Here is a 56049-nt window from a genome sequence, read left to right as displayed (position 1 = left end):
CGCTATGGAAAAAACAAAAAGGTAAAAATGAAAAATGGCCTGGTCATCAAAGGGGGTATATATCAGGTGACTGGCGTGATACAGTCAGGTGGTAACACACGCATACATTTCGTCGGAATCAGCCAGCCCATAGAATGGTGTCTATGGAGCCGGTGGAAAGTTATGCGGCCATGAGCGCGTACAGGCGACGGAATTCCGTGAAATTTATCCGCGAGAATTCCATAGTTTACACACACAGATTTATCTGACAGATTATTGAAGCTAAAACCAGGAACAGACTATAAACAGAACAGATTATAAAAGACTGAGATTCTCCTCTTTTCAACTCCATTCCTGGCTTTGGCTTCAATAAATCGTTCTGTGTAAAACATACCATCACACCTCCTTATTATCCCTCCCATACCTGACCCTGCTTGGGACTCAGCTTTCAGTTATTCCGGCAGTGATAGAGGAGAAGGGAAGCATTGCAGCTTTTCAGAGCACTAGGAGTCTCTTCGACTCTTTGCATTAGACAATAGAAGCATTTTCTACATCTGAAGCACAGCTGGATACATAAAAGGCACAGTGTGTTTTGAAACTTAAAATTACAGCTGACAAATTCTCTTCCTTAATATGGAACATCCTGACTGCAGTGGCCCTCTCTGTAGGCCCTGTGCCTCTGGACAACACATACCTCTGCCTCCTCCATTTCAGTAGTGTGTGCACAAACAAGGACGGAGGCAGCAGAGACATGTATCATTACATGCTCCTCTATAGGCTACCATCTTACGGACAGATGCAGACCTCCACTCCAGAAAGACAGGTGCAACAGGCGCAGTCAACCCCAATAGGATTTCTAGAGCTTATAAAAAAACTTTAAATTTAAAAAGTATATTAAAACAAGGTAATAGCACAACACATTTCAAGGCCAGACTGGCCTCTTCATCAGGTGCATACTTAGAGATGTTCAATGTGATATTTAAATGCAGAAACAGGAATTTACAAAATAATAACTGACATCACCTTAAAGGGACAGTACACCACAAAATACTGTCCCTTTAAGGCAGGGATGGGGAACCTCCGGCCCTCCAGCTGTTGCCAAACTACAATTCCCATCATGCCTGGACAGGCGGGACCTGAGACGTAGCTTCTCGGGTAGCGTCAGACACCGGAGCGCCGCGATGCGTGACCCACCGCTGAAACCGGGGAGGTGAGTCCCATCAAAAAAATGACCCCCCCCCCCCCCCGGAGTCCCCTTTAAGCCTATCTTTCACATAGGGTGACTGCTTACACGAAGCGATCTGCGAACTTTTAGCGACCGACCGACGACCATTTGAGAACATGCTGAAAGACCAAAATGATGGATTTCTTGCTCGTCGCTTGAGCGTTTGCTGTGTTTCATTGTTTCATTTCATTATCGCGAAAATTCGAACGACAATCTTTCCGTGTAAACGCAGCAATAGGGACCTCTATTCTTTTAATCATGGAGTCCAAGTGGAAAATTAATGCTTAAAAGGGGTCAGGCTCACCTAAAGCCTTTACAGTACACAATAAGTTGTCTGTATTTCACAAACTAAACTTTTCTATTGTACTTACCCCCCTCCCCCAACACACCACTGCTGGTTAGGTCCAAGTTCACCATGATGTGCTCTCAATCCCATGCCTCAGAGTGGGGTGGGGATGCGTTTGTGTGTACATAGTGTTACCATAAGACACCCATAAAGCATCAGCAAACATACATTAGTAAAATTGCAGTGGTAAGTAAAGTATTTTTAAAAATATATAAAGGGTGCCTTCACAGGTACCGGATTGCAGCGAAATCCGCTCAGCCAATCAGTGGATGCAGAGGGACAGCACACCGGGTGGCTAAGCGGGACGTCAGGGAGACACAGAAGCAGGCAGGAGCGCAGAAGGGTAATGTACTAACCGGACAGCAGGGATTTAAGGGGGACAAGGATCTACATACTAGCAGGCGAATGGAAAATTCATGTAAACCCATAGAAAATGACTGTACCAGGAATAGCAACAGATTTCGCTGCAGAACTTACAGCTTGAAATCCGCTGCAATACAGCACGTTTGAAAGCACCCTAAAAAGACCTTTAAAGGGATTTTCTGAGAGAGTATAAGAATTAGTTTGATGCACTAGGGGTGGGACTTGCTCTCTCAGTGGACAGATACCCCCAGAAAGTGGACAGATACCACCCATGGGCAGCACTCTGCAGGGACATCGCTCTGGTGCTCTTACTGCAAAGCACCGGATGAATACTCATGAGAATGGGCAGGCCAGATCAGTGCATTACGGCCAGTAGTCCCAACCCCAGTGCAGCCTACTTTACATATTAAAGTTTCAGCTAAAACACTCCTGAGGATGAAAGAAAATTAACGTCATTCTCAGCGCTCTTTGCTGAGAACAGAACAGCAGGTTAGAGTGTTCCTAAGGGGTTATTCCCCCCTCACTTAAGTGCAGTTCTCCACAGCATCCACAAAGCTTAGATGTTCCACATTTGATATTTACCTATATAAAACTAGTCTTACATGCTTGTCCTCTTTAGGTGGGGCTTTATTGTCAGATAGGCCCCTTTTCCCAGGCGGGAGATGGGGCCCAACAAAGCCCCACCTAAGTGTAAGGGCAGCTTAACACAGGACAAATCGCAGCGGAAATCTCATTGGGAGTTTTGCAGAAACATGAATTACGATCCAAGTTCCTACAGTTCCTATGTGAATATATTGCATTGCCCAGCTGCAGCCAGTGATTGGCTGGGCAGGAAAGCAGGAAGCCGGGAGCAGCAAGCTGAATTGACAACGGGTGATTTATATGCTGGCAGCGTGTGGGTTAAGGGGGCGATTTACATACTTGCAGTAGTCTGAAAGATCCGCTGCAAGAATGTATTCACATAGGAACTCACAGGACCTTGGATCGTAATGGATCTTGCTGCAAAACTCAGAGCGAGATTTCCGCTGCGACCCGTCCTGTGTGAAGCTGCCCTAAAGGGGAAAGGGCAATTATACACTGCTCTATAGTGACCACAGGCTGGAGGCAACCACAAATACTTTCTGGTCTATTACGTCCATATGTTAGGGCACAAACAGATTTGAAAGGTTTGAATAAATAAAAAAAAAATATAAAATATATAGCTTATTGGATGTGAATTTGCAGAAATCTCATCTACATGCAGCATTTAAACCCCATATATAAACTACTACCCAGTTTCCCCGAAAAAAGTGATTAAAAATTGAAAACGAAAAATAACTTCAAAATTACTTAAATCAATTTATACCATGGACAAGCTGCAGATTTAGGCTATGCTCACACACTGTCAAAATGTAGGACATTTTTACTGGACAGCCATCATTTATCGGCAATATTTCTATAGGAATGCAGATTTACAACATCCACTGCATAATTCTTTAAAAAAATAAAATCTGTACAGTAGGTTATGAATTTTTTTGCAGCTTATCTGTATGTGAAGTGGTTGAATGCAATGGGGGTGGGACTACCACTCTGGACAGATAGGCCCTGCAGTAAGAGCAATAGTCCTGACCCAAGTGCCGCCTAATTTACATATTGATTAAAGTAAAGATTTTAGCAAAATCACTGCTGAAGATGGACACACATGGACTGGTTTATAGTAAAAAATAAAAACACAATGTTTCTGCCATCACATCTAGGTTAGGTGGACAGGCCTCAATCTAGCAAACCTAAAAAGAATATAAGTAATCAAGAATGATAGCCAAGTATTTCCACCTTGCTGAACTAAAAGCTGTAACATTTTCAGAACGTGCATCTTATAGAAAAGCTCTTCACAACTCTGTTAACAAGATTTAATGTACATTTATTCTTAACACGGGAACATAGAGTATAAAGATTTCATACTGAATAAATGATATATCATTAAGCAAAAATAAAAATAAAACAAATAAAAGGAATAGGCTGAAATTTACATTTTTTTCAGAGCTACAAATATGCAGAAATCGCTGGAAAAAAAATTGTCAAATTGTTGGAACTGAAACTAAAAAAACAAAAAAAAAAAAACTCACACCTTGATTGGAAATGGAAAAAAAAAAAAAAAAGTAAAAGTTGATAGGATTGCTGGATATACAAAGGGTGAAAGAGGGAGGAGGTGATGGGTGGGGGATGCTGCTCTGTGGGTCAAACCATCTATAAGATGTTCCTCCTATGGGAGGAGGTTGGAAGGGCCTTAGGGAAAGTAACCGTGACCCTTCCTCCATTTTTTTCCATAGATCCAAGAAAGAGCTTGTGAGGGTGGTGAGGGTTTAAGTGAGGAAATATTGAGGGGAATACAAGAGGTGTGTCTTTAATGTACATCATCATATATATACAGACATCGCAGCTTGCAACCTACAAGCTAAAGGTTAAAACCAGTTATAAGAGGCGATCTCCGATTATTACAATCTAAGTTTAAAGAGGTAAGGGTGTTGCTTCACATGAAACTTTGGGGGAAAAGCGACTTTTCTGCGTCTCTCTCTCCTCCGGAAACTAAAAGCGACCTTTGCCGCTCTCCATTTAAAAACCTACATCTGGAGTCTCTGAGGTTGTGGGTTTTTCCAGCTCCGATTGGATTCTGCGGGGTTTCTCAGCACAGTTAAAAAGGTAATGTCTCTTCAGGTTTTTTTTTTTGTATTTTTTTTTCTTCTGTTTAAAGGTTCAGGGCACACAAATTCTAGTCTAAAGATTGCAAGGTGAGGAGTAGGGCAAGTTAATTTTAAGATAAAGAAGAGAATCCTTCTCCTTCCTTGAAGATTCAGAAGTCTTTATCTCCTTAGAATATGGAGCCCATCCCTTGGCTGTTGTGGGCCTAACAGTAGACTTGGGGAGGGAGGTGTAGTTACAGTGGATCCCCCTTCCCCTAGATTAAAAAAAAAAAAAAAAAATATTCACTGAAATACAGTAGCTTTGGTTAACACCAAAACGCAGAGAGGAAGAGTGGGTGGGAAATTCCACAAGGGTGACCAGGTTTCCTCTCTGGGGCGGACAGTGGATTGAGACGTAGTTTTTGCATAAATAAAAAGGGGGGGAAAGGAAGAGGGTATGGAATCAACAGTCAGGGAGGATTCCGTTCTACGGTGAAGGGAGGAGCAAACCATTCTGGGAAGTTATCCACTGCAGCTGTCATGACTGGCCAATCAAGAAAAGAACATCGCAGATGACCTGTGACACGGAGCAGTTCATTAGTGGAGACACTGAGATGTCCAGCAGACGAGCCTCGTACAGTGTGAACTCCGAATGGTTCTCCTCAACTTTTGCCAAAGCAAGCAGGGCGCGAGAGGCCCGTCGCATCATGTCCGTACTTGTGGGTTCGAAAGGAGCAGAGGGTCCATGTAAGTGGGCAGCCTGAGTCTGCTGGAATTGAGTGGCTGCCAGACTATCCTCAAGAAAACCTAGCAGGTTACCAATGCTGCCTTTATGAAGGGCAATAGCCCTTGCTGCTAAACTATCGCCCTGTGCTAAGTTTGCTAGAAGCACCACTGCCATTTCCCTACACACATGGTTTTTTCTGTCACTTAGGAACCTTACCAATGTCCCATACAGCTTTTCGAGACGACTGAAAGGTGGTGTAGCGAGTATTAGGTCCACATTGCTATCTTGAATGCTCAGTTTGCTAAGGGCCTCCAACACTAGTCTCTGGGGAGAAAGTACTGCATTGGGACCCAATGTTACAAACGGATCCTGAGCCTCCGCTGATGGACACACTGCCCAGTGTAGCAGACCATCAAGGATGGGCAAACAAATGCTCTCGGGGTATGGGGAAAGATCAAGCTGACCAGATATATTGGCAAGGGTGACCAGTGTGTTCTCACGCAACATTTCCAAACAGTCCCACCACCATTCGGCCTTATTGCTACTAACTCCTTGGTCTCTGTCCTCTTCTTTCTCATAAGTGAGGGGGGCTTGTTTCCTTTCAGGGTGCTTGTGATGGAGCAGCACAAGTTTCCCAAGGAGCAGTAACAGTCCTGGGTGCTTTGACATTTCCAAGTCATTGCCTGGCACAAAAGACAAGCTACGCAAGATATTTGATATGCACACACAACGGCGAGAGAGGGCATCTTGCCAATCTTCCAGTGTGCACAGGGGGGTCTCATCTTTGCTGCGTGGTTCATCCTCAAGAATTTTAAGACCATGTCTGCTGCGTGGTGGAGGACTACCACCTAATTGAAATTCAGAGTCCGGTACAGCGATTCCTCCGGAATCTGGTGGCAAAGTGCTGGAACGGGAACACAACACATCATCTATAGTGGCAGCTGTATCCTCTGCAACAGGAATCTGCTGCTCCTTTGAGCGACGCTTTGCCTGAGGACGTTTACGTGAAGGTGGCTCAGGGCGCCTTTCAAAGTGAGTCTGGATGTGCTCAGTTGTGTCACCCCCTCCTATTCGCCAATGTAAGAGGCCACTATCAAATTCTTGCCGGCGACCCAACTGATGCGAGCAGTCCAACACAAAGGCATCTTCCCGTTGAACAATTTTCACAGGAAGTTTGTCAAACTTGCTGGTATGCCGCTGAGTATCATCACTTGAATTGCAGGGAGCTGAATATGCCTTCCTTTCTTCTTCACCCTCATCCTCACTTTGGGTATCGCCATCTGTCAATGGTTGGCAGTTCTCATCACCGGACTCTGCATCACCTATAAGAGGGCCTTGAGAGCGATGAGTGGAAGGATTAAGTAGCGTCTTTTGTGCAGGCTCTCCAACTTCATACTCCCGGAGTATCCCAAAAATTTCAATCAGGCATCGTCGGAAATATTCCACCAACAACTCCAGTAACCCAGGGAGCTGGGGAAGGAAAAATAATGTCACTTGCAATTTCAGATTTAAGAGGACTACATCTACAAAAGATTTGTTATTTGTAACCTTACCTGACTGAGGTTAAATGTCATGATACTGTTGTCATCATAAAGAAGAATGTTAATGGTGTCTAGCGCCCAGGTACTTTCTGCAAGGAGGCCAGATTTCAATGACATCATCACACGCCAAGCCTCAGGAGTACCTAAGAAAAAAATAAGTGATAGCATTAAGAAAAGCTTGATTTTTGCATAAAAAAAAAATGTTTAACATACTATACCAGTGTATTCTTTCCAACAACTGCTTGTCGCATCAGACTTAAAAAGCTAGGTTTATGGTGCCTTAAATGAGGGCAGCATAAACTAGTAAATTGCTGAAAACATCAGTGTATTACTTACATCATTCTGTTTAGCTGTTCTCCTAATATGCAGGAGAATGGGATTCATGCTGCACCACTCCCCCCAGCTGCTGACTGACAGCTCTCTGCCTATATACAGTATATGTAGACAACTGCCAATCAGCGTCCATTATGCTGTGTGCTGCAGCTCATGAATATCAAGGACAAGAGGGGACAAGATTGCCTTTCTCAGAGCCATTGTTATTCAGTAGGATACCTGCAAAACAGCTGCACAGAACAATGTAAAACATCATTCTGTTCAGCTGCTCTACACACAGATCGGGCAGCATAAACCCACTGACAGTCTCTCTTTAAAGTGTACCTGTCAGGAAGCAGACAACTGCAATTAAAGTCACACGCATTACCGTCTTGGCAAATTTCTGACAGGTACAATTCAATGTTAGCAAAAACTGAGACAAACTGCACAGAAATGAATACTTTCAACTTAAGAATTCTCATAAATGCCTAAACAAAACTATTTTTGGAAGCTTCTCAAAAAATTGTTCAATCATTAAAAATTAACATACCAATTTCTTTTGCCGTTAGGCGCCTCCTTGGCTTCAGTATAGGTTGAGTGGCTTCCACTGAACCTGGAGGGAAGGTTATGTCCCTGCGAATAAGAGGTGGCTGGGCTGGGGTGGGCACAATATGTGATGCAGGCACAGGAGGTCCAGCTTTCTGCATCTTCAGGAATGGGGACTTGCTGGGTGAGGTGTGGGCTTCCAGTGGCCGAGGGGTGGCTGGACTAGCTACCTGAGGCAGATGGTTAGGCATGCTTGAGGAGGCTTGGTACCCAGACTGTGGTGGAGCTCTGCTCAGAGGTGGGCCAGGGGCAGGCACATAGGGGGGCTGCTGCCTGTTAACGTGAGGTGGCCACTGGCCCTCGTGGCTAAGCCGTTGGTCTGAATGCACCATATCATCTCCACGAGGTGGCCCAGAATGATAACCAGGTCCTTGTGTACTGGCTGGAGGTGGACCAGGCCTCCCCTGATAATTGTAGCCTATATCTCCTCGACCTTGCCACATGGTTCCAGGTTGGGCTCCTTCTGTAGAGCCTCCCATTCCACTAGGTGGCAAGGGTGGCTGCGTGTTATTTCCTGGAGTAGATGACACCCGTTCACGCCCAAACTGAAAAGGAAACTGATTTTGCCCTGTTGGTGTAGGCCTGCGCTCCCCAGCACTTTGAGGATAACCACTCCCATATTGACCATAAGGGTCCTGAGTAGGCTGTGAACTTGGAGCTGGAGAAGGCTGTCCAGTAGGAGGTTGCACCCCTGACCCTGGTGTCTGTTGTTGAGGTTGTGGCTGTTGTTGCCCTTGTCCACTCTGTGCCCCAGCATAAGGAGCATTGTATATTTCCCCTTCATGGCGTTTAGAAGATGGGCCATAACTACCATCCATTGGACGCTTGTAGTTCTACAAAACAAAGTTTGACAAAATCAGTTTTATAGCATAGAAATCAAACTGTCAACATTTGTACAAAGCTATAAAAAAGTAATTAGTGAATAGGTGAAGGTTAAAACTGATAGAAGACAGTAGCACTTACACAGCAGTTAGGAAAATGAATAAAATAGCCCACTCTGAAAACCCCTTTTTCTCACACATGGCTTACCTGTTGTTGGTACATTGGGTTCTGTTGACTTTGATAGGGACTACCTGATGTACCTTGTGTTGGGTACTGATTGCTGTATGACTCATGCCTAGAACAAAGATTACAGAGCTATTGCACCCATGTCGGTTGGCCTAATATTTTTGTTAAAGAAACATGCACTCGGGTTCCCCTTCACACAACTGTCATGTCTCCACAACTCTTACCTTTGTTGAGGATAGCGCCCTGGTGAGTACATGCCACTGTCTGTGTTGGAAGGCATCATATTTGGCTGAGTACCACCGCTTCCCATACTTCCTTCTGGGCCAAGACCAGGTTCTGGCCTTAAAGAACAAAAAGAACAAAAAACAAACAAGATTACATTTGTTGCATTTAGGCCATGTAACGTTTATTAAATTAATAAGCATAATAAACTTCATGGCATACTTACCTCACTCTATCATACCCGGCATAAGAATAATGCTGACGCTGAGCCATATTTGGCATACCTGGGCCTGTAGCCCTACTGTAAGGGTCTCCCATTGTCCCACTAGGTCCCTGACCTGAAGACATGAAAGGATCAGCGCCTGAAGGAGAGAAAGGGGATGTGTAATTGTACAATGTTCATTATTAACTTTCAGTTTTAGAATCTATATTACTTCAAAAAGTCAGTGCTCACCTTTTCTCATACCGCCATAAGGATCCTTGCTCGCATCGTAAGGCATTCTGCCCATCATGTCTGATTGGTACCCAGGATTAGGAGTCATGGAATTTCGCTTCTGATAAGAAGGATCTGAACCGTCATATGCATCCTGGAGGCCCACTGAGTTATTCCTTTAAGCAGACACATTAAGGGAAAGAAAAGGGGTACAGTTTGAAATGACGTACAAGACACACAGTGGGTTAAGACTCTTGGCTTAATTTGGGAGATGAGCCACAGACTTATTATAGTCTGGCATGCCCTTTTCCTCTGAAAGTACAGGGAATAGAGGACAAAGAGGGACTTCCAAGACAATACCACAAAGCTGCAATCTATATCAGTAAATTCTATCTTGTAGTGTATTAAAGTATTTTTCTGATGCTCATCTGTTCCAAACATTTGGAGAGGTCACCCAACTGATTAAGTGCTTAGCCCACTACATAAGATATTACTAAGCCCACCATTCTTTAGTTACTATATGTAAAAAATACTAGACAGGAATTGGTATTGAGTGCACGGCACTACACAGTAGCTCGTATATAACTCATTACTTTTATGGTTATTTCTTGTCCTGGCGTTTTAAAAAAGGGATAATCATGTAAACCTGCCTTCAAGTAACGTCTTCCTTTCAATAAGAATAAGACTTGCTACTTGCAAGACTAAGCTCACCTCATGCCTGGCATGGGAGGCATCTGGCTGTGTGGGGTGGATGCTGGTGTAGGGGGCTTTAGATCCCCTCCTTCGGCCATGGAGCTACTTGTGGACTGAGGTGTCTGCGGTCCCTGCATGGAGCCTGAGCCAGCTGAATGTGTGAAAATCATAGAAGAGAAAAGAAATATTTATAAACACACAAAATGATAAACCATTATTACAGTGATCTCGCATGCTTGCTCTATGTATATTACCCGGTGATGGTGGTTGGATTTTTGCTTGCTTTTTTGCTTCTGCGGATGCAAAGATATCAGGCGGTGGGTCTTCTCCCCTTTCAATTTTGCACTCAAATGCATACAGACACTGTATATACTGTTTCTTTAGAGAGCTAGCTGCACTGCTTGACGTGCCCACATTCAGGTTTGTTGCAAGCTCTCTCCACTTCTTGTTCTTATTTACCTGTATTAAGAATTGAAAAAAAAGAATTGAGGATTTGGGTAGAATAAATTTAAACCTGAAACTCCATACAGAAACAGTTTGGCTTTTCTAACAACTTTTTGGATATGTGAGCTTTTTATAAATAAATAGGTCACAAAGCACCCTATCAATGCAACATGGAAGTAAAGAAGGTGAGGAGGGAAGGGTGTTATTACAATGTCTGAAATATCAAGACAGAATCTGGGGGGAAGAGCCAAACATATCAGGGGTTCACAACTGGCCCAATAATTTTTGGGGTTCTGAAACATAACATACCTGGGTGAGTCCACCAATATCCTTGACAGACATGTAGAGACGGTACAAATCTAAGGGCTTCCTGCCTACAGCAGGCAGATTGGTCATGCCCATCGCCTTCTCTTCAGTGAACGATAGGTAGCGATCCACCCACATCTTCCTCTCTGGTTCGCCCCCTAATTCATATAATTTTGTGATTTTTTCATTTGTAGTGGTAGAGGAGCTAGATTTCTGTAAGCAAAACAAAAATAAAAATCACAATAAAAAAACACACATTAATATTAATCCCCATTTTAGATTAAAAAAGTGTGACGCAAAGTGAAAAAGATGATATTCGCACTGTGTTAGCCAGTAGACAGGAAGGAATAATAAAAAAAAGGATATTTTGATAAAATTACTTAACCCTCCCCCCCAAATCCAAATTTATGATGAAACGATTGTCAAAATCAGATTACCACATAAAGCAAAATCATATACCGGTGTGTGGTCATGCTGTTAGGGGGTATGGAGCGAGTTTCCACTAATAACCAATTAAACAATTTAGATGCCGCTGCCACAGGCTGAAGCAAAAGAATGCAGCGCACACAAAAATTAAATCCATCCCAGTCACAAAAAAAAACCAACACATTTGGTATTATCACATGCAGAATTGCACAAACTAGTAAATCACCACATTACATTACTAAATGGCGTAAGCTCACAAAGTGGCCGATGTAAAAATAAATAAAACATGAAAATTGTATGGAGGTAAGAGAGGCTAAATATAAGTGTTACACATAGCTGAGAAATACGTGTGGCCTCTTACAAGAGCTTTTTGTACCACCTTCCCTTTCAAGCTACCTTTGATTTGGTCTCTGCTTTAGGTGTTCCATCTGCTTTGTTATTCATCTTGGGAGTTGGGGTCAATTTAACATCCGAAAGACCCATAAGTTCTGGGCTCCCAGCCATGCCTGTCAAAAAAAATATATAATTGCCATAAGTTGACCATAAAGCAATAAGGTAAACTGGAAACAAATTAGTAACAATGGTAAATCTGACCTGAGTTGTTGGCCATGCTGCCTCCCATATAGGGAGGTCCCTGTGTATTCATCATGGCTGCCATACTGTTCATTCCTTGACCATATGGAGGTCCAGCTCCCATCATGCCAGCTTGATTCATGTTAGGGTACCCAGGCGACCTGAAAAACATTAGTAAGCAAAAGTTCTCCATAGCCATCTTCACCAATATAAATTTTACAGATGAAAAGTTTGAAATTCCTACCTGTTCTGAATAGAGTTGGCAGTGCCATGCATTCCAGCAGCCTCTTGTGCTTTACGATTCATACCGGGAGGTGGACACATGCCACTTCCAACTTGGGGTGGCATGTTCCCCATATTTGGACCATATGGTCTATTGCCCATTGCCGAATGACCCATACGTCCTCCATACTGAGGCATACCTCCTTGGCTATGCATCTGCCCACCTGCAACAAGAGGAGCCATGCCACCCCCTGAATACCCTGCATTTGCCATGGTATTATAATTCGGCTGCCTGGGGTATCCCCCTGGGAGGGAAAAAAAAAAAAATATAGGTAAAATCATTTACTATTTGGCGTGTGAATATGCACCAATATTGAGATTGTGAAGAATGAGCAGTTTTAAAACATTATTGAAAATACTGTATGTACTAACATAGTAGCAATAATGACTTTCTAAAGCACTTTACAATGAGGGCCCCGTTTGCAAGAGCTTACAAGGAAAGGGTTGGAAACAAAAGGCAGAGGGGCAAAAGTGCTTCAATGGTCCAGCCATCTGTTGGGGTATGCACACACTGAGGAGTTCTCGCACGTAACCTGCCGCAGATACAACCGCTCATTCCCGTGCGCGCCCGCTTCTCTCTCTTCGCGTCCCATAGATTCGTTTCTATGGTCAGGTGGATTCCACCATCTGGACTTATTTCCAAGTCCGTAATTCTGCGGACCTTACTGATGGGGAAGCCCATGTTACCCCGCCCAGCATGAGGTATATACATCATGTCAAGAGCAGGTAAACTGTTTGAATCTCGGCAGCACTGTAATGACTGGAATAGGTGGGAGATAGCATGGTGGCTCGCAACACAGTGGCTCAGTGGTTAGTACTGTAGCCTTGCAGTGCTGGAGTCCTGGGTTCATATCCCACCAAGGGCAACATCTGCAAAGAGTTTGTATGTTCTCTCCATGTTTGCGTGGGTTTCCTCCGGGTACTCTGGTTTCCTCCCACACCCAAAAACATAGCTAGGTAAAGTGCTGGCGGAATCTAACAGTCAAGATAGGAATTTATCAAAGCGACAATTGCATTATTACAAATCACAGACGCACCGAATTCATGTCACTATGGGAGTACATGCCGTATTTTCAGCAATACTAGGCTTAATTTAAACCCCTTTAATATGTAATAATTAGAGATGAGCGAACTGGGTTCGGGTCTAAATCTATCCGAACGTTCAGCATTTGATTGGCTGGGGCTGCTGAACTTGGATAAAGCTCTAAGGTTGCCTGGAAAACATGGATACAGCCAATGACTATATCAATGATTTCCATACAGCCTTAAGGCTTTTTCCAATTTCAGCAGCCACCGCTACTCAAATGTCAAAAGTTCGGGTTCGGATCGACTCGAGCATGCTCCAGGTTCGCTCATCTCTAGTAATAATCACAAAATCAGAAAAAAAATAATAAATTATAGAACCACACATTGTCTAAAAATGTTCCTAAAAATAATTGGGAAAAGACGACCATTTAAAATGTAATACCCATCACAAGTCTTTTTACCATTCCTGCTAGCTTAATGGTAACCCAAATCAATCCTGTACTTTTGCATTATAAAATGTGTTTGAAATTGATAGAGCAGGAAAGGCTCAACTTCCTACATCTGCCTGTCCATGTTGATACTTTCACAGATGAGAGGGGATGGGAGCATACAGTGTGTGAAACCACTCCCGCATGCAATGTCCAATAATCTGCTCAATGTCGCCACAACATTGGTAGCACCAGGCAGCTATTAATCATTGCCCCCAACATGCACTCGCCCACCTCTCAGCTGCAGAAATAGCAGCACAGACGGGTAAAGTGGAGAGCAGAAAAGGTAGGACCTTCCCTTCTGTCCGGATATCCCCTTAATTATTCCATAATAGGCAGTTTGTGGTGACTAATGCTGGAGTCATACTATGTACTAAAGCTGCTCATTTGTATAGGTACAGCACATAAAATTTTAAAGTGTTATGCTTTTTTTATTAGTAAAAAGTATCAATTTTAAAGTTGTGATTCAAAGCTTACTTCCAGTGATAGAAAAGTTACTTTCTTGCTGAAATGTACACAATAGCCATTTTTCTTTTATGCTTAAGTTTTTAAAGGGGTACTCCGGGCTATGTGTATTTTCAGCGTACGGCCAGGGAGGGGGTGGATATAGACGGCGCCGGTCACTTACCTCCCCGGTTCCAGATCGCGCTGCCCCGTACACCCGTTTCGCAGCTGCTTCCTGGTCTGATCAGCGGCTTGAGACGTGACGTTTCATTTCAAGACCGCTCAGCGATTCAGCTGCAAGGGCGGGACTCCGCTACGACTGCTTAATAGCTGAGCTGCCTTGAGATGTCACGTCTCAAGCCGCAGCTTAGACCAGGAAGCAGCTGCAAGACGGGTGTACAGGTCGGCGCGATCCGGGACCCGGTGCTGGAACCGGGGAGGTAAGTGACCGGCGCAGTCTATATCCACCCCCTCCCCAGCCATACGCTGAAAATACACATAGCCCGGAGTACACCTTTACTTCAGCGCCGGATTACATTTCCAAGCACTGGTTCTCCCCATTATGTGTAACTGCATTAGAAGACTGAGCTTTCTGCTCCGTAGCTCCCATCTTCAGCTCGAGACAGCGTCATGTTATTCTATGGAGCTCAGTCTCCTAATGCAGTTATACACAGCAGGGAAAACAGACACTAAGAAACATTCAGACAGTGGGTTCAATATGGATATGTTAAAAAAATGCAGCAAGATAACCACTGGAGGTACACTTTAACAATTTAGTGCTCACCACTCTGCATGTTAGCTGCTTCTCTGGGACCACACTGACTGAACCGGAGAGAAGACACTGAATATGCACTAAGGTGGCTTGTGATAGTATACCACTAATCAGATAATGGTAATATAGCTCATGTACAATGGAACATGCAGTCTCTAGTGTAACGTAGAATTGTTAAAGGCTCTCAACATGGTCAACATACATATTAATTAAATATATATATATATATATACACACACACACATACAGACACACACACACACACACACACACACACACACACACACACACACACACACACACACGGGACGCACTTGCAATATTGCCACAGGCAGCATCTTCAGCCATATAAAAAAAAAAATCCAAAAAGTCACAAAACACGTAGTAAGCAACACAACTGTTGTAACTCCTTAGCATTATAAATAAGTGACGAATTATGCCTAATATTTTTAAAGAACACACCTTGGGGACCATATTGTCCTCCCTGAGGTCCATAGCTACCCATAGAGTTTTGCTGATAAGGTCCCATTCCGGCATGCATCTGGCCCCCCGAAGACTGGCGTGGAGAAAGTGCTTGGCCAGGCTGTGGAGATCCATACTGAGGTATTTGAGTATTCCTCTGCATGTACCCTGTTGACATATTAAAGTTAACTAGTGAAGCAGGTATTTTTTATTATTTTTAGTTACATAATTGGGATGAGTGGAAGGGGGATGGGAAGCCTAGACATCTAGTCCTTTACACTCTATAGAGAAAGATGTAAGCAGAGTGGTCAGGTAGGATCACTCGTTTCAACCACACAGAATAGAGACTCAGCTCACCATTCAACGATCAAATATGGATACAATGTGTCTCTGAATTCTATTACGTTTCATTTGCAACAACCAGATATCTGATTGCTAGGAGATCATGAGAAGCGAAGGAAGCGTAGAAATGCTACCTGTGTTCGCTGTGAAATGATCAGACTCAGATACCTTATGAAGGTTGTTATGACCGAAACATAATGCAATCCTTCACAGTGAATTCTGTCTCAATAAATCACATTTGAGCATTAAATGGTAAGCCAAGTTTGACTTTTATACAGCCCAGTCCTTTGTGCGACAGGTGAATTTATTACTAGACTGAAAATCTTTAAAAATCTCACCTCTATCTTGCCCAAGACCAGCCTGGTTCATGGTAGGGTGAATCAAACCATCTGACTGCCCACTTGGAGGACGTGGTGGCATCTGTGTTCCTGGAAGAAAAACAAAAACATTTAGCACAGTCTAACCAGAATACTAATCCCAACGTTAAAAAGCCCCGTTTCAGATTGCCATAATGTGATTCCAGTGTCACAATACTGAACCAAATTGAGACCTCAAATCTCTAACAGCAGGAGACCCAGTAACATAGGCCATAGTATTAAACACTAAAATGCAGCTACGTTACAGCGCTCTCCCACAAGAAAAATGCTAAAGTGTTTACATATCACTTCGAATTTTAGGCCGAATCAAACCTTAATGACGGAAAAAATATGAATAATTAATGCACTTACCTGGTACAGATGTTGGTGACAAGGGACCAGAACGAGAAGGTGCCACACTGGCTGGAGAGCCAACAGGTGAGGGCGAAGGCCCCCTGATCCCAGGCAAATGGGGTGATGTATGCGGTGAGAATGGTGACTGAGCTGGATTGCTCTGTTCGCCCTGACTGCTGGAGATCCCAGAAGTGCTGACACCCGGACTTAGAGCACCCTCAGCACCCATTGGGAGGTCATCAATTGAACCAGAAAGATCCTGTAAAGACAGATTAATATTTAACAAGAAGGGTTTGCCACCACTGGACATACATCTCTCACCAGTGGGAGGTAGTTCCCACCAAACAGAAAAAAATGGAATGGAGAAAAAAAAAAAAAAAAACACACCACACAGATCTAAAGGGAATCTGTCAGGTTTGTACAAGTTCCAGAGCTGCAGACACATGCAGATGGCCAATGTCTTTGCTGATGGCCATTTGCAGAGATAAAATTGCCACAGAATGCAACGCCTCCCCATCTCGATAGATTAAAGGGAGGCTTAGCCCTGTATTTCAGAGTGACTGCGGAGAGGCTATTCCTCCCTTTTACTCATTCCCCCACCCAATCCCACCCGCCAAAAAATACTGATTAACAAAATGTAAACTCACTGGAAGGCTAGAGGGTCGTGGTTGCATCCCCAAGCTGAGATCCTCCTGTCCTTTGCTGGAACCCAGAGAAGGGGTAGATGAGGCCTGGGAAGTAAAGGAATCCTGAGAGAGCTCCTGCAAAATAAAGTGTGTAAGGGTTTACAAATATAAAAGAGAAACCAATATTAACCCAAATAAACCAAAGCTATGCTCATACCTGTGGTGGAGGGAAGCGTTGCTGAGAGTAGGTACTCCCCTGCTGTGCTCCAGATGTGGAATAGGATGAGCTTTGCTGCTGAGAGGTGGGATACTGCTGAGCCTGCTGGGTATATGGTGACTGGCTTTGTGAACTTGTTGGGGGGCCCTGCTGCTGTTGTGTATAAGGTGATGGAGATGGCGACTGCTGCTGTTGGGGGAAGGTGGGCTGCACAGGCTGACTAGAGGGGGGCTGAGAGGAGGAAGTCTGTTGCTGAGTGTATGACTGAGGAGCTGACTGTTGCTGAGAATACTGGGACTGTGGTGGTGTTGTTTGCTGCTGTGGAGGGTGGAGGCTCTGCTGGTTATAGTATGGTGACTGGCTCTGCTGAGAATAGGATCCAGGGCCTTGCTGCCCGTATGAAGTCATCTGGAGATAGAAAAAGGGATTAAATAATAAATAAAAAAAGACACATCCAGAAAGGTTTTTTTTTTTTTTTTTTTATAAAAATTGATTTAAAGCGACTCTGTAACCACAATCTGCCCCCGCCCCCCCCAAAACGCTTGTACCTTCGGATAGCTGCATTTAATCCAAGATTTGTCCTGCAGTCCGTTCGGCAGGTGATGCAGTTGCAACTTTGCACCACCTCTCTGTCCCTCCTCCCCACCCTCCTCATCATTGTGAATGCTCCAGGCAGATTGCCTCCTATTCCCCACCTGTGGCAGCCCGACACAAGAGGGTGGAGAGAAGGGAGGGATGGTTTGTTGCAAAGTTAGGGCACAGATACTCCCGTTTGGCAGGGGCTTCAAGTTCAAGTATTTTTTTAGGACAATAACTGCATTACCTGCCGAACGGACCGCAGGACATATCTTGGATTAAAAGCAGCTATCCAAAGGTACAAGTGGTTTGGGGAAAGGGGGGGGGGGGGTTCAGATTGTGGGTACAAAAGCGCTTTAAGACAATACTGACAATTTCGCAAGAGGTCATTGCTTAGGTTACATTAACACATTCCATAGTTTGGACCGCAATTACAGATAAACGTCAATGTCTGCGAATCCGCAAAAAATATACATGAGTAATCATTCCCACTTAATTATCACCTTTAATCACTTGATCTGCAAAAAATATGGACTACAAATGCAATACAGATAATTTTTTGCGGATTGCAGACCTCGTATGCGGTTCTGAAAAACTACTGAACGTGTGAATGAAGCTGTAGATGTTATTCTATAAGTTATAGCGAGTGAAACAAAGAAACAATTAGATATGTCTTTAGAACCTTAAACTTTATTCTAATATGTTGCCGCCTTGTGCTAAAATGAAAAAATCTGACATGACAGAATTTTACTATTTATTTCTTATTAATAAGGAAAAAAAGAATTTAGCATAGACATAAGTACTTAAACCCTTTGCTGCAACAGGTTCCCACGTGCTCTACAGTTCTGCATAAACAGACGCAACTCACGCTGGGTCTGCCCTGTGAGTACAAGTCCTTTTAATCAGAGTAGGGCTTGTACACGAAACTCAGCAGGGTTAGAATGGTTGCCTCAGGAACCAAATCCCCCAACATGAGCTGCTTATCTTCACGTCAAACTGTGGAGAGCACATGGGAATGCATCATGGTAGTGACCCTTTAAATCTCGCTCTGGGGCAGTTGTATTGCAGTGCAGTCAATGTACTGCAGAATTTTTACTGTAATTATGCTGTACTGCTACAGTCCTGCTAAAAAACGCAATATGTGAACCCAGCCTGAGATGTTTCTACACAATTCAACTTAAAGGAGAAGTCCGGCCAAAATTAATTTTTGATATGTTGTTACTTATGAAAAGTTATACAAATTTCTAATGTACATTAATTATGGGAAATGCACATATAGAGCTATTTCCCTTAATGTAGTAGATCAGGAAGTGTTAGAAATATCTCTGAAGAAGTGACGTCACGACCCAGGGTGTAATTCCTATGGAGTGTCCAGCAGGGGGCGCTCTCTATATAGAAGTCTATGGGACTTTATTGTTTCTATGGGTTTCTATGTAATGTAATGTAATGTAGTGTACAGTGCTTTATTGAATGAATACATCTATGGAATACTTTGGGGAGCAAGTGTCCTTGCTCCCCAAAGTATTGCATAAATGTATTCATTCAATACATTCAATACACAGTAAGCCCGCCGATCCGCCGCATTTCCGCCGATCCGGCACACGCTGATCCGCCGCATTCCCGCCGATCCGGACCATATACATTGAACTACAGCTCCCATCATCTGCTTATAGTATGAACAGGTGATGGGAGCTGTAGCTGGGTAATGGATATGACATGCCGCCGGGCGCAGGGGGGAGCCGCTCAGTACACAGGAGCGCTCCCCCCTCCTCCTCCTCCTTCCGTGATAACTTCCGCCTATACCAATGCTGAGTCCCTGCCTGGCCGCCGCTCTCCGCTCTCCCCCCCATACATACCGGCTCCCGATGCATCCTGGTGTCCGCGCTGATGCCGGGAGCCGGTATATGTGAGCGGAGCGGGCCAGGCAGGGAGTCAGCATTGGTATAGGCGGAAGTTATCACGGAAGGAGGAGGAGGAGGGGGGAGCGCTCCTGTGTACTGAGCGGCTCCCCCCTGCGCCCGGCGGCATGTCATATCCCTTACCCAACTACAGCTCCCATCACCTGTTCATACTAGAAGCAGATGATGGGAGCTGTAGTTCAATGTATATGGTCCGGATCGGCGGGAATGCGGCGGGCTTACTGTGTATTGAATGTATTGAATGAATACATTTATGCAATACTTTGGGGAGCAAGGACACTTGCTCCCCAAAGTATTCCATAGATGTATTCATTCAATAAAGCACTGTACAATACATTACATTACATAGAAACCCATAGAAACAATAAAGTCCCATAGACTTCTATATAGAGAGCACCCCCTGCTGGACACTCCATAGGAATTACACCCTGGGTCGTGACGTCACTTCTTCAGAGATATTTCTAACACTTCCTGATCTACTAAATTAAGGGAAATAGCAGTATATGTGCATTTCCCATAATTAATGTACATTAGAAATTTGTATAACTTTTCATAAGTAACAACATATCAAAAATTAATTTTGGCCGGACTTCTTTAAGTAATTTCTGGAGATTGGACATGAAAGGAAAAAGCCCTGTCTATATAATGTCTGACAGCTTATAATGTCTGACAGCTTACAACATATTAGAGCAAAACCCAAGCCATGAGGGGGAAAGAATTGCCTGTAAAAGCTCAGACAGGACTGTGAGAAGAGAAAGATCTGGAGAGGGGGACAATATCTCTGTTGCACCAAAGTTCCCAAGAGCACCATGGGCTTCAGAATTCTTAAAAGGGAAGCTTGTCCAGCCACAGTCCCATCCAACATGACAGATCATAAAAGAATATGCAGAGAAGAACAGCATTACATCCCCAAATCCAGTGCAAACCTTATAGCTTTATATGTAAACACTGCTGGAGTTTCTTCAATGAAGTACTAAGAGACTGACTACTGAAGTCATTGCAATATTTTAGTTTAACTTTTCAATACGTAAGCAAAAATTTCTAAAAATTCTGTCTTCACTTTATCATTATGGTAAGTGAGTGCATCACTCTGTTATTTTCAGGTTTCCTCCCATCATTCTGCAGAGGAGAAGGGGGACGGGACCTGAAGAAGATTACAGAATGATGGGGGTGGGGGGAGAGAAACCTGAAGATGCATTGTACTATTAATCTGCATTTTACACTGTGCCTGGAGAGTGTAAACTAGCTGAGGCTCAGAAGTGTAAAATATGGGAACTACTGTCAGATGCTGTCATTTAAGGGTTCCTTTACACAGATTTCTCAGCTTTGAGAGTGGCATCTAAATGGTTAAAAAAAAAAAAAAAAAAAAAACAGGCGAGACTAGGTATGGAGCAAACTGGAGTCTCAAGCCAGCCCAATAATGTCTTAACCCCTTTAAGGCAGAGCCCTTTGATGCCCAGATGTCAGGGTCAAATTAATGCAATGATCCATAGCGATTTAGTTTTTCCACCTAGAGGGCTGTCATTCTTTTGCGCCATGATCTCTAGTTTTTATTAATATAATTTAAGATTTATTAATATAATTTAATTTTAATTAATATTGCTTATTAATTTTATTCTGATATATAATTTAATAAAATCAGCAATCCTAAAAGGGCTAAAGGTCCTATTACAATGGAGTGATTTTTAACGATTAACGATCGCAAACTAGATTGTTTACCGTTCGGGTGCCTTCACACCTACCGTATCGCAGCAGAAAATCCGCTGCGGATCCGCAGCAGATTTAACGAAATGAATGAACACAGCATCAAACCGCACTTACAAATCTGCTGCGGATCCGCAGCGGATTACAGTGCGTATTCAATGCTGTGTTCATTCATTTAGTCGGATCTGCTGCGGATTTTTTACTGCGATACGGTAGGTGTGAAGACACCCTTCACCTGAAATCGTTCACCATATTACACAGAATAGTCGTTAGTTACGATCGTTACTATGATTGTTTACTCCTTCTGATCCCAGCAAAACAATGAACAATGTGCAATTACATTGAACGGTTAGTGAAAAAAAAAATGCAGAACTTGAGCGAGCGAATGTGGAATTACAGCGAACTATAATTTTAGATTCAGATCTAAATCAACGATAACGATTTTTTGGCCGTTGCCTGCAATTACACAGAACGATCATCGTTTAAATTCGAACGATATAACGATTTTTCGCACAATAATCGTCCCATGTAATAGGGCCCTAAGCTACAGAGTATTTTTTATTATGAAGAGTCTGGTGTAAAAGAAAACCCAATACTCCTTCCCTTCTCACCCACCAGCACTATTCTGATGGGAACTTAATCCCGCTGCACAGCACTTCCTGGTGTTAGCACCAAAAACTGTCATTTTAGCCGATCACTGTGATACGGGACACAACTGCAGCCAGTGATTGGATTAACAGACAATTCATTGTCCTGGCATTGACAATAGGAAATGCTGCACAGAGAGTCTGGGCTCAGTCAGTTACGATGGGGAAAGGATACAATACACCTACCTGAATAGGTCCCCTAGACAAGAGATTATTGTTTACATTATGTATGCAGATGTAATTTTAAGTACCTGTTGTCCATACTGCATGCTCATTGCTCCTTGAGGTCGACCCTGCATGGCCATTGGGTATCTCTGTGGTGTCTGTGAAGAATAAGGCTGTACTGGGTAACCAGAATGCCCCTGCTGAGGACCAGGCTGTTGGCTGTATGGGTTACTAGAGCCATAAGGTTGGGGTCTCATCTTTCCCATTTGATCCATGGGACTGCCAGGCTGTGAGGGGGAAAAAGAAAAGCAAAACAATGAAATTAAAATAAGTACACACTAGCAAAAAGTGCAAATTCAATAAAAACCACCAAGGTTTTTAAAAATATACATGTTAAACCCAACACCATTGCCCACACACACTTACACAGCTTTCATCTGCAAATTTCCCCCCTAACTTTCAGCAAGCAATCCTTTTGTATTCCGCACACTTTCTATTAAGCGGTGATGATCTTTCATATGACTATTGTAGCACGGCACAATGTTGTGAAGGGTTGTGTAGGCAGCGATGGAGGGCGAATACATGGATTGCCAGTGTTCCCACAGTAATTAACCTGCTTATTACCTCTGGGACCGCTCTGATGAAGGCTGGCGGTAAGAGCTATTTATAACTGGAAGGGCAAACAGCCGAAGTGTAACAGGTCCCAGCTGTACACCCATCTGAAGTGCGGCCAAAAGCTCGCTGTCTGGTGTTGAGAGCTGGCAGGGAATGAATGACAGGATCTGTGCTCCGGGGACACGAGGTAGAAAGGGGGAGGGAGACCCATTACTAAAACTTAGAAATTTGTCTTTCTGAACCAGCCGCACCTAACTCATCCTCTAAATTTAAAGGGGAGGGGGGAAAAAAAAAAATCACTACACATATGCAGGATTTGGCTGCTAAGAGTTGGACACATGGCTAATTTGCATTGCTGCCAAGAACAGTTGTGAAAAACAAGGAACATTTAAAAGCGCTAACACTTCCATAGCACACGACCATGCATTTATACATCTGATGTTCGTTTGCCATGACAGTAACCTAGTGTGATTCCAGGAGCGTCTTTAATCTATGTAAATCATTTAGGGCAGGGGTGTCAACCTTGCAGACGCTCCAGCTGTTACAATACTACAATTCCCATTATGCCTGGACAGCCAAAACCTTAGCTGACAAGGCATGATGGGAATTGTAGTTTTTTAGGGTAGTAGTTTGACACCTGTGATTTCACCCGGGCAGGAACAGATTGGCTATTGGCAGCATGTTTACTATGGTTGTATGGATGAGGAGCAGTATATCAACTGTTTTTCATCACCGGTGTATCCCTTTAAGGGTATAAACCCACACACCGTATATGCAGCGTATTTACTGCTGCGATACGCAGCAAACTCGCAGCAAAATCGCAGCAGATTAGATCTAAATAACTGAACACAGCATCAAATCTGTACCAACAAATCTGCTGCGTATTTGTTGCATATCTGTTGCATATACGGTGTGTGGGTTTATACCCTAAGAAAGACTTGTCCGAAAAAAAATTAGCTCTCATAAGGTTATAGCAATTAAAGTTATAGCTCTTAGGCCACATTCACATGTTCCATGTTCTGCATGGAACACGGACGTGGAATGCATGTAATAGACTTCTCCCCCGCCCGGGCAGCATCTGTGATAAGATGCTGGGTGCGGGGGAACTGTATACATATGCACTGCGCTGTAATGACAAAGCCGCATGGCTGATTCATTACAGCACCGTGCATATGAATACAGTTCCCCCGCTCGCAGCATCCTACCACAGATGCTGCCCGGGCGGGGGAGAAGTCTGTTACATGAATACAGCCTTCGATGACCCAATGCGCCTGTCCATATGAATATGAATCCAGCACTGTGCATGGATGAACGGCCGCAGCGACATCACTGCACAGCCACAATATACATGAGGAGACATCAGGTGTGATGGATTGGTGCTCTGAGGGTTGTAGTCCCACCACAGTGCTGCAAACCCCTTTACATAATAAAATGGGAGGATTTAACAAAAACAGTGGATAAAAGGTAAGAAAATGCCACCTATGGAAGCCTATAAAGTAACCGCGCCTCACAGGCCATTACTATCAGTGAGTAACCAACAGGTGTGGCGCATACAAGTAGAGATCTACTGCTCTATACAACGCCAAAGATCTGACAATCGCAGCTTCCAGTCCCCTAGGCCATAAAATTCTTTCCACTAATTACAGGGAAAAACAAAGAAAAAAACAGCACATACATAATAAATAGGCCAAGAAGATGGCGACAATTTTTTGTGCAAAGGTATTAAATCGAAAATATGATATAATAAGATAATAAAAATAAAGATATAATTTATAAGGGCACAGGGTATGACAGAACAAGAAAAATAATAACCTGTTCTTTTTATTTTATCAACTCAGCAAAAAATTTAATATAAAATTAACCAAAATGTTATATTGACCAAGGTGGTGGAATCCAGAGCAAAGATCAATGATTTTAGTGCCATTTTTCCCTAAGCATACACCACCCAGAACGGTCTTCCATAAAACAGGTTTCCAATAACTATTCAAACAAGGCCTTAAAGGGGTTACCCAGCTCTGCAAAAACATGGTCACGTTTGCCCCACTCGTCTCCAGTTCAGGTGTGGTTTGCAATTAAGCTCCATTTACTTTAATGAAACTGAGTTTTAAACGCCGCCCAATCTGGTGACAAGAGTGGGGCAAAAGTGGCCATGTTTTTGTAGCAATGGATAACCACTTAAATATATGGGCCACGAGTACCTAGTGACACAATCAGGACGCAACACATGATACACTAAAATTGTGAGAAAAATTGCAGTTGCACCTGATCTGATGCAACACCAGCAGGTGTGGTGTCAAAACGCTCATTAGACCACTAAGTTGTCCGTAGAGTAAGGATTACAAGACTGGCTCACTTTTTAGGGGTCTTTAGGGGTTGTGACAATGTCTTTAAACTAGTGCAGCAAAATCTGCACTAAATGGCGCCTTGCTGTGGTCTCAAACAGCAGTGTATGGTTACATATGGGGTACTGTTGTACCCCATATGTGCTGCAGGAAGCTGCATAACACATTTCGGGGAGCTTATACCCCTGCATACCTTTTGAAAAAGTAATTTTGGCCTAAATGTGTTTCTGCTATACTGGTACCACGGGGAGCACTGCAAAGGTGTATGGTGCCTAAAACCACACCAGCAAAGTTTGTCTCCAATTTCTCACTACCCCCCTGTATAAAAGTGGTCTATTGGAGGGAGCCTTATTATTTGACACCTCAACTCCTATGCAAACCCAATATAGTTTAACACACCCTCAAAAAAAAAATACAGAATGGTCCTTTATTTCTGAGGCCTGTGTGCACTTTAGTCACACATGGGACATTTCTAAAAACTTCAGATTAAAGAGTCACGCTGCCGTTTCACAAATGTAAAAGTTTCTAAATCTAAAACAGGCGAAGTGATATAAAACATGTTTGAGACCTTATATTCATTATTATTTTTAGTTCTCATGCTTTATAACAAAGCTGTACTTACTGGTATCCAGGTCCAGTCTCCTGAAGCTTTTTAGTCCTGTGCTGGTTAAAGACTAAAGCAGGAAGTCCCGGCCAGTACAGAGAGTCACAGCTCAATGCATCCATCAATAAAATGACTGCTTTCTCTGTGAGCACTCACATGACCTGGACTTCATGTGTTTAGATTTTTTTTTCCCCTCAACCAGCAAAAGCCTAAAAAGCTTCAGAAGACTGGACCTGGATTCAAGTAAGTATAGGTTCGTTATAAAGCATGAGGAGAACTAAAAAAAGAACTCTGCCGATTTAGAAAGTTATAACAGTGAGACTTTAAAAAGGTAATAAATATTGAGTTACAATTTTCTGTGAATACCTCCTGTGTCAGGAAAAATTTTTTTTTAAAAAAAAATTAAAAACATGAAAAATTTAGGTTTTAAAACTTCACCTTCACTTGTTTCCTTTAAATTTCTATTAAAATGTTAAAATTTCTATTAAATCTTCCATCTCCTCCATTATCTTAAAATATTAAAAAGGAACGCTTAATCACTTATTCCAAATTAAAGACGACATATTGTACATTGACCTGACTATCTTACTAGCAGAAAATTCTAAATTTAAAAAAATTCAAATTTCTCACCAAGTTTTGGAGTTTCACAAACAATTGCTTACTATATCAACCAAAATTTACCACTAACAAGGTACAATATGATGCCAAAAAACCCTCCCATCTCAGTATAGTTATATATGTAGGACTAGTCATGTTAAAGGGAACCAATCATGTTAAAAATGCCTAATAAAGAGGATGTACCACTAGGTACATCCTCTTTAACCTAAACCCACTGATCGAACGGCGCTGGCACGGGGAAGCCGGTGCCGCGGTCTGTTTTTCGGTCCGAGGCCTGGTTGCCATGCACGGCGCCGTTCTATGCACCGGAACCGGCAGGTGCTCAAGCACTGGAGGTCGGCCGGGCCGCCCCCAGTGGGAGGGAATCCCCCCCTGTATGACGCGGCTCCATTCCCTCCCACCGTTCGATCAGTGGGTTTAGGTTAAAGAGGATGTACCTGGTGGTACATCCTCTTTAAGCTAAGGAAATGTGCTATACTGCGCATGTGCAGCGTGATGAAAACATGGCTCGCCGATGTGTGCTAAAGCATGCTTCTGAATGATGCCATGGCTCTACTGGAGTTTAAACAACGCCCCACACGCCCAGATGGTAGTGATTACACTGCAGAGCCGCCCGGGGAACGGTGACTACCCGCATACAGCCCACGGCCCAGATGACCACTTGGGGGTGACTAACATACTGCGCGCCAAGTTTTACTTTGCAGGGATGCAGGGGATATGAACGGGAAGTGTGCTGGGTGATATATCAGCACATTTCCCTAGCTTAATAGGCATTTTTAACATGATTGGTTCCCTTTAAATATTTTTGCAAATACACTAAAAGGAGAAGTCCAGCCTCAGGTAGCACAGGAGATCGTGAAGCCCGGCGGGGGTCCCAGGGCCGGTCAGATGGTGGATCGCGGGCACGGGGAGAGGTAAGTTAATGCAGTTTGTTGTTTTCCCCTGTGCCCTGGCATTTAAAAAACAAACAAACAAAAAAACCTGAGGCTGGACTTCTTTAACAAACTTGTCTCCTCCTGCTGCTCTTTTTTCTACTATTGTAGGACCGTTTATTGTCTAGGTTACCAACCACCACTCTAAAAGCAGTGGTCTGGCTGCTATAGCTGACCATAGTTATGGCATACATAAGTTATACATTATGGAGATTATTAAAGGATGCGAGTAGTGGTTGATAACCCAGACAACAAGCTGTTAATGAGGGGGAAACATCGGCGTATCAGAAGGAGGAGGAAAGTTTGGGTTCACAATAAGTTTGTCAACATACTGTTCTATGTCATACAGAAAAATCCATTTCCCATTGACATAAAAAAATAAAATACATTTTTTAAGCAAACAGGTGAAACTGATAAAACGCAGTGTGAACCCAGCCCAACCAAATGTATTTGCAAAAATAATTCTGATTATAACTAGCTAACATGGGAATATCCCTTCTAAACATCAGTCATATGAGTGAAACTACAATAATTTACGTTTCACGGAATGCTAAAGGCTTGTTTTTTATTTTTCTGTACAAAGATTTTAATTTACTGTTATGTTTCCACAGACGCATGGGCGGACAGATATAGAAAGTCCTGCATTGACTAAAAAAGGACAGCACTTTCTTGCAAAAAAAAAAAGCCCCAAAACGGGACCCAAAGCTTATGCACACACATTACAATTTGGCTTTATTCACATCAATGGAACTGAGCTGCAAACCCCCACCCTGTGGCAGCAGAGAGCACTGTGTCAGACTGGAAATATTGCACCATTTCCTGTAGGACATACAGCAGCTGATGAGTACTGGAAGACTGGAGATTTTACAATAGAAGTATTTATATGTGTTTATAATGTGCAGTTGATCTGAAAACATTTTTTTGCTGGAGTACCCCTTTAAGATTGGAATAAAGTAGCTTAAAGAGAATGTACCATTAGACTAGTAAAAATGAGCCATACATACTGTCCTGTCGGCGCTGCAGCGTACTGCCCGGTCCCGTGGAGCTTTTTTCATTCCACAGCCCGGTTCCCGTTATTTCCGCCGATGTATATGCTAATTAGCTGTCCTGAAGCACTGGGGGCCGGCCCGATGACTGAAATTCCACCTCCTCTCCGCCCCCCTTGGTGACGCACCGTCCTCAGGTTACACTGGCACGCCTCTGAAGACTGCGCTCGGGATTCGGCGTGAGGACGCTATGGCCGGGCAGAAGGGGGGCTCTTCGGCAGGCGCTCCCAAGATTATAATAAGAGACCTGCCGCAATTAGAAAAGGCGTGCCAGTGTAACCTGAGGACGGCGCGTCACCAAAGGGGGCGGAGAGGAGGTGGAATTTCCGGCATTGGGCCGGCCTCCAGTGCTTCAGGGCGGCTAATTAGCATATACATATATTGGCGAACATAATGGCAACTGGGCAGCAGAATAAAAAAAGGTCCACAGGACCAGGCAGTACACTGCAGCACCGACAGGACAGTATGTATGGCTCATTTTTTCTAGTCTAATGGTACATTCTCTTTAACCCTTGCTGACCCAAGAGTTAAAAGTATGTCATGGTCAGAAGTTTGGCACAGGCTTGGATAATGACTCCAATCACTTAATGGTCAGAAGTGATCATGGCATCAAAATAGTTCCGTAGGGTGCCACTTATGTAGTCAACTTTACAGGCAAAGCGCAGGTCTAATAGATGCATGGATGTGTCAGCATGTCACTCTTTCTGGAAAGGCACAATCATATTGTGAAAAGAGTCCTTGCACCCCAACACACAGACTCATCCCATACTGCAATTTTCTTACAACAACAGAAGAGGACAGCTGTAAAGCATGGATGATGTATTTTTTCCTATAACCAATGAAATGTGACCGCTGTGGTTCACTTATGGAAATGGGGAGCCAATAGTAATAAACTTATGACCACAGATTCTTTGAGGATTTTTTTCAGATTTTCTCCTAATAAAAAGGAAAAATACACGACAATTTGGATTTTGTGTGCATTGGCTGTGTGTGAAAAACATCCACAGCAAATCAACCCAGTACAAAACACTGACCCCTCTCAAAACCATGGTTTGCTTCTACCCCATCTGTCTGCTTAGGGCTCCTCCAAAAATATTAGCACAAAGAAAATAAGAGCAGCAGCAAAAAGTGCTGCCATAAAGAACAGTTTTATATGTGGTGTTCTCATACAAGTCCCAACCACTTAGCATGACTAAAGGCCCTAATACAAGGAGCGAATATCTTTAATAAAACACAAAAAAAAAACGCTTAAACGATCGAAAATGAGCGATTATCTGTCCTTGTAATAACACCCAGCGATCAAACGACGAAGAAAAATCATTCATTATTGTCTTTCAATATATTGAAAAAATTTTGTTGGTAGTCCGTTCACATATCTTTGTGTGATAATTTGTTTGCCGATAAAACGTGCTGTGTGGGTTGTCCTGAGGAATAATTAGTGACCACATAACGACATAAAAACGATTGTTCATAACGGCAATCCGTAAATGTAATATCAGAATCGATCATTATAGCTAATGTTTAAATGATAATCACTATGTGTAATAGGGCCTTAAAACTTCCTACACACATAGTAAGTGAAAATGAAGGAGAGACCTACAGTGATACAAAATAGCAGGCTGCTATACGAGTATAAAAGTGCAGCTCTTACTGGTGCCTCTCCTGACGAATCAAGGAAGACAGAGGAGCCAACTGGATGAGCACTGCTCCTATTTTATCAAAACGGACACCAGCCTTAGGGTCCTATTACACGGGCCGACCATTTTAGTAAACGAGTGACGATCTGCTCTATAGTCGAGCAGTAAGGGCTTTATGGACATTGTTAGCAATGTCCACGCAGCCCTTGCCCAAACACCTGATACCTTACCTCTCCCCTCTACTGTGCTCCGTAACTTCCTGGTTCTGGCAGCAACAGCATTGGCTCAGACGCTGCTCCTTTCTGGACCGGGAAGATGCGGAGCCCAGGAGGGGAGACCAGGTGCGGGGAGAGGTAAGGGTATCAGTTGTTTGGGCAATCGTCAGCCGTCTGCCGCATATTGCTATTACACGAAGCGATGCGCGGTCAGCACTCAATTTTGGGTCCTAACCTAAACCAACGGCCAGCCGATAATTGATTCATTGGCCAATTGTTGTCTCTATTACACAGAGCGATAAGCACTGAATCAGCCAGATTATCTCTCCATGTAATAGGGCCCTTAGGCTATGTTCCCACACAGTATTTTTGCTCAGTATTTTTCAACCAAAACCAGGAGCGGCTTGAAAGGCTATGTTCACACACTGTTGAAATTTAGTGGGTGGCTGTCATTTAGTAGCAGTGTGTGTCTCTGTGGGTATGTTTATGTAACAGAGCTGTGTGTGTCTGTATGTGGCGGAGCGGTTTGTGTATGATGTAGCACAAGTCTGTGGGTATGGGTATGTAGGAGAGCCATGTGTATTTTGATGTAGCAGAGTGGGTATGAAGCAGCAGAACTGGATGTGTATTGTGGAAGCAGTAAGAAGGTATCCTCTCCAGGAGCCACAGTCCGCACAGCTCTGGGAGTCGGGTCATGACATCACCATTTTATTCAGGAAGTGAAGCTTTGATGCAGTAGTAAGAGCAGGGGGAAAAAAAAAGCACTTTATAGGCATTTCCCTTAATAAGTGCATATTGGGGATTTGTATAACTTTTGGGAGGCAATACAATACTTTAATTTTTGCCGGAAACTATCAATCACTACTAAAACTATCACTGCTGTAGCTTTGGCCTAAAGAATGGCGCTGAACTATGTGGAAGATCAAAACTTGTGCCAAGGAACAGTGGGGTACATGCCTATAGCAACCAGATTGCTTATTTCAATGGAAAATTTTAATTTGGTTGCTATAGACAACTTTATTGTTCCTTTGTACACAGTTTGATACATTTCTGCAAAAACTATTCTGAAACATTAACCCCCTGCTCTCTAGCTCTGCACCAAGGCTAATATTGCAGCATAAATGCTCATGTTGTCACCTGCAGACTAAATGCTGAAAGCAGAAGTTATCTAAAGCTAGAGATGGGCAGTGGCAGGAAAAAAAATTGTATTGGTCAGTATATACCTTGTAGCAAGGTAAATAGGCGGCCATGTAAAGCACGTTTATCAAAGCAAGGTTGTCAACGGGTATTTGCCTTGATGCCAATGTTAAATGTTCATATATGCCATAATCCGGTTTTATAATAAGGGTGGGTTCACGCGTACAGGATCCGCAGATTTGATAGCACCAGATCCAGCACCAGATCTCAACTGATGGGAAACCCTCTACCTCACCAATCCCAGGTACATCCCCAGTCCCTCTACATGATCACTATGATCACTGTAGTACTACAGCAAGTCTATGTTCCGTCCTTACAGCCACAACTACTCAACTTTGGAATAAAAATGATTTAAAATGATAACACATGCATCTGTAATGGCGCTTGTTTATAAAAGCGGCCATAAGCCTTCAATAACCGTCCAAACAATTGAAATTCTAAATAGACTAATGGTGCGTTTACAGGAAACGATAATTGGCCCGATCGTACGATTAACGATGTCGGAGTAACAATTTTTTTTTTCATAACGATCAGCGTTTATACGGTACGATATTTCGTACCGAAAATTCGTTTTGCGATCCTTAAGCCTATCTCACACATTGGTTAAATAGGCGAACGACTGTTCACACGGAACGATCTGCGAATTTTTTGCGAGCAACGAACGACGATTTGATAACATGTTGAAAGATCAAAATGAACGATTTCTCGTTCGTCGTTTGATCGTTCGCTGACTTTACACGTACGATTACCGTTCTAATTCGCACGATAATCGTTACGTGTAAACGCACCATAACAGAAGTGGACAAAGAGTGCTCAGCTGCCACTTATATTAATCTTATAAAACCCCCTTTAGGAGAAGGTATCATGCCGGTATAACGTATCGTATATATATGTACAAATATAAAGGTTACTACAACTTGAAGTGCACTACAAAATAAGGCCACACTCACCTGCTGATCCTGTGCCACCCAGTCCATACTGCTTTCTTTGACATGCCGTCCCTGCAGGAGAGGCTCAGCCAGTCACTGGTTACAGCAGAGACCACCACAGACTAACCAGCGATTGGCTGAGCATCTCCTGCATGGATAACAAGTCAGAGAAAGTAGCAGAGATTGAGTTGGTGGATCGGTGCAGGTAAATATACATGTTTTCATTTTACTGGACTACCCCATATACTTACAGTATTGTGAAAAATTATGCATCCATTTAGAATTTGGCCCCAAATCCAATATTAAGAGCACACGTTCTCCCAGAAGGATGCAACTACACCTTATGAGAAAGGCTTTCTTCTGCACCTGGAGAGCATTAGACTAAGTGCCTTATTACAGAGTGATTATTGGCCGACTCGGGAAGATTTTACCCCCCAAAGATCAGCCTAGGAGGGAGGAATCATTCGCTCATCGGCTGATCGTTGTTTTGTTCTACTCTGGCTCCGGTATACAGAAAATAATGTTACACTTACCTCTCCACACTCCCCGATGTCCTCCTGCTATGTCTCTAGGTTCCCTGCCGACCACAGATGCCGCTGCCGCCACCACCACCGCAAACGGACCAGACCCTGCAGTGACAGCTCAGCTAATCACTGACCAAAACAGGACAACACTGCAGACAGTGATTGGCCGAGTTGGCTGTGACTGTGGAGAAGCATTCAATTGTGGAGGCCGTGGTTAGCTGGGGACCCAGAGACACGGCAGGACCACCTTGGGGGGGGAGGGATCATAAGGAAAGCATAACATCTTTATTTTCTATTTATCAATGCCAGAGTACCCCTTTACAGTGAGGGCTGCACGGAGCACCTTATAGGATTTAGTTGTATGAGGCGCAGGGACAACGAATTCTAAGGGTCCTATTAAACCAACAGATATGACAGATTTTTTTTTTAAGCCATAGCCAGGAATGGATTTGAAAAGCGAAGTAATCTCAGTCTTTCCTTTGTTCTCTTTTTATAGTCCATTACTGGTTTCGGCTATAAAAAAAAATCTGTTAGATAATGTGTTGGTGTAATAGGGCCCTAAGTAGGTGTACTAAAAAAAAATTTTGTGCACTGCACAAAAGGTAAAAAAAAATACAAAAAAACCACACTGGAGGTACACAATGTATAATAGACCACTGCATTAGATTGACTTTACACAGATTTTCTGAACCACAACATTCTACGTAGAATGCCACTTACTCAAGACCCACCGCTTACAATGTTGCGAGACCTCTAGTAACAGAAGCATCTGTATAAAGGCAACAGAGCAAAACAGCCCATCACTTACCCCCGTCTGAAGGTGCAACTTACACAACATTTTGTAAACCCACCTTTAAAGGTGTTATCTTGAGAGCAGAAAATGTCTTACCTCTCCCGCTCTCCACTTCCACAGACTAGATAGGGGTGGGAGCATGTTACTATAGGGAGCAAGGACCTATAGCTAACCAATGTTACCAGTGGGCTATTAAATATTGTGTGCGGGCCTGGTTTAGTCCACACGCAATGCCCACAACATGCTTCCCCCTAGTAGGCGGAAGTTATCGGCACAGGACCTTTTTCTGCTCTCTGGATGTCCCCTATAACACAAACATATGCCAATTGTCATTCTATGAAGTGACTTATGTGATTGAGCTATGAAAAGCAGACTGCAGCCCCCATTGGGCGAGGGTATGACTTGCAGCATGTTACTAGAGATGAGTACAACTTCAGCATACTTGAGTTGGGTCGAATTTGAATACCAGATGCAGCCCTAGACAATCATGGAGTCCAGGAAAACATGGACACAGCCGATGGTTGAATCCATGTTTTCCAGGACTCCCTAGGGCTGCATCAGACTTCACCGTCCCCTTTACAGGTACTCAAATGAAAAGCGATCGACTCAAGGATGCTCAAAAATATTTTCCACACTCTTCCTTACTTTGGTAATATAGAATTGTGTGGATACATTTACACATTGAGTTTTTCATGGGATTTCACACTGTGTAAATGAGTAAATAAATGACTGATCACCACATAAAATCTGCAATTTACTAATTTTTCAAGCTGTTCTGGTTGGTATTTGGTAGAAACCCCACTACTGCCTCCTATAATCCTCCATTATCACTAAATTCAATGTAAAGGTCCCCATACACCTTCAATAACTGACAGCCAAATAATTGTTCAGCCATCGATTTCTCTCCAGTCTTCCCCATACACAAATATTTGGAATTGCTGAGTGTACCTGTATTTTCTACAGAGAGGAGGGAGAGTGCTCTGACTGCCGCTTATTTCTGCCAAAACAAAGGGGTTGGGTGGTGATTTTCCAACAGACCCAACCCAATCTATCTGTGGACGTTCTAAAGAGCCCAATACACCCTATACCAGTGGCCAAATACGCCGCAAGAGTGTTAATGTCCACCTGCTGCATAGCCCTGGGATAAATCTAGGCCCAATCTGATGTGTCCACAGAAAATCACCACAACTCAGCTTTCATTTCTTAGACTGCTTTAGTAACATGAAACCTGATTGGTTGCTATGGGCAAATCAGACAGCACGTCTCAGACAGATAGATATGGGCCACTGAATGTAAGGGAGTCCACTCATTTTAAATATCCTTACTAGCTGTTTTCCAAAGCATCAATTCAGGCTTGACATGGCTCTGGCTAATAAGAATGTCCAATACCACGTCCCAAGTGTTATTTTAAATTGGGATAAAACCCAAAAAGGATCTGCCTATAAGGGGTTCTATGACCGAATTGAAGAAGTGATGCCTGCTGGTGCACGGTACTCACCTTACTAGTGACTCCATCCCCCTGCTTACTTACCCCTAATGATGTTCATAACACAACGCAGCCAACCTCTAACGTCATCAGAATTGCCAAGAAAGATCAGGCAAAATGCATCGGAATCAAGAGGATCCCCTTTAAAAGGAGTTTCCCCGATTTATAAAACCCATCTTCCTGTGCCCTTATAGTTATTGAGTAGGATTCTCATTTCTTGACCAGAAGTCTCATCCAGTTGACTTGTCCAATTGTGCACCACATATACACCCAAGGGTTTTATAAATTTGGGAGAAAAGGGTCAGATCTGTATGAGACAGTGGCCCAGATGCTTCAAGCTGTGTGAAACAAAAATGGGTATAATTTGCCCATAGCGACCAATCACAGCTCAGCTTTTATATCGTAAGCTCTGGTAAAGTAAAACCAGAGTCGAGATTGTGGCTGTAGACAAATTACACTGAAATTTTGGCCACTTGGCAAAATTGGGGCCAAGCAATGGAGTACAACTCGGCATTGCTCAGTAGCTCCGGCTGTTTCCTTGAATCACGACGCGGATACACCATTAGGCTATGTTCACACAATGTATGAAACGACATGAACATTAATTTGACAGTCGTAGCAAACTGCCATTGTTCAGAACAACGACCATTGTTTGCATTGACTTCAATTATTATAAAAATGTATGTACATCTCATAGCCTTAAAGGGAACCAATCACGCCGAAAATCGCCCTGGTGATAAGGAAACATGCTGGCACATCACCCAGCATGCTTCCCAAACGTCCCCCAGTACCCTTTGTGCCCCTATTAGACCGTATTCTTACTTTTATGATGTCCCGCTCTGTATGTAAATGCCGGGCAAGTTGTCACAGTGGGCGTATCTAGTCACGGTCCTGGGCGGTGGAACAGCTGTAATCATGCCCAGAGGGGCGTGATTGAGAGACCTGCGTTCCGCCGACGTCACCCGGGGCCTGCGTTCCACGTCGGCGGTGCGGCGACGTCTTTAGCACGCCGCACATGCGCTGTACGGTAGGAGAAGATTCTGACGCACTGCACATGCGCATGGAACGAAGGCCCAGGGTGACGTCGGAACGCAGGTCTTTCAATCACGCCCTTCTGGGCGTGTTAACAGCGATTCCAACTGCCCAGGACCATGACTATATACACCCAGGACCGTGACTAGATACGCCCACCGTGACTACTTGGCCGGCATTTACACACAGCGTGGGACATCATAAAAATAAGAATACGGTCTAATAGAGGGGGTACGGAGGGTACAGGGGGATGCTTGGGAGGCGTGCTGGGTGATGTGCCAGCACGTTTCACTATCATTAGGGATATTTTCAGCGTGATTGGTTCCTTTAAAGAAGCAGTTCACAAGAAAAATTATTATTTCCCCCCCAGTAGGTGCTGGCACTATACTCGCTGCAGCTGATCTGTGTCCAGAGGCACGTTCAAATCCGGTGGGCCCTCACTTCTGCCTCTGCAGTGACTCCTCTCCTATGTCCTGTGATTGTATGCCAGAACTCACGGGCTTCCATAGAGAATGCATGCATGAGTTCCGACATACAATCAGAGGAAAGAGAGGAGGAGTCACTGCAGAGGCGGAAGTGAGCGCCCGCCTGATTTGAACGGCGCAGCAGGACACCGATCAGCTGCGGTGAGTATACGTGTCAGCACCTACCGGGGGGGGGGGGGGGGGGCAATAATATTTTTTTGTGAACTACTTCTTTAATCTAAATATCGGCATTGGCACACATGCTCCAATATGAATTAAAACTATATAGAGGTCTAGTAACTTTGCCTCCACGAATTCTGAAGACATGGTAAAGTGACTGGTTATGCTGCCTCTAGTAATGGCTGGTATAACACTTGCGTTGCCAAAGTAGTCACAAAAAAGCTAAATGAACAAAAAAAAACCCTACAGGCTGCAAAACCTCATGTAAAAACATTACAACATGTAAAGGCACTTCTATGCAAGATTTTCCGATACGGACATTCAAGTAACCTTGAGGTACAATTGTCATCTCGAAGGTTCTGTAGACTCGGCCACAGATAAAGCACAATAACAGAAGGTAATACAGAATACATGCGGGCAAAAAGCTAATAAAGTTAATTAAAGCCATATTATTAATAGGAACAAGGCGCATGTAACTTACATTATTGTAGCACTGCACCAGTTCCATATTGGGGAGAATAAGGTACCATATGGAGGCACTCAGAGGAGCTCTATATGACTATATACATCCCATGTGCCATGGTACAGAGGTAAGCAATAAACTCCAGGGCATATTATGATTTAACTGAACAGTGATGGCTCTTAGGAAGGGGACGTTCCCCTAAAAATCAAAGGCCCATTAGAGTGCAATTTACCGCTAACCACCCACTATTATCAGTAACAAAGGGTTAGAATTTACTCCCAACTATAACAAAAATTATACACGTACATATGGGCCATGGATTTGACAGCCAAGCCCTTCGACGGTGACAGAAGGTAAGTAAAAAGGTTACCTGTTGACCGGCCAATTCTGAATTACAGAAATATCAATCCCCATGAAGGACAATGGAGACTACACTACAAATCCAGATTCTATCTTATACTGTATAAAAAAAAATATATCCTTCTGTAACTGGAAAATGATGCTAGTTGGAGAGTTAACATTAACTAGTCAGCGACTATCACAAGTGAGGTGCTAGAGATGCAGATTAGGTCACCGTGATTTGGGGAGGGTAGCCCTACCTGGACCAGATATCTACAGATCAAGAGAGGTCAACACCAATCCAATATACATTACACATGTTCAATGGTGGGATATAAACACAACCACCACCACCACCCCCAGCAACCAATCACAGCTCAGCTTTTATTTCGCCACAGCAATATGAGAAATGAAACCTGGGTAGCGATTGGTCGTGGTTGGCAAATGACACCAGTTATAGTTTTTAGCCAATATGTGGCAGCTAAAAGATGAGGGGGCGGTCTCACTTCTATCACGTGCATGTCCCTTCTTTTACCCAGACTAGAGAGGTCCTAGCGTGTTTATTCTTGTGACGCCTCTAGGTAAACGCACACTAGACGGTTTTCTAAGAAATATTCCACAAACCCGCCAAGATTTTGACGCGGATTAGTGACCTGTCTAGTGTGCAGATACCCGGATGCTATAGCTTATAGCAGGGATGGGGAACTTTCGTCCCTCCAGCTGTTGCAAAACTACAATTCCCATCACGCCTGGGCAGCCAAAGCCTTCGGCTTTGGCTGCCCAGGCATGATGGGAATCGTAGTTTTGCAACAGCTGGAGGGACGAAGATTCCCCGTCCCTGGCTTATAGTATGGATTTACCTCATTTAGATGGTAGATGGACAAATCAATAACTTAATATTGAGATGTTTGTCCCTGCGGAGCCAAAAGTCAACAAAGGGAATGGAGAAGACTGGATGACACCGGGGCCATTGCCGGAGTCTGTGGCCCTATTTCCAATATCCTGACAATGGGAAGTGACAGAAAACTGGCACATGGCTCCCTGGTCTATAGACTGGTGAGGAGATGTGATGATCTAGGAGGGCAGATGAGGGGCGAGTGACTACCAGTAAGGACACAAGAGCTCACAGCCGCCCATTGTGTGCAGACAGATGACCCTCACACAATGCCCCCCGTGTGGCACATCACCCCGATGCCGCTCACATTGTTCTCCCTCCCGGCGGCACAGGCGGCAGCTCCCGCTCACATGGCCTCCACACACACACTGGTTACCTGCGCCGTCCGGGGCATGCTCTGCCCGCTGCTGCTGCCGGGGCTCCCGGGCGGGTGGACCCCTCTTTGACCTGCGGCCCAGCCGGCTGCATAGCCTTCGGGTCCTTTGTGCTGCTCCGAGTAGTCTCCTCCAGGGTAGGCCGGGAAGCCTCGGCCCGGACTGGGCGCCGTCAGGAGCTGGTTCAGGGTCGGGGTGGCCGCCGCCGGCTGCGCGGGGCCGAACCGTGGCGGAGGCGGAGGGTAGGCCGGAGCCGGGGGCTTGCCCGTGGAGGCAGTCGGGCGAGGCGGGGGGTATCCCGGCTGGTAGGCCCGATTCGGGTAGGCCGGATACGAGTTGTAGGCCTCGTTGGGAGGCGGGTAGTCCAGGCCGGGGCCAGGCTGGAAGACTCCCCGGTTATAAGAAGAGAAGCCGAATCCCCCGGGCGGGTGCGCTGAGGCGGAGGAGGCCGCAGGCGCCTCTCCCGGCTCCTGGAGCGCAGAGCTGGGCGCCGCTCGGGTCCCGTTGGCCGCTTCTGGGGTGTCGGAGTCCGCGGAGGCCTGGGCCGGGGCCTCGGTCTGAGGTTCGGCAGAAGGAGGGGGATCCCCGGGGCTCTTCTTTAATTCGGGACCGGCGGCGGCGGGCGGGGTTCCTCCGAGGCTGGGGCCGGAGGCCGGTGCCACCTGGGCGGCCATGGAGCACTATGAGAGGGGTGGGGATGGAGCTGGCCTCCCCCCCCGGGTGTCGGGCTGGTTTCGGGCAGGAGGGGAGGGGAGCCGTTTAGTCGGACACGAGGCGGTGGAGAGGAGGAGGAGGAGAGGCCATTTTACCGAGAGAAGAGGAGGAGAGACAGGCCGCAAAGCGCGGAGCTGGGAGTCCTGGACCGGGGGAGGATGAGGCCGCAAGACCCGGCGGCTGGAGCGCGAGGAGTGGGGGAGCCGGGCTGACAGCTTCCTGCACAAGGATCGCACACACCGAGGAAAGCGCGGGCCGGATCACTGGACGGGACGAACGGTGCGGCCACTGCCTGGAAGAGTCCTCGGAGCCCGGGGAGGAGGGGGGCAAGTCCCGGAGCTGGAGCCGGATCTGGAGCGCTGTCACACGGGCACAGCACAAGTGAAGTAGGCTCCGGGCATAGGCTCTGGCTACAGGGAGAGCGCTGCTGCCCTCCGGGGCACTCACATAGCCGCGGCGCCGGCAAGACCCGGACACGGGCCACTCTCACATGGGGATGGCAAAGAGGGGGAAAAGGGAGCCGGGGCTACAGAACAGGCAGTTGGGGGAAAACACGGAGCTGGATTCAAGATGGCAGCGCAGCGCTTTCATTGGCTCCGCAAAGCCCGGAATCTGGAGCCAGTACAGGTGCAGGGACACAATGGAAAGGGAGCAAGGGCCGGCGCTGGATCGCGGAGAATGAGCCCTCCTTTTCCTATAGGCTTATAGACAAGAAGAGCTGGGGCCGGACAGGAAGACCTGGACCTGGAGATAAGATCCGGAGTCACCCGATCGCCTCCTATTAAAAGATAACCGAGTCGATCCGGGCAGTAAGACCCGGGGGCGGAGCGCGGGAACCCGAGGGGAGGCGGGTCACGTGACGGCGCCAGGCGTGTGGCTACGTCGCTACGTCACAAGGTGTGTGTGTGTGCGCTCAGGACTGATCTTCATTGTGTTCTCACGAAGTAACGTGAGGCGCCCTGAGCGTTATGCACATACATGTACGTGGTCACATGGCAACGTTCGTGCGCGACTCGGAGTCTGCGTGCGGCGGGCGAGCCACTGTGTGGAAAGATGACATATGTATGTGTGTTATAAGCGCCACCACAGAACGTGTGCTGGGGAGGCCCGGGCTGCATTAGAGCGCACACCGCCGCCATGCCTCGGTGACGGCTGCGGCTAGCGCCACAATTACTGAGTGACCCCCACACAAAGAGCTTGGAGCGCCGGGCCGGGGGGAGGGGTGCTCGTCCCCGGATCTTCATTCTTAATCACACTGACTGGCCGGGCTGCCCCATAATGCTCCGCGCCATAGCGTGGCAGCTCGCAAAACCCGGAGCGTGACTGAGGAGTGGAGGGCGGTAATGTGGGGCTCCAGACAAAGGAGGGAGGAGGCTGCCTCAGCCAGCAGAGTGCAGGAGCCACATTAGTGGACTTGACTTGGATCACATGTCTCTGCTTACACATGTGCTCCGCTGTATGTACACAATGCTGCCGGCTGCCTCCACACACACATGGCTGCTGCACACTGCCGATCACTCACATAATGCTGCTGCCGATCAGCTGTCAGTCCTGTCTATAGTTCAGGATTGAGAAGGAGGGAATAATGAATAAGAGACGGCAGGATCCACTGCACTGGGATTAACCTGTGTATAGCACCAGCGGTATTTTTCTATACTGGGATTAACCTGACAGCTACTGGGGAGAGATGGAAAAAGCCAAACTGCCCTGTGATGAGCAGAAACACCAGACCTAATAGCCAATAGAATCCTGGAAAATCAATGCACCCCATTGAAGTCAGTAGAGAACGTTGGGTGCTGCTTGTGTGCCCCGTGTTAGGAATTTGGTGGCACAATGAAAACTATAATACAGACAGGGCAATTTCTAGGGCATTTTGGCAACGGCAAATCTTGATATAAGCGCCCCCATGCACTACAGCATGGAACAGTGTTGCACCCCTACCTGATAATGTTTACTGAATAAAAAAAAACATCAGGTGTCGTCTTCTTTGATCTGAGACGTCACTTTCTTGTTTCTCTCCATCTGGCCCAGACCACCGTGACAACTTCTTGCAGCTACAATTCGTCTCTTCAGAACCTGCCAGACTAACATCTTTCTAGCAACTTCCTACCCCTTTTCCCTCCCATTGACTCCCAAACTGCAGTAATTCTGCTGTTTGGTGCAGTAGGTATCTGGGTGGCCCCTGTATGTAGGATCACCTGCTCTGCCCTCATATAGAAATAATGTCTCCTGCTGTGCCCCATATAGCAATAATAATGTCCCCCTGCATTGCCCCCACATACTAATAATAATGTCTCCTGCATTGTCCCCATATAGTAATAATGTCCCCCTGCATTGTCCCCCATATACTAATAATGTGCCCCCTGCATTGCCACCATATAGTTATAATGCCTCCTACATTTCCCGATATACTAATAATGTCCCCCTGAATTGTTTCCCCATATAGTTATAATGCTCCCCCCCCCCCCCACATTCCCACCATATACTAATAATGCCCTCCTGCATTGTTCCCCATATACTAATAATGTTCCCCGGCATTGTCCCCCATATACTAATATTGTTCCCCTGCATTGCCCCCATATAGTTATAATATCCCCCTGCATTACCCCCATATAGTTATAATGCCCCCCCTAAATTCCCCCCATATACAAATAATATCCCCCTGCATTGTTCCCCCATATAGTTATAATGTCCCCCATATAATAATAGTGTCTCCCTGCATTAACCCCCTAAGGAAAAAAAAAAACATTATACTCACCTAATCCTTGCATGGAGACGGTTTTCCTCACTTCTCCCCTTTTCAGCTTGACAGACACCGTAGGGATCCCCCAGCAGGCGCGATGGCGTCATCCCTGCGCCTGCTGGAGGATCCGTCCTTAGCTGCAGAGACAGGCTGAGATCCGGGGCGGCACTAAAGACATCAGTGGGGGCTAGACAGAGGGAGAGCTCAGAGCTCCCTGGGGTCCAAGGTTGGCGGTCCTGGTGGGGTGGGGGTGGGTGGTCGGAGCGATTATGTGAGTGCGCTGGGTGCCCCGTGCGGTCGCCTGGCCCGCCCGGTCCTAGAAACGGCGCTGGATACAGATGTCAACCCTACCTAAGGCTAAGTTCTAACTATGTTGTTTTTTAGAAAATAACTGACGCTGATTGCAATAAAATCAGCATCCATTTATCTCTGCAGCGGCAGCATTGCATTTGATTCAATTATTTTAACATCCATTCTTTAGAAGGGTGTTAAAATAATGAACATGCATAATTAGGGTACAAACACACACACCGTATACACAGCAGATACGCAGCAGATCTGCAGCAGATTTGATGGTGCAGATTTGATGCTGTGTTCAGTTATTTAGATCTAATCTGCTGCGTATTTGCTGCGTATCGCAGCAGTGAATACGCTGTGTATACGGTGTGTGTGTTTATACCCTTACAAAGAATTGACATGAGTGGAGAGTGACAGGAGCGGAGGCGCGCAAGCCCTCCCATAGACACACTGTGTGAAACTGTCAGGTGGGATTCTGCCACAGAGAGTTCCGCAGTGGAATTCCTCCGCTTTTGCTCTGTGTGAATTGGCCCAAATACTGATATTTTGGATCTTTTGATGCATAATCTGTTTCTTCTTTTTTTTTTATTATTATAAATCATTATCTGCCACACAATGACCTGTACTATTATTATTTATTTATAAACACCTGTACAACAAGATGTGTGTTTGACAGAGATTTAAAGGTAACTATCAGCAGGTTAGATGAATGTAACCTACTGATAGCTCCCTATTGTGCACAGGGTGCTAAGGATGTCTCTTATATTCATCCTGTGCAGTTTCAATGTAGTCCTCTGTAAGGATGGTCCGAACCTGCTGAGGTTCAGGTTCATATGAACCTGAACGCTCGGCAGCAGATTCCCGCTGTCTGGCCGCTCCGTGGAGCAGGCGGATACAGCGGGAGTAACGCCTGGAAAACTGGGATACAGCCTATGGCTGTGGCGGGATCCAGCGGGAGGCGGTCCTCCCACTGGATCCGCCCGCTCCGTGGACAGCGGGAATCATTACAGAGGGTTCGGGTTCGTACAAAGCACATTTGGAGCAGTGCCCTGCCCCCAGAGTGCCGATTTGGTCAGTCCCACTGATAATCGTTAGAAGGGGCGGGCTGGCTGGGAATGGGGCAGTGCTCCAAACAGCATTACGGGACAAAGGACTACTTTACAACTACACAGGAACGAGGATGAAGGTAAGAGACCTACCTTCATCCTTAGCACCCTGTGCACAATAGGGAGCTATGAGCAGGTCAGATTCTTCAAACCTGCTGATAGTTCCTCTTTAACAAAGGGACAAAAAATTAGTCAGGCCGGATAAAGGTTTAGTTAACGACCTATGATCACAGAAATCAGCACTCATTATTGGTGTCTTCTAGGCCCCTCTAAAAGGGCCCTTAGACTGCCCCCCTACCCATAAGACAGTTGTGTGGACCCACTAAAAGCAGCAGGTCCCCCGCTGTCTGTAGCTGCCGTTACTTCTGACGGAAGCTCGTCTCGGGAGTGACTACCCGCTCAGCCAATCAGTGACTGAGACAGGACAGCGCAGCAGCCATTGGTTGTAATTCCCGAGATGTGCTTGTCTCTGAAGTAGCAGCAGCTACAGACAGTGGATGAGCACGGAGAGTTAAGCATAACATGTTTATATTTTCTTATATGGCAGCCACATGTTAAAATTGTGCGAGCGCCAAATAACCCCTTTAAGTAGCTTTGATTTTGTTGCAAATTTTTTGCTGCACCTTATTAAACCCTTCATTCTGTGCATTGAGGGGGATCCCAGCAATCATTCTCACCAATCAGGTCTGAAGCAAATGCTACTTTTTGAACAATACATACAAATTTGAACATGCATTGCTTTGTACACAGTAGAATCTCATAACTACAGTGGTACCTTGGTTCTCAAACTGCTTAGAACTCAAACTGTATTTTCAAGGAAAGTTTGCTTTGGTCCTCAAACTCTTGCTTGGTTCTCAAACACTTTTTTGGGCACCCAGTCTTAGTAAGCATAGTAATACCGCGGTATTTGAATAAAAATTTACCCGGAAGTAATGTTCAGAATTCAAACTTTGCTCGATTTCTCAATGGTTTTGCGAGCGTGGATGGTGGGCTGTACCTGGTGAGTTTAGCACTAGTGAGGCTTTATATATAGTACAGTACTGCATAAGACTGCTGGAGTGCATATAAAGTACAGTAGTAGTGCAGTCAGTGCACCACCATCTCCCATATGTTACAGTGCTGGGATATGGGGGGGGCACTATACAGTAAAGGATGAGTGAGGAGTTGGTGACTACTTTACTATAATTGCTGGTTTTGTTGAATGTTTCTTGTGTATAATGTACTGTATAGTACTGTATGGTGCCGCTCTGTATTGTACTGTAGGAATTATACTGGGCACTTATCAATGTAACATATGGATACTGTAGGTAATTATTGGTGGGTGTTGGAACCAATTACTCACATATACATTATTTCCTAAGGGAAGACACTGCTCGGTTCTCAAACTGCCTTCCGGAACCAATTAAGTTCGAGAACCAAGGTACCACTGTATTTTGTTTTCCTGATGTGTGAATTCCCATTGAAAAATGGTGCGTTTACACACAGAGATTTATCTGACAGATTTTTGGAGCCAAAGCCAGGAATGGATTTGAAAAGAGGAGAAATCTCAGTCTTTCCTTTATGACCTGTTCTCTGTTTCTGGTCTGTTCCTGGCTTTGGCTGCAAACATCTGTCAGATAAATCTCTCTGTGCAAACACACCATAAAAGGACTCTATGAGGGTCAATTCTTTCAGTGGAGGCGCCCTATAGTTAACGTTGAGACACTGAGGCAGGCAGAATTCTCAAGGGATTCCACTCAGAATTTTCGTCTTTTTTCCTGAGGGTAAACCTTACACAGGATGATTATCATGTGAATTATCGTTATATCATTAAAATTAAACGATAATCATCATGTGTAAATGCAGGCAACGATCAAACGACCAACGAGAAATCGTTCATGATTCATTTGGTGCTGACACCAAAATCATGATTAATTGTTTTCTGTCATTCCACATTTTTTTACTAATTGTTCAGTGTAATGGTCTTTTTACACGGAACGATTATCGTTAACATTTTCGCGATAACAATCGCATTTGAGCGATAATCGGCTCGTGTAAACACAGCGAACGATCAAGCGGTGAACCATAAATCATTCATTGTAATCTTTACACAAGTTCTCAAATCATCGTTGCTCGTTCTAAGAAAATTTGCAGATCGCTTTGTGTAAAGTCTTTCACCGATTCACCCTATGTGTGAGATCTTAAAACGATCGCAATAACGATTTTTTTCAAACGATATATCGTTCTGTCTAAACGCCGATTGTTATAAAAAACACATTGTTACTTCGAAATCACTAATCATTCGAATGGGCGAACAATTCCACATCTTTCCTTCATTTGCTGGGATCTGATGGAGTAGTTACAATTCTAACTAACGACTATAGTTCTGTGTAATCTTAAGAACGATATCAGGTTAATGATAAATTATCTTGTTTGCGATTGTTAATCGTTAAAAATTGATTCATGTAATTGGGCCCTAAGGGTCCATTTACACAGAAAGATTATCTGCCAAAGATCTGCCAAAGCCAGGCTCCAAAAGAGGAAAAATCTCAGGCTTTCCTTTATGACCTGATCTGTTTATAGTCTGTTTCTGGCTTTGGCTTCAAATCTTTGGCAGGTCAGGTAATCTTTCTGTGTAAATGGCCCTAAACTGGCCCAATTACCAATCACAGCTCCTTTTTCATGTTACCAGAGCTGAGCGCTGAGCTGCGATTGGTTGCTATGAGCAGTTTACCCCAGTGTATATTTACACCCTTTGTTAAATCTCCACCTAAATGTAGTTATTACATGCAGTGCTGCATTGTGGCTTTGAATAGAAGCAATGCTGGGCACATATTTAATTTGCAGCAGGATAGCAATGCATCTCCTTTTAATACTATGCCATGCATTGTGTATTTAATGTAGTCACCAGATGATATATTGGATATTGTCATCGGGAGGTAGGAAGACCTTTGTATCTTGTCTTTAGTGCATATTCACATTTGCCACTAGTTGAGTGACACAATCCATGCTTCATGTGTAAACAGAAATAAACTAAAATCAGAAACCGTGTAATTGGGAGATCAGACTAGCATAATATTTCTCTAATACAAACTGGGCAATGAATCATTTAAAAAAATTCTGCGGTAGGCTTTGTAAGGTATATTTGACAGTTCATAGAAGTGTTCTTCCTGTTCAGTCCAAAGATATTTCTCTGACAGTGCGGTCCTCCACTAGTGGTATACGGCCGAGACTTCACTTAGCCATGATATAGTATTCGAACTGTACACTGCTCAAAAAAAGGAACACTCAAATAACACCTCCTAGATTTGAATGAATGAAATATTCTCATTGAAAACTTTGTTCTGTACAAAGCTGAATGTGCTGACAACAAAATCTGACAAAAATCATCAATGGAAATCAAATTTAATACCCAATGGAGGCCTGAATTTGGAGTCAAACACAAAATTAAAGTGGAAAAACACACTTAAGGCTGATCCAACTTTAATGTAATGTACTTAAAACGAGTCAAAATGAGGCTTAGTATTGTGTGTGGCCTCCACGTGCCTATATGACCTCCCTACAACGCCTGGGTGAAATGTCCCTGAGGGATCTCTATACGGTCTATATGGTCAGTATCAATGTAGACCAGGGGTGTCACTGAAATACACAGTGGGGGGCCTAAATTAAAAAAATGTCCAAAGTTGCGGGCCAACCTTGATAATTATTAAAGCGCGAATGCCGTGGTGCTGGCACTGTCAGAGCAGCGTGCGTGGTTCCTTGCAGTGGTGCACTATGATAAATGACATGATAAATTGCTATGATATGATTAAACCCCAACCCATATAATAGCCATTCCCCCAGAATTGCCCCACATATTAGCCAGCCCTTCCAATAGTGCCCAAATAGTAGCCAGCCCCCCAAGTGTCCCATATAGAAGCCAGTCCTCCCCAATATTGTGTTATATAGTAGCCAGCCCTCCCCAATAGTCTAATATAGTAGCCAGCCCTCCCCAATAGTCTCATATAGTAGCCAGCCCTCCCCAATAGTCTCATGTAGTAGCAAGCCCTCCCCAATAGTCTCATATAGTAGCGAGCCCTCCCCCATAGTCTCTTATATAGTAGCCAGCCCTCCCCAACAATCTCATATAGTAGCCAACTTTCCCCAAAAGTCTCATATAGTAGCCAGTCCTCCCCCATAGTCTCTTATATAGTAGCCAGCCCTCCCATAGTCTCTTATATAGTAGCCAGCCCTCCCCCATAGTCACTTATATAGTAGCCAGCCCTCCCCATAGTCTCTCATATAGTAGCCAGCCCTCCCCTATAGTTTCTTATATAGTAACCAGCCCTCCCCCTTAGTCTCTTATATAGTAGCCAGCCCTCCCCTATAGTTTCTTATATAGTAGCCAGATCTCCCATAGTCTCTTATATAGTAGCCAGCCCTCCTCATAGTCTCTTATATAGTAGCCAGCCCTCCCCCATAGTCTCTTATATAGTAGCCAGCCCTCCCATAGTCTCTTATATAGTAGCCAGTCCTCCCCCATAGTCTCTTATATAGTAGCCAGCCCTCCCATAGTCTCTTATATAGTAGCCAGCCCTCCCCCATAGTCACTTATATAGTAGCCAGCCCTCCCCATAGTCTCTCATATAGTAGCCAGCCCTCCCCTATAGTTTCTTATATAGTAACCAGCCCTCCCCCTTAGTCTCTTATATAGTAGCCAGCCCTCCCCTATAGTTTCTTATATAGTAGCCAGATCTCCCATAGTCTCTTATATAGTAGCCAGCCCTCCCCCATAGTCTCATATAGTAGCCATGGAGGGCCAGATGTAATTAAAACTCTGAATTGCCTGGCAGGCCAAAAATAATGGCACCACGGGCCAGAGTTTGACATGACTGATGTAGACCATACATATAAACATATATACTAAAGAGAAAGTTTAAACTATATATAATCTACGTTTTATGTTTTAATACTTACAGTCTATATGCTTATATGTACAGTCTACATGCATACTGCATACATTTTAAATAAAAAACAAACACTACATAAAACTCCTAGAAAGCCTACCATCTCTCTCACTCTCTCTTAATAAATATATCCCCTTCCCCCAATATGACATATCATGAAAAGCAGTGCTAGAACGCATCATGACGTCCCTGGACGTCATGATTTCCCTGCCTCCCCCCACTGTCCCTATATGAGATCGGGAAGCAGGAGGAGGCTGTGTCACACAGCCTCCTCCTGCTGCCACTGCCCGGAGGGGAGCCGCGCTCCCCCCGGGCAGTTAACCCCATAGACGCCGCGGTCGTTGTGACCGCAGCGTCTATGGAGAGATCTGCAGGCTCCCTCGCCGATCGGGCAGCAGGAGGAGGCTGCGGCACATTGCCTCTTCCTGCTGCCACTGCCGATGTCCTCCCCGGGCCCCCCTTCCTGCTCCCTCTGCTTCCCCTGTCCTCCCCGTGCTTCCAGCAGCCCACCTTCCCCGCTGCCCGGAGCTTGCAGCAGCCCCTATAAATAAGATACATATGTTTGGTATCACCGCGTCCGTAATGACCCCGTCTATTAACCAGTTCCATTAATTATCCCGCCTGATTAATGCCATAAAAAAAAAATGAAAAACTAACCAAAATTCAACATTTTTGTTAATCCCGCCCCCTAAAAAATAAAGAAAACAGCTATCAAAACGTCACATATACCCAGAAGGTGTACCACTAAAAGCGTCAACTTATGCCGCAAAAAAAAGCCCTCACATAACTCCATTGGTGAAAAAATTTAAATATTGCTGCTCTTACATTATGAAAGACACAAAGTTTTTATAGCATAAATGCCATAAACTATAACAAAAGCTATATAAAATGGATATCACTGTAATCGTACTGACCTGAGGAATCAAGATAACATATATATAACGTATAGTAAGTGGCGTACAAAAAAATGGTGAAAAACTGCTGCTAAATTGTGTTTTTTATTCATACCAGCTCATAAAAAATGTAATAAAAAATTATCAGGGTGTCATATGTCGTACAGAATGGTACCGATGGAAACGTCAACTCATCTTACACAAATATTTTGGCACCCCAAGGCCTCTGTAACATGGTTTAATGGCTAAAAAAAACCTGAAATAAAAAAAAGGCCCCCAAATTCCCCAGGTCTCTGTCATGTCTGATGCCTGTGGTTGAGTCAGGTGACGCACTGCGGCCACATATGGCGGATTTCTAAAAACACTGGAATAAGGGGAATCAATATTGAGTTGCATTTCTCAGTTAGTATTTGCTGTGTTAGAGGAAAATAATTGATTAAAATAGAATATCTGGCAAAAAATGAAAATTTAACATTTTTCCTCCAACTTGCTTAAATTTCTGTGAAATACCTAAAGGGTTAATAAACGTATGAAATGTTACTTTGAAGGGTACAGTTTTTACAGTAGAGGGATTCATGGGGGTAACTAACATACAGGCCCCACAAATCCACTTCAGAACTAAACTGGTCCCAAAAAAATGAGAATTTGAAATTATACGGGAAATTAGAAAAATCGCTGCAAAATTTCAAAGCCCTCTAACATCCTAAAAAGTAAAAGGACGTTCACCAAATGACGTCACCATAAAGTAGACATGTTGTAGATGTTGCAGTAATAATTAGTTCATGTGACATGACTATTTTTCTTAGAACAAGAGAATTTAGAATATAAAGAAACGTAAATTTTTCTAATTTTTGCGCAAATGTTGTGCTTTTTACAAAAAACTACTGAGTGTTTCAACAAAAGTATACCACAAACATAAAGAGGAATATGTCAAGAAAAAACAATCTCAGAATAACCCCAACAGTTAAAAGCATCGCAGAGTTACCACTACATAAAGAGAGACAGGTCAGATTTGAAAATCAGGCCCTGGTCATTAAGGCCAAAACAGGCTGCGGAGGCAAGGGGATATATATGGTGCGTGTCCTAATTGTAATTATTAATTTTCTGGAAGATGTTCTTTATTTTTTCTTGATCACAATAAAAAAATTGTTTGGGGAAAAAAAAAATAAAAAAAAAAAAAAAAAAAATATATATATATATATATCCATAGAACTATACATTGCATAATATACACTATATACATAATAGATGTGTGTGCACACACACACACACACACATATTACATAGACACAAACATGCAAACACACACAAGCAGATTACACGCACAAGCACACACACATACATACATAGATAACACTCACATAGCAGACACATGATACACAAAGATGACAAGTATACACAAATATACAAACACTCACACACACTGACTTACTTTTTATGCAGGACAGTTCCAGGGGGTCCACTTGTCTCCATTTTCACTTTCTCTTCTCCCTGCAGCCCCTCCCCCTTCTTCTCTGCACCGACAGCACACACAGCAGCAAGAGAGAGCAGACATTACTGCTGGAGGGAAGGAGGATGGAGATGGCCCAGCTGCTGCTGAAGCTGCTTGTCTCTGCATCTTCCTGCCAACAAAGGGAGCATCTTGGGTGACAGACAGGAAGAGAGTTGTGCAGGGAGCTGCTGCAGATCAGACCGTTCCATTGAGTGGGGAGCGGGGCCCATGATTTTACTATAGTTGAGTGAAAGAACGGGCGTGCTGCCGTTCTTTCATCGCTAGAACAGTGTGGAAGGCAGCTGAGGGCCCTTTGATCTCCCCATTATTGGGAGATCCTAAACGGGGGGCCCACCTCTAGCTTAGGGCTATTCAAAGAGGGGGAGGGCCCACCGGGGGATGCAACAAGACAATTATCCGAAACACACAAAATAGTTGTTGACAATAATAATTTGTGGTTGAGTCCTGACTCCTGACCCGCAGGATATCCCAGAAATATTGATGAACTGAAGAATATTCGCAGGAAGCAATGACCCAAAATACCTCTTTGGCATAGCTTATTGCAGCTACAGGAAGATGGAGGTGATTGCCGCTAAAGGGCCATCTACATACTTTTACTTCCTGCATTGTGGATGTTTACTTTATTTGCTGAGTGAAAGACGAACAATACAACTACATTTGCATTATTAGTTCAGTTAGATTGTGTTTATCTATAACTGAGACTTAGATAAACTGCTCTATACTAGTAAATGTGAATTGAGCGCTCTAAACATCAGTATGTAAGACCCTCAGAGGTATCACTTAACCCCTTAAGGACTGGGCCAATTTAGTTTTTTGCGTTTTCGTTTTTTCCTCCTTGTGCTTAAAAGGCCATAGCACTTGCAATTTTTCACCTAGAAACCCAGGTGAAAAATGACAGGCTGAATTCTTTCATAAAGTACACTGCAAAACCAGAAAAAAAAATATGGTAAAATTGAAAAAAAAAAAAACACCAGTCGTTACGATTACAACGATATGTAAATGTATAACTTTTCTTTTATGTGATAGCTTGTAAAAAATTCAAACCATTGTTAACAAAAATATGTTCCTTAAAATCGCTCCATTCCCAAGCTTATAGCACTTTTATCCTTTGGTCTATGGGGCTGTTTGAAGTGTCATTTTTTGCGCCATGATGTGTTCTTTCTATCGGTACGTTGATTGCGCATATGCGACTTTTTGTTCGCTTTTTATTACAATTTTTCTGGATTTGATGCGACCAAAAATGTGCAATTTTGCACTTTGGGATTTTTTTGCGCTTACGTCGTTTACCATGTGAGATCAGTAATGTGATAAATTAATAGTTCGGGCAATTACACATGTGGCGATACCAAACATGTTTATTTATTTATTTTTATTTATAACATGGGAAAAGGGGGGTGATTCAAACTGTTATTAAGGGAGGGGGGCTTCTTATTAATAATAACACTTTTTTTTTTTTTACACTTATACTAAAAGCCCCCCTGGGGGACTTCTAGTATACGTACACTGATCTCTCATGGAGATCTATGCTGCATAGATATACAGCATAGATCAATGAGATAGGCACTCGATTGCTTCTGACTGCTGCCGCCGAAAGCAACCGAATGCCAAGCCGGGATCAGCGCCATTACGGCGCAGACCCCGAATGGAGTAGGATGTGTGGATCGCTCCTCCAGGACAACGTCCCGAAGGAGCGATCCAGCCCACTAGACACAAGGGAACGGCTGCAGAAGGTAATCTGATGCAGCTGTCAACTTTGACAGCTGCATCTGATTACCGGGCACGGCGATTGGACTGAGTCCGCTAATAGCCACGGTCCCGGGCTACATGCGGCACCCGGGACCGCGGCGGTTCAGAGCTGGGTCGCCGCAGCCCTGTTCTAAACTCCCTTAACGACTGCAGGACGTAAATATACATCAGCGGTCGTTAAAGGGTTAATTTTACTTTTAGAGTCACATACTAAAAATGGTCTTTTATTCTCATCTGTTTCTATTTTCTCACTGTAAATTTTTTTATTTTTTTATTTGTACATTGTTATGGGGGCTGCCATCTTGCCTGAGTGGTTTTTAACAGCATTTACTGACATACTTTACACCAAGACTCATTGACGTAGACGACATTAGACAAAGTCTTGAGGAATGTGAAACATTACTGAGCGTGCTCTGTAGCATGGTGTTAGGAAGAGAGTACAGGTGAGGGTTAGTTCTGCTGGGGAAGATATAGGGAGGGTTAGTTCTGCTGGGGACGGTGTGGGCACAAAGGGATTCGTTTTGTGGAGGGAATACCTGGGGGAGGAATTAAGTGAGCAAAGGGGGTGAGGTTAAAGGTATAATAAGGCCTGGTAGCAGAGGACAGCCACAAGGGATTTTCAGAGACAAAGAAGTGTGAAGCTGAGCCAAGAGCACATGGTCTGGGAGCCATCCAGCCACATGGAGCCAATGAGTGCTGGTTATCTAAGCAGCCCACATGGAGCTGGTATTGTATCCTCTTTCTACTGGCGTCACATGTCGCTGCAATGCTGTACAGACCACTTTACAGCAGCCTCCTCTTTATCATCACAGACACAACAGGAAGTCTCAGCTTAATTTTAACTGAGAATGAGAACTGAGAATTATTTTATAATATAGATAGAAGAATGGAAAATTAGACACAATTTCTCTAAAAATTAGAAAATATGTAGAACATAAAAACATTATTAAAACAGAAAAGTTATTTTCTGATAACACTGTCTTGATGTTTAGCATATTTTCCAAAATTAACAATGAATTACAAAAACTTAACTGAACATGCCATAATATTTACTTGATGCACTTACATTACATTATAAGGTGAAAGTTATACGTTTATTAGAAATTCCTATTAGTTGAGGCATGGGTGCTGTACTGGAAATTTCTGTGGTGCTTGTCAAAGCCTTGTTCAGAGAGACAAAGACAGGCCATAAATGGTAATGCATTGACTGAGAAAGGCCTGAGGAGTACAGTTGCTGCAGCCCTTTTCTTCTATAAACTGGTGGGAATCGAGGCTCACAGGCCCCTAACAGGTAAGAGTTTTTCACATCACTGAAGCTATTGGAGAAGGAAAAGTAGTGGAATTAAGTAAATCATAGGATCAATTTGATAGATCCAAAGCAGCATGGCTTTACTGTGGGCGGATCATGTCAGACCAATCTCATTGATTTCTTTGATTATGTCACAAAAGTGCTGGATGAAGGTGGTGCTGTGGATATCGCCTATCTGGACTTCAGCAAAGCCTTTGATACAGTTACCCATAAAGAGTTGATAGAGAAGTTAGAGAAAATTGGACCTAATCCCTGGATAGTTTAGTGGATTTGTTGTTGGCTGAAGGATAGATATCAGAAGGGTGATGGTAATGGTGTATCTTCTGAGCAAAGAGCGCTGTTCTATATATGTGAAGAACTTACAGCCAATGTACCTGATGGTACTGTGGTGCAGTACACCCCCGGTGTGAGGGTATGGCCGGTCACTTGCCAGATGGTTAGGTGTGAAGCCAGTTCTATGTTGGTTGGCCAAGATATAGCCATGCCCAGTGATGTTATGTTGTGACGCTAGTGCCGGTTGGGCACACAGGTATGGTGGCACACCTGCTTTTTATTTTAAGGGGCCGGCTATACCTTGTTCCCCTGTGGTCAGTGACCTGCGGGGCTGTTGCAGGGTCCCTTGGATACTTATCATGGTGGTCCGGAGTGGAATAGTGACCCACCCAGACTATTGGCACTGCCACCCACAGAAAGGGGAGATGGCCCAAGGAGTGTGTGTGTACTGTGTCAGTGCTTGATGAGGAATCACAGAGTCACTTTAGCATAAATAAAATCTTATTTATTCTGAAGATACTTGAGGTAGGTAGTAGATCATACAGCTTTGCCTTGATACAATACGTTACACTTGATAAAATACTTAATACTTTAGGATCCAGATCTTTATTGAGAGTAGAGAGAGGGTTACAGTTGTGCTGACTGAGTTGCGTTATAAGAAGTAGAAGAGGAAATCAGAAGAGAAGAGAGGAGGATGTCGAGAGAGTCCCAACCCAAGTAGTACTGTGCTCTGCCGGAACTTTGGAGGTAGAAATAGAAGAATACTTGAGAAGAGAGGGACTACTTGTGCCTGTGTTTTGACTCTTTGGTCTTTACACCACCTATTGCCCACCAGTGTCAAAGGACCCGTCCTAGAGGGTGACACAAGCCCCAGACCTTGTTACCTGGGATGAGCGGAATGCTGAGGGTTCCCTGCTTACACCCGTGCTGCGAGGTAAAGTTCATAGGCTTCTAGCAACTTTGTTCTATCTGGATCAGTTCCTTTACTTTCTTTATGGATACTGTCCGTCACTATGTCTTACCTTGTCCACGGCGAGGGTTAGGGTGATCCAGAGAGTTTTCTCTCTAGTGAAGGTTTAACACTGCATAGTGTTGAGTGAGGTTGCTTGAGAAGAAACTGTGTCTAGGTACATGTGCTCTACATCTAGAGCACAACTTAGACTGAGGACCTGGCAGGGGCCAGGGCCCAACTGGACCGCTGTAGAGAGCGTTTTAGCTTGTGTCCTTCCTCTACAGAGTCTTAAGGCAAAAGACCCTACACTTCTTCTACCCATGCCCCTGTAAGGTGTGCTGTGAGTGGGTGAGGAGTGCGTATGTGAGAAGTAAAGAGAAAGATGATAGGTGAGAAGAAGAAAGAATTCTCATTGGAATACAGATTCATGTGACACACAGACAATAACCCCTAGTACTACAGCTGTGCAATAACTGAGCATACATACTTGTGGTGCATACATATCTTGTGGTGAAACTCTGGTACTACTACATTACCACTTACTCTTACAAAGTACAGGCTTTTAAGAAGGGTGTAGCCAATAGCAACACCCATGGTGGGACACCACAGTACATTCGCTTTAATGCAAAGGTGGGTGGGTGTGGGTTAC

At 44.3% G+C, this 56049-nt stretch overlaps 1 protein-coding gene across 1 annotated transcript; it reads right to left on the bottom strand.

The window, feature by feature from the left end:
• Window positions 1–4035: 4035 nt before the first annotated feature.
• ARID1A (AT-rich interaction domain 1A) lies at window positions 4036–40476 on the bottom strand. The gene is made up of 20 exons (XM_069971531.1): window positions 38932–40476; window positions 22331–22531; window positions 17234–17641; window positions 17038–17151; window positions 16409–16649; window positions 16019–16108; window positions 15339–15506; window positions 12109–12391; window positions 11886–12025; window positions 11688–11797; window positions 10869–11078; window positions 10370–10574; window positions 10134–10266; window positions 9444–9598; window positions 9216–9351; window positions 8992–9108; window positions 8789–8876; window positions 7704–8592; window positions 6854–6984; window positions 4036–6770 (listed from the first exon to the last, which is right to left on the bottom strand). Exons 1-20 carry the CDS (start codon window positions 39601–39603, stop codon window positions 5112–5114), a joined length of 6150 nt encoding a protein of 2049 aa, XP_069827632.1. The 5' UTR covers window positions 39604–40476; the 3' UTR covers window positions 4036–5111.
• Between the last annotated feature and the right edge of the window lie 15573 nt (window positions 40477–56049).

This window comes from Dendropsophus ebraccatus, chromosome 5 (assembly GCF_027789765.1).
Source record: "Dendropsophus ebraccatus isolate aDenEbr1 chromosome 5, aDenEbr1.pat, whole genome shotgun sequence".
Lineage (NCBI taxonomy): Eukaryota > Metazoa > Chordata > Amphibia > Anura > Hylidae > Dendropsophus > Dendropsophus ebraccatus.
Note: the sequence above shows the minus strand (reverse complement) of the source record. Positions and strands in the feature narration are given on the sequence as shown.

Bases quoted from the DNA above. Each gene is read 5' to 3' on its own strand.
- ARID1A (XM_069971531.1), bottom strand. From the start codon at position 39,603: ATGGCCGCCCAGGTGGCACCGGCCTCCGGCCCCAGCCTCGGAGGAACC. The intron at 9,109-9,215 runs GTAAGTATGCCA...TTGTTCTTTAAG, and splicing joins GCCGGGTATGATAGAGTGAG to GCCAGAACCTGGTCTTGGCC. The intron at 8,593-8,788 runs GTAAGCCATGTG...TTTGTTTTGTAG, and splicing joins ACCCAATGTACCAACAACAG to AACTACAAGCGTCCAATGGA.